Source organism: Triticum urartu, chromosome 3, assembly GCF_003073215.2.
Source record: "Triticum urartu cultivar G1812 chromosome 3, Tu2.1, whole genome shotgun sequence".
NCBI lineage: Eukaryota > Viridiplantae > Streptophyta > Magnoliopsida > Poales > Poaceae > Triticum > Triticum urartu.
In genome coordinates this window covers 673,457,867-673,529,955 of record NC_053024.1, presented here as the reverse complement: position 1 = coordinate 673,529,955, position 72,089 = coordinate 673,457,867, and the positions used below count along the sequence as shown (strand labels likewise).

Sequence of the window (72,089 nt, the reverse complement as noted above, 5' to 3'; positions counted from 1 at the left end):
AGGGTTGAGAGTTGAGACCATGGTTTTCTAAATACATCTCTAACTGGAAGGCCAAGAATCTGTTTTCTTGTTGACCATATCGTTAAAATAAAAATTTGAACACAGTATAGTCACACAGATGCTCACAACACGTATATATACTCATCCCTATGAATACACGCACACTACCAAAATTTGATACGTTGCCGACGGCCCACGACCGTCGGCATAGGGCCAAAAGCCGTCGGCAAAGGGTTACGCCGACGGCTCCCGTCGGCATAGCCCCGTCGGCAACTCGTACGTCGGCGTACCTCAGGTCGGCCGTCGACATATAAAAACCGTCGGCATAGTGAGCTAAGCCGACGGGGGCCGTACAACCGTCAGCATACATGCCCCGTCAGCAACATTTTCCACCTGACGGACGTTGACGGCGCCGCCGTGAAAGGGTTACCAATAACACGCTGACACGTGGCCTGGCGGTACACCGATGGTTAGGCCGTCAGCATAGAATTTGGGGCTATCTGACGGCCTAACCGTCGGCGTACCGCCAGGCCACGGCCACCCAGAAGATGCCACGTGTCAGCTACACCGACGGTTAGGCCATCGGCATAGCCCCAAAATGTATGTCGACGGCCTAACCGTCGGCGTAGCTCCACGCCAGGCTTCCCAGACGCTGCCACGTGTCAACCGCTGGTAACACGCTGGGATCTATGCCGACGGTTAAACCATCGGCGTAGCTATGCACTATTTTATTATTTTTTTCCTATTTTTGTTGCATTTTAATTCAAATAACAGTATATAATCATCACAACAGAAAAGAGAAGATAATTATCAAAAGTTCATCATCATCGCAAGTCCAACATGATAAACATCATCACAAGTCCAACATAAAAGTATCATCATTGCAAGTCCAACATGATAAACATAATAGCAAGTCCAACATAGAAGCATCATCATCGCAAGTCCAACATAGAAGCATCATCATCGCAAGTCCAACATGATCACAATAAAAGGCTTAAGCGGCATCACTTCCACTGCCAAAGCCGAGGTCGTCACCGCTACCGCTACCGCTAGCGCCACCGCCACCGCCGCCGCCAAGCCAGACCGGAGTGACTCGGCTCCGTGACTCAGGAGTGGAACCATCAGTAGCACCACCACCGGTGGATGATCTACCGGTTCCCTGCATGTTTGGAAAGAGATGGTAAGGCAATATATGATTGTATTGAATAAACGAGAAGTTGTGGTTGAATAGGTTGGTGATGTACTAACCGGAGTGACATTGTAGTGGTCTGCCAGAAATTGTTCAAACGTAGGCACCACTGGTTGTGGTCCAGGAGGTGGTGGTGGTGGTTCCATTGTAGGAATCTCCCTGATTGCCATAGACGCAAACATAAGCTGCGTCATGCGACTGTTGTGCTCCATGACTGCTGCAACTCTCTGGTTCCATCCGTAGAGCTGCTGACGTTGGAACTCCATGTAGGCCTACAATATGACATGATGCAACTCATAATACATAACAAAGCAGAAAATAAAAGTAGAAAGAAAGAAGATAAGAGGGAAAATACTTACAGAGTTACGCTGGGCTAGGATGGCCTGTGCAGTGGACATGCTCGGGCATGGGCGCGGGCTCGGCCTCGGGTTGGTAGCTCGGATCCGTCTGTAGGAGATAGAAGGGGTGATCACCGAATCCAGAACCGCCGACCGACGATGACTCCTCGGCCCTATGCTCACCACCGCCCTCTCGTCAGAATCTGCAAACATCGGGTCTCCTTTGTCAGGATTCCACTTCTTAAACTCCTTCTTGTAGGACTCCAGGTTCTCCCCAACATTGCCATAGTACTCACTCTCATCATCCTTGCGATTAGGTCGCACACGGGCGAGCCTCCAGGACTCGATGTCTGAGAGTGGCCGCTTCAATTTCTCCTCCCGCACCGCCAAACAAAGGTTAGTCATACATAAGAACATACGGCAAATAGAAGATCAAGAATGTTTCATGTACATAGATATACCTGAATTTTCTTGGTGTGCCAGTGGTTTCGGTTTCCCTGACCGTGTGGTTCGTCACATCCTCGATTAGCCTTGTTTATGCTGCGCTTGGCAGCAAACTCTGTGTCCGCGCCGACCCACATATCCACCAATCCTGCCATCCCTCAGGGTGGCGATAGCACCAATCAGGAGCCACCTACATAATGAAGCATAATGGCATGTGAACACGAAACAATGAAATTTACCACAAACGTCGGAATGAAAAGTCTGTTATGCTTACCAACATGTACTGCTCCCGTTCCAAGGTAAGGTCCTGTGCCTTAGCTTCTTCCTTGGTCACCTTCACACTAGTTTCTTCGACCACCTGAAGGAGGCCGCATGTTCAGACATGGTCTATCAAAAAATTTCTGTTGATCGGCTCTAGCTTTAACGTTATCCTTTGTCTTATCAGGAATGTTGAGGATCTTGGAAAAAAGGGACTCTGCGACATTCTTTTCGGTGTGCATCACATCGATGTTATAAGGAAGTTTGAGGTCTTTGAAATAGGGAAGCTTCGTGAATGGGGTAATGTGAGTCCAGTTGTGCGTCTCACCATATCCCTCAAAGCGTTTGCCTTTGCCTTTGCATTTGTCTTGGCCTTGGCCTTCACTTTCCCCTTTGCCTATGCCTTTGCCTTTGCCTTTACGCTTGAGAGCTTTTAGCTGAGCAAGAACATATGCCCCAGAAAACGTTGGAATCTCGTTTACTTCATGGACAACCCAGCCTTTCGTGAAGTTCTTCTTGTCTTCCCTGTCTGGATGGTCTGGAGGGAGGAACTGTCGATGCAGGTCAAATGCTACATACTTGCCACCCTTTTGTAGCCAAATTAAACGTAGAGCCTGCATGCACACTGGGCATGGCATCTTCCCACTTGTACACCATCCGCAGAATAAGACCCAGGAGACTTGGACCCTACGTCAAGAAAGAAAAGAGGAGGCCACGAGGTACGGGGCGCGCCTACCCCCCCCCAGGCGCGCCCTCCAAACTCGTGGGCCCCCTGTTGCTCCACCGACGTACTCCTTCCTCCTATATATACCTACGTATCCACGAGATCCCATCTTGGGGCCTGTTCTGGAGCTCCGCTGGAGGGGGCATCGATCACGGAGGGCTTCTACATCAACACCATATCTTCTTTGATGATGTGTGAGTAGTTTACCTCAGACCTTCGGGTCCATAGTTATTAGCTAGATGGCTTCTTCTCTCTTTTTGGATCTCAATACAATGTTCTCCCCCTCTCTCGTGGAGATCTATTCGATGTAATCTTCTTTTGCGGTGTGTTTGTTGAGACCGATGAATTGTGGGTTTATGATCAAGTTTATCTATGAACAATATCTGGATCTTCTGGATTCTTTTATGTATGATTGGTTATCTTTGCAAGTCTCTTCAAATTATCAGTTTGGTTTGGCCTACTAGATTGATCTTCCTTGCAATGGGAGAAGTGCTTAGCTTTGGGTTCAATCTTGCGGTGTCCTTTCCCAGTGACAGTAGGGGCAGCAAGGCACGTATTGTATTGTTGCCATCGAGGATAACAAGATGGGGTTTTTTTTATCATATTGCATGAATTTATCCCTCTACATCATGTCATCTTGCTTAAAGCGTCACTCTGTTCTTATGAACTTAATACTCTAGATGCATGCTGGATAGCGGTCGATGTGTGGAGTAATAGTAGTAGATGCAGGCAGGAGTCGGTCTACTTGTCTCGGACGTGATGCCTATATACATGATCATACCTAGATATTCTCATAACTATGCTCAATTCTGTCAATTGCTCAACAGTAATTTGTTCACCCACCATAAAATACTTATGCTCTTGAGAGAAGCCACTAGTGAAACCTATGGCCCCCGGGTCTATCTTCCATCATATTAATCTTCCAACACTTAGTTATTTTCATTGCCTTTTATTTTACTTTGCATCTTTATCATAAAAATACCAAAAATATTATCTTATCATATCTATCAGATCTCACACTCGTAAGTGACCGTGTAGGGATTGACAACCCCTTATCGCGTTGGTTGCTAGGATTTATTTGTTTTGTGTAGGTGCGAGGGACTCGCGCGTAGCCTCCTACTGGATTGATACCTTGGTTCTCAAAAACTGAGGGAAATACTTACGCTACTTTGCTGCATCACCCTTTACTCTTCAAGGGAAAACCAACGCAATGCTCAAGAGGTAGCAAGAAGGATTTCTGGCGCCGTTGACGGGGACGTCTACGCAAAAGTCAACATACCAAGTACCCATCAAAAACCCTTATCTCTCGTATTCCATTATTTGCCATTTGCCTCTCGTTTTCCTCTCCCCCACTTCACCCTTGCCATTTTATTCGCCCTTCTTATGTTCACCTTTCCATTTGCTTTGATGTCTTACTTGGCCCGTTTGCTTGTTTGGTTGGAATAGTTATTTATTTATTGCTAAACAGAGAACCTAATATCTATGGATCCTCATCCGCTTGCTAATATTTTTAAGAGATCCAATTATGATGAACCAATTGCTAGTGAGTTTTGTGCACTAGATTATCTTTATGAAGTTTTGCTTGAAATTCGTGAATCTGGAAATTTTGATGAAGTACTTTATGGAGTGATTCACGATGGACCTTTGAATAGAAAGAATGATTGCAATGATGATAGTATAAATTCTATTAATGTTAATTTTGCTTATAATATGCAAAACCCTAAGCTTGGGGATGCTAGTTTTGCTATGTCTACTACTTGTTGCAATGATCATGATTGGGGAGATTCTTCTTATGATCTTGAAAATTTATTTAAGCCCCATGATGAATATGAGATTGACTATAATGTTTGTAATAATATTGAAAGTGGGTTTGGAAGAGTGTCAACTTTAGATCCCACATATTTGTAGAATGTCCAATCTTATGAAGGTTTTGATAAAAGTGGGTTTGGAGAAGTCATGAATTTAGTTAATGTTAATCCCACTATTTTGGAAGAGTGTCAACTTTGCATGCATGTGGATCGTGTTGAAAATATTTTATGTGATAGCTATTTTGTTGAATTTTCTTATGATCCTACATGTAATTATTATGAGAGAGGAAAATATGGTGGTAGAAATTTTCATGTTACTAAATTACCTCTTGTTATGTTGAGATTGCTATTGTTTCTTTCCGCTTCCTTGCATATGCTAGTTTTTTCTTACCTTGATAATTTGTTTGCCTATAATATGCCTATGAATAGGAAGTATGTTAGGCTTAGATGTGTTTGTCACGTGTTTTATGACGCTCTCTTTGTGCTTCAATTCTTGTCTTTCATGTGAGCATCGTTGAAATCTTAGGCCTAGCTATAAGGCTTTAAAGAAAAGCGCTTGTTGGGAGTCAACCCAATATTTTTCCTTTCTGTTATTCAATAAATAATTTATCTAGCCTCTTTTTTGGTTGTGTTTTTGTGTTTAATTAGTGTTTTTTCCAAGTAGAACCGTTGGGAAGACTTGGGGAAAGTCTTGTTAATCTTGCTGTAAAAAAACAGAAACTTTAGCGCTCACGAGAACTGCTGCCATTTTTATTTGGACAGTGATATTTAGTTAATTATTTTTGCATATGATTAATAGATAAATTCCTCACTTCCAGAAATTTATTTTAGAATTTTTGGGGTTCCAGATCTTGCACTAGCTACAGATTACTACAGACTGTTTTGTTTTTGACAGATTCTGTTTTTCGTGTGTTGTTTGCTTATTTTGATGAATCTATGGCTAGTAAAATAATTTATAAACCATAGATAAGTTGGAATACAGTAGGTTTATAACCAATATAAATAAATAATGAGTTCATTACAGTACCTTGAAGTGGTCTTTTGTTTTCTTTCGCTAACGGAGCTCACGAGATTTTCTACTTTAAGTTTTGTGTTGTGAAGTTTTCAAGTTTTGTGTAAGGATTTGATGGATTATGGAACAAGGAGTGGCAAGATACTAAGCTTGGGGATCCCCATGGAACCCCCAAGATAATCTAAGGACACCAAAAAGCCGAAGCTTGGGGATGCCCCGGAAGGCATCCCCTCTTTCGTCTACTTCCATCGGTAACTTTACTTGGAGCTATATTTTTATTCACCACATAATATGTGTTTTGCTTGGAGCGTCTTGTATGATTTGAGTCTTTGCTTTTTAGTTTACCACAATCATCTTTGCTGTACACACCTTTTGAGAGAGACACACATGATTCAGAAATTATTAATACTCTATGTGCTTCACTTATATCTTTTGAGTTATATAGTTTTGCTCTAGTACTTCACTTATATCTTTTAGAGCACGGTGGTGGATTTGTTTTATAGAAACTATTGATATCTCATGATTCACTTAGATTATTTTGAGAGTCTTAAATAGCATGGTAATTTGCTTAAATAATCCTAATATGCTAGGTATTCAAGATTAGTAAAAACTTTCTTATGAGTGTTTTGAATACTAAGAGAAGTTTGATGCTTGATGATTGTTTTGAGATATGGAGGTAGTGATATTAAATTTGTGCTAGTTGAGTAGTTGTTAATTTGAGAAATACTTGTGTTGAAGTTTGCAAGTCCCGTAGCATGCACGTATGGTAAAGGTTATGTAACAAATTTGAAACATGAGGTGTTCTTTGATTGTCCTCCTTATGAGTGGAGGTCGGGGACGAGCGATGGTCTTTTCCTACCAATCTATCCCCCTAGGAGCATGCGCGTAGTGCTTGGTTTTTGATGACTTGTAGATTTTTGCAATAAGTATGTGAGTTCTTTATGACTAATGTTGAGTCCATGGATTATACGCACTCTCACCTTTCCATCATTGCTAGCCTCTTCGGTACCGTGCATTGCCCTTTCTTACATTGAGAGTTGGTGCAAACTTCGCCGGTGCATCCAAACCCCGTGATATGATACGCTCTTTCACACATAAACCTCCTTATATCTTCCTCAAAACAGCCACCATACCTACCTATTATGGCATTTCCATAGCCATTCCGAGATATATTGCCATGCAAATTTCCACCATCCCGTTTATCATGACATGTTCATCATTGTCATATTGTTTAGCATGATCATGTAGTTGACATAGTATTTGTGGCAAAGCCACCGTTCATAATTCTTTCATACATGTCACTCTTGGTTCATTTCATATCCCGGTACACCGCCAGAGGCATTCATATAGAGTCATACCTTGTTCTAGTATCGAGTTGTAATCATTGAGTTGTAAATAAATAGAAGTGTGATGATCATCAGTTAATAGAGCATTGTCCCAATAAAAAAGAGAGAAAGGCCAAATAAAAAAAGGCCCAAAAAAAGAAATGAAAAGGGACAATGCTACTATCCTTTTTTCCACACTTGTGCTTCAAAGTAGCACCATGATCTTCATGATAGAGAGTCTCTTAATTTGTCACTTTCATATACTAGTGGGAATTTTTCATTATAGAACTTGGCTTGTATATTCCAACGATGGGCCTCCTCAAGTGCCCTAGGTCTTCGTGAGCAAGCAAGTTGTATGCACACCCACTAGTTTCTTTTGTTGAGCTTTCATACATTTATAGCTCTAGTGCATCCATTGCATGGCAATCCCTACTCCTTGCATTAACATCAATCGATGGGCATCTCCATAGCTCATTGATTAGCCTCGTTGATGTGAGACTTTATCCTTTTTTGTCTTCTCCACATAACCCCCATCATTATACTCTATTCCACCCATAGTGCTATATCCATGGCTCACGCTCATGTATTGCGTGAAGGTTTATAAAGTTTGAGATTACTAAAGTATGAAACAATTACTTGGCTTGTCATCGGGGTTGTGCATGATGAGAGCATTCTTGTGTGACGAAAATGGAGCATGACTAAACTATATGATTTTCTTTGGCCATGTTATTTTGAGAAGACATAATTGCTTAGTTAGTATGCTTGAAGTATTATTATTTTTATGTCAATATTAAACTTTTATCTTGAATCTTTTGGATCTGAATATTCATGCCACAATTAATAAGAATTACATTGAAATTATGCCTAGTAGCATTCCACATCAAAAATTCTGTTTTTATCATTTACCTACTCGAGGACGAGCAGGAATTAAGCTTGGGGATGCTTGATACGTCTCCAATGTATCTATAATTTTTGATTGCTCCATGCTATATTATCTTCTGTTTTGGACATTATTGGGCTTTATTATTCACTTTTATATTATTTTTGGGACTAACCTATTAACCGGAGGCCCAGCCCAGAATTGATGTTTTTTTGCCTATTTCAGAGTTCCGCGGAAAAAGAATATCAAACGGAGTCCAAACGGAATGAAACCTTCAGGAACGTGATTTTCGGAACGAACATGATCCAGGAGACTTGGACCCTATGTCAAGCAACCAACAGGGAAGCCACGAGGTAGGTGGGCGCGCCTACCCCCCCCAGGCGCGCCCTCCACCCTCGTGGGCCTCCTGTTGCTCCACCGACGTACTCCTTCCTCCTATATATACCTACGTACCCCCAAACGATCAAATACGGAGCCAAAACCCTAATTCCACCGCTGTAACTTTCTGTATCCACGAGATCCCATCTTGGGGCCTGTTCCGAAGCTCCGTCGGAGGGGGCATCGATCACGGAGGGCTTCTACATCAACACCATAGCCTCTCCGATGATGTGTGAGTAGTTTACCTCAGACCTTCGGGTCCATAGTTATTAGCTAGATGGCTTCTTCTCTCTTTTTGGATCTCAATACAATGTTCTCCCCCTCTCTCGTGGAGATCTATTCGATGTAATCTTATTTTGCGGTATGTTTGTTGAGACCGATGAATTGTGGGTTTATGATCAGGTTTATCTATGAACAATATTTGGATCTTCTGAATTCTTTTATGTATGATTGGTTATCTTTGCAAGTCTCTTCGAATTATCAGTTTGGTTTGGCCTACTAGATTGATCTTTCTTGCAATGGGAGAAGTGCTTAGCTTTGGGTTCAATCTTGCAGTGTCCTTTCTCATTGACAGTAGGGGCAGCAAGGCACGTATTGTATTGTTGCCATCGAGGATAACAAGATGGTTTTTTTTATCATATTGCATGAATTTATCCCTCTACATCATGTCATCTTGCTTAAAGCGTTACTCTGTTCCTATGAACTTAATACTCTAGATGCATGCTGGATAGCGGTCGATGTGTGGAGTAATAGTAGTAGATGCAGGCAGGAGTCGGTCTACTTGTCTCGGACGTGATGCCTATATACATGATCATACCTAGATATTCTCATAACTATGCTCAATTCTGTCAATTGCTCAACAGTAATTTGTTCACCCACCGTAAAATACTTATGCTCTTGAGAGAAGCCACTAGTGAAACCTATGGCCCCGGGGTCTATCTTCCATCATATTAATCTTCCAACACTTAGTTATTTTCATTGCCTTTATTTTACTTTGCATCTTTATCATAAAAATATCAAAAATCTTATCTTATCATATCTATCAGATCTCACTCTCGTAAGTGACCGTGTAGGGATTGACAACCCCTTATCGCGTTGGTTGCAAGGATTTATTTGTTTTGTGTAGGTGCGAGGGACTCACGCGTAGCCTCCTACTGGATTGATACCTTGGTTCTCAAAAACTGAGGGAAATACTTACGCTACTTTGCTGCATCACCCTTTCCTCTTCAAGGGAAAACCAACGCAGTTCTCAAGAGGTAGCAGTACGGTGTTTCGGTGGCATAGCTACACCCGGAAGGCCACCACGAAGCCCAGTTGACCCAATGATCTAGCCCTTTGACTTTCCCCGGACGGGCTTTGACCAGTGGACTCTTCCACCTTGTTGTGATTGGTCAGCCCATAGGAACATCCCAAATAGGGCTGGACCGAACCCACCAATAGATTCCCTTTGGTTCTACCCGTCGCGCACGATTCCCCTCTTCAAGTGACGGTGGCACTACCATTCGTCGAGGGGGGGGAACACCCCGGAGACCCAAGACGGGCGGCTACGCATGTAACATCACTTTCGCACACGCATCAAGACCCGGTACGGTGTTTCGGTCGCACTGCTACACCCAAAAGGCCACCACGGAGCCCTGTTGACCAGGAGATCTAGCCCTTTGACTTTCCCCGAACGGGCTTTGACCAGTAGACTCTTCCAGGTGGTTGCGATATGTCAGCCCATAGGAACAACCCCGAACACGGTCTGGACCCAACCAACCACCAGATTCCCTCCGGTTCTACCCGACGCGCACGATTCCCCTCTTCAAGTGACGGTGGCACTGCCATCCGTGGAGGGGGGCAACACCTCAGAGCCCAAGGCGGGCATCTACACATGCAACATCACTTTCACACACGCATCAGGACTCAGTACGGTGTTTCAGTGGCATTGCTACACCCGGGAGGCCACCACGAAGCCTAGTTGACCCGATGATCTAGCCCTTTGACTTTCCCCGGACGTGCTTTGACCAGTGTAATCTTCCACTTGGTTGCGATTGGTCAGCCCATAGGAACAACCCCGAACACGGTCTGGACCCAACCCACCAATAGATACCCTCCGGTTCTACCCGACGCGCACGATTCCCCTCTCCAAGTGACGGCGGCACTGCCGTCCGTGGAGGGGAAACACCCCGGAGACCCAAGACGGGCGTCTACGCATGCAACATCACTTTCACACACGCATCAGAACCCAGTACGGTGTTTCGGTGGCATTGCTACACCCGAAAGGCCACCACGAAGCCCTGTTGACCCGATGATCTAGCCCTTTGACTTTTCCCGGACGGACTTTGACCAGTGGACTCTTCCACCTGGTTGCGATTGGTCAGCCCATAGGAACATCCCCAAATAGGGTTGGACCGAACCCACCAATAGATTCCCTTTGGTTCTACCCATCGCGCACGATTCCGCTCTCCAAGTTACGGTGGCATTGCTACAAGGCGGTGCGAGATTATGATAAAAAAAAGTCATTTAAAAGTTGTCCAAATCTATGGAAGTATCAATTATTTGTGATTTTTACTAATTATAAGGACCTGTATGCAAAACTACATGAGGTTACATTTTAACATACTCAAAAGTAAAAACAAACCGGATATTCATAATCTAGGGAAAATTCTGCCCGAAATCCATATATAATTTTTGTATGTTTAAGTCTATATAAACTAAATTTAAATTAATCAAATATAAATTTTTAAAAATATAAAATGAGAAATAAAAAAACATATAACATATATATGCAGACGGCTTGGCCGTCGGCATATATAGCCCGCAGGTATGCCAACGGTCAGGCCGTAGGCGTAGAGAGCGCACGTGTTTTCTTACAACTAAAAAAAGTGTACTAACTATGCCGACGGCCTTCGTCAGGGCCGTCGGCATAGTGGTGACGGCGTCAACTCTCCATCCGGTCTTGGGTCGGCGGGCCCACACGTGCCGACGGCGTCTATATGCCGATGGTCCCTGTCGGTATAGTGGGAGAGATGCCGACGGCTGAACTACGTCGGCGGCCCCGGTCGGCATAGACGAAGATTTGCCGACGGCTTCTGTACGCCTACGGTGTTTTCCAGACCGTTGGCGTATCTCCATCTATGCCGACGGGGGCCATCGGCATAGATAACACCGTTGGCAGCGTCATTTATTCTGGTAGTGGCACGCCCTACGTCTATGAGCACATTCGAGATACTCAACCGTCAAAGTCATCATATGTGTATTGTAGTCGACAAATGTGAGCATCTATGTCAAATCTGGAACTTGAACCCTGGTGAGGCTGGTTTCTCCACCTAACCATCTGAGCTACAGTTCACAATGGTATAGTTAATTAGCCTGTTTTGTAAATGGATCGACACCACGATTAAGTTGGTGATTTCTGATATGGATGTACTTTTATAGCTATCAACATGTTCCCGCACAAAATTAATTGCCTTGTACTTCCTCTGTTTCTAAATAGAAGACTTTTTAGAGATTTCAATACGAACTACATACAGATGTATATATACATTTTTAAAGTGTAGATTCACTTATTTTGCCCCATATGTAGTCCGCACTGAATCTCTATTTAAAAACGGAGGGAGTAGATATTTACTCTCTCTCTCTCTTTTTAATGAAAGAGAGGCCTCACCCTCCAGTTTCTATTAAAGAAACCAAGTGGTTCAAAACATTACTCCTGAGACCTACCAGAAGGAAACTTGTAGATATTTACTGCTTATATATGTAAGTGATAAATGTGCTCATTTTAGGATCTACCAGCAACAACACGTATGGTACAAGTGACCACTTCTCAGTGTCGCTGAGTTGTATGCCGTTCACTGATATTTAGTCTATGTCTCCATCCAAAAAACAATTTATTTCTCCCTAGACCACAAGCTTGGTATTTTTGCTCTTTGTAGCTCGGTTTCTGAGATGAATCTCGGTGCCTTTGCACTTTTGACAAGTTGCCTTTGCACTTTTTTGGAGCATATGGATGGAGGAAAAGTTGCTCTTCTCTACTTCCAATGAAACGTTTTTTTGACACGTACAGATACATACGCAGATACATTTACTTTTATAAACAAATGCACGCACATCCTATATATCCTTATAAACGTCTTCGAGAAACTGAACCGGCATATCATTTTGAGATTGATGGAATCACCATCAACGCAAAGTCAATTAGGAGGGTTCAATGACCAAGTACATAGACTAGTTAACTGAAGAGACGATGATACCAAAGCACTTTAATTTATCAGTTTTTGTACTACTAACATACTCATACAAAAACGACTGGTCGGAAGGGTTGATGGTGGGTGGGCACGCCAAGATGATATTAACAGCCAAAAAGTTCAGAACCATCTCGAAAGCTTTGGTTAATATTGTATCTATCTATCTATCTCACGATTGCTTGCGTACGTGATTCCAGCGTGCCCCAAGAAAAGAAATGGCATCGATCCAAATCAGGACCCCCTCTATTCCGAGCTACCTCCATACCCCGTTTGTCAATACTGCTTGTTTTCTTCCCCTGGAGCAGTATAGTTTTGAGCAAAGATCTGGCAGATCTGCATCTCCTCGCAGCGACAGCTTTGGCGATCTGCATGATGCGGAGATTTCAGTGGGTGCAACTTTGTTCGGGGCAGTGGTCAATTATCAATCGTACGACCTCGACCTGCTCTGGCATAGTCACAACCACGGACTCGCAGGGTTCACTTTCCGATGTCGGCACTTGGTTTCTAGCTACCTTTAATTTCCTGCTTACACTGCTGGCAAACACCTCTCACCATGCTCAGAATAGCATATCCTTCGGGGAAGTTGTGCACTAGAAATGAAGCTCTCCCAGTCCCAGCCATGGCCCATGGGTAGGGACACTCTAGCTACTTTCTCAGCTTTTGTTTCTTCTCCACCCACTTAACTCATTCAACAACTTTTTTCCATGAAACTAGTAGGATGGAGGTGGAGATCTTGGGCTAAAAAGTGGCACGTAATTTGCTCTCCTGATGCAACAGTATTACAGAGCAGACAAGTGCCATGATTACAGAACAGTATTACAGAACACATGAACAGCCATTTCCGTGCCAAACATGTGACGACTGTCGGTCACTACAGGTTTTGTTTGTCAAACAAAAAAAATGCGGGGAGGGTTTTGTCATTTGCTAAATTGGTAGCACTAATTATGGGGTTGCAGCATGATTGGTAACACTGTCCATTCACTCATTTGTCCATACTCAACAACAACTCAGATACCATAAATAGGTGTGAATGTGTTTTCAAAAGCGGCTAAACCGCCCGCGAGAGTGTTGTCAACAGTGTCAAGAGACTAATCGGCTGTATAATCAGAGTAATTAGAAAAACTGGAGTGCATTTTGCATTTTCAGTGCTCTATAAAAGCACATAATTAGGGGCCAATTAATGATTTTGCATTTTCAAGTGGGTCTTGTAATCTTCTACATGGATTTATGAGGGAAAGGAGCATGTTGCATTTTCAGTGCTCTATAAATAGGTTTAACTGAAAAGAGTCCATCATCAGCTTCCATATAAGTTTATCTTTTCTGTTTCTTTCGAAGACACAACATTACACATTTCTTTCATCATGTCCCATTGTTATTTTTTGGCGAGGATCATGTCCCATTGTATCCACTAAGACTATGAAATCTCAAGAAACTCCAACCTTACCTTAGAGCACACACGCAACAGTGATGTTCTCATTGAAAGTTAAGGCATAAAGTCTTGAAAACTCTGTCGGCAGAAGATCTTTTACCAATCCAATCATCTTCTCCAAAACCTATAGTACATCTACCATTAACCTAGAGCAGACATGGCCAAGCCAAATGCCCCACTGGTTACCTTAAGAAAAAAATTCCCGTTGGCGTCATTTTTGCGCAAGCTTGTCCCCAATGTTATTGAACCGACATATTATTCAGAAATTTTTCAGAGTTATTGATCTTTGGATAGTTGAGAGACGGCAACAGTAGATAGATTACAACTTCCAGAGAAGGCTCTCCCGAAAGTTAGATCCAAACTCAGAGGAGGCTCCCTTCTCCGAGCCACCAAGCCATGAAAACCAGAGGGGAAACATATCTCGCAACCAATGCAAAGGGCCAAGGAAGAATAAGACAAAGAATAAGAAGGAGGAGCTCCCCCCCCCTCTCTAGAGGCATCGGAAGTCCATTGTCACATCCTGGTGTAATAACAAATGATAGAATACTCATGTCAACAAGGTGCACCTCCTTTCTGGAAGCTCATCTCAAAATAACCTTCATGTTAAGTGTCTTGGCCTAGGGTAATTTGAGGATGGGTGACCAACCAAACATTTTGCTCCGGTGTGCACATGAGTGAGGACAAAGAGCGTAGGAAAGACTAGTGTTCGTCTGTGGGGCCAGCCTAGATCTCATGTGGCAGCCAAACATAACGACCGGGAACCGATGGTTGTGAACGGGTTGTTGCAATCGTCTCCATCAACTTCACTGTCATCTTCCTCCTTGGAACATAGGCTTCCCACCCATAAAACCTTAGTAATCCATTGACAAACTCGATGCCATGTGTTATAAATTATTTCTCTATGATTTATTGCATGACTGTGTCAAAGTTTGAGTAGTAACTTGTTCTATGGCATTAGTGATCTAGTAAGAAGTTCGGTTGCACATTATAAATGTTAAGTTCTATGCAAGCTTGTGTGGCTTTTGTATGAGTCCACTCGTACATTAGGGGAACACATAAGGTTAACCAATGTGTTATGATGAACATACGATTGGAAGCTGGAGTGACAGAATGGCAAACCCGTATAGGAGGCATAGCATATGGAAGTTAAGGGATCCTAGATCTTAAATCTATGGTCGGGTTTACCTTAATAAGTATTAGTACTTGTGAATTCTTGCTAAGGATTCAATCATAAGTGAATGCTAAGGAATTGCAACATGTAAGCTTAGGCTCCACCCTACAAATAAACACGAGTTTCACTTATGTAGGAAAAGATATGCAAAGTCACCAAATGCCTTGTCTGTCCATGTTGTGAGAAGTCTCTTGAGATGGCGTTGGAGAAAAAAATAACATAGGTAGACATTGAGATGCATTTTGTGGCCTTTAGACTTGTTACCTCTATAGACAGTCGTGTGATCACAAAATTACCAATTGCCTAGCACACTTGCTCCCAATAGAGACCACACACTTTCTTCAAAACCGCCACAAAAAACACAAGCGATGTCTTTTACTTTTTGCAAACTAATTAACAATAACACCTAACTTTTGTTAACTTGCTTTTACAATACAAAAAACTCCTTTCAACCTGATTTTACTAAAGTAGACATTAAAATACATAGATAGTTGTGTAAGTGCCATATATAACTTAAGAGAATAGGAAGTAGGATGTCTACCTTTAGCTCCAACAGGGATCGACACTAAACGACACTAAATACTTTCACATCCTTAATTGTAAAGTGCTAGAATAAGTCCATGCACTTGGGAGTTATCAATGACTCCCGGTCCAATTTCCCACATAATGAAAATCTCCAAAACACTTGTACATGCTCTTTCATTTTCATTTATTAATTAACCCAAAAAATGCCAAAAAATGTATTACATGTTATTTATTAATAACGTGTTTCAGCTATCAAAGATAGTGAGATTAACAACCTCACAAAAATTGTTGGGGCACAAGTGGGTTCCTATTTGTATTATAATGTTGATTGATAGAGGCTAGGGGGTGTTATATATATGGATTGATACTTTGGTTCTCCACCAAGGGAAAGCTATCGCTTGCTACAAACTCTTACTCTCGGGGCCCAACAACTGGCTACCAATTGAGCTTTGGAGTTGGCATGCAAGCACCACTCAATCTTATCATAGGTCTTCTCAAAATCAACCTAAAAATAATACAACCTTAGTAAGCATTAAAATTGACATTAAGTAGACAAATAGGTCTAACTTATGGATCACATCATCTTCTGGTGTGTTGGCACTTTCGTGGGTATCCCATAGTTTTGCCTAGAGGAGTTTAAACAACCATTATAGAAATCATCAGATAATCTCTTCAAAGAGAGCATAACACAACACCACGTATTGGTTGCAACAAGGGCCTAGCTGCATTTTAGATATTGTAATGGATGGTTGTAACTCTATTAACCTGGAATAAAACTGCATATTCACCCGCAAAAAAAACAAGAGTGCATAACTACATGACAAAGCCTATGATAGAATTCCACAAGGAATAGATAAGGGCCAGGTGCCTTATTATGCTCAACAGATAAAACTACTTCCTTAATCACCTCCATGGAAAAGGGGCTAATTAAGAAATAGTTTTCCTCGTTAATTATCTTCCTCTCGAAATGAAGACATCCATTAATATTAACCCTCTCAATACTACTAAATGGAGTTTTATATAATTCTGTAACATGAGACTTGAGTTCTTTTTCACTAGAAATGGCCTCATCGCCATGATTTAAACTATAAACCTATATACTTTGCCTTCTTCTTCCACTAGCTTTGGCCACAAAACACTTGGTATTATTATCTCCCTGCAACATATCTCTCTGCCTAGATCTTTGTCACCACTTAATCTCATCTTCTTTCCTAATTTGAGAAAGCCTAAACTTTAGTCATTTCTTAGGACCCCTATCTTGTTCATATAAGCCAAAAATCTCATTGTATTTATCAATATGCTCGGTCTGTTTAGCCAGCCCATCTATCTCAACTATATATCTAGTCTCTATGTTCTTGTTCGAAACTCTAAGAGTTCTTCTAGTAGTTCCCAATCTAAACTTACATTCATCCAAATTGTCCATCTCACCTACATCCATACATATCACTTGCTCCCCTAATGATGTTCTTGTCTCTCACCAGCCAACAAAGCTCAAATTCAAAAGGTGGATTTGAGACTGGTAATTGGATTGAGTGCACCAACAAAGAAGTATGTAAGATAAATATCTCTTCAGAGTAGTGACTAAAGCATAAAGTAATCCTCAATCACTGCTCATAAGACATCTATCAAGCTTTTGAAAAAGGGTGTCCTCTTGATCATTTGAAAAGTGAACCTCATGTTTGACAGGTCAATCTTCTGCAACTCTAAATTTTCTATGATAGCACTAAAAAGATCAGACCACGTACGGACACCTCATAGTGTGTTTCTCTCCTCATATTAAAATCACCACCGATTAAAGTTGGATAAACACAACCATTACACAGGGGTAGAGCTGGACATACATACTTGCTCCATTCCAAAATATTTGAAGTTCTAAGTTTATCCGGAAAATACATCCTACCACCTAGGGGTAGTTACCCCACATGTCTCATATACTACCACGTGGTACTATATATACTACCTATCATTTTGAATATGTTCATATACTATATATAAGATAATTCAAAGTGAGTTAAATGAAGAAATTACAAGTTGGCCAGTGATTTTTATTACATTTATGAAATACGTACATATGTGTACGTAAAAAGAAGCATACGAAAAATACGATACATACTACCTAAAGAGTAGTATATATAGTATCCAAACATTCTTATATACTATATACTACGCGTATATACTCTTCGATTTGATAGATACTACATACAACGTACAAAACTCAAGTGGTGGTAACTACCACCGGTGGTAGCAAAAATTTTGTCCAAAATATATGTTCTGATGAATCTAATGAGGGTAATTCAATGTTATTGATTTTGATATACTTTTCTACGAACTTGGTCAAACTTAAAGAAGTTAGACTTAGGACAAACCTTGAACTTTAAATATTTTGGAAGGGAGGGAGTAGAACTTCGTTTCAGTTTCTTAATTTCGTAGGTCCTACTATCTTTACTTAATGAATTCACATGGTTGCCCAAAAAGGTGTATATGTACGTACGTTGTAATATCCAAAACAGAAATCAAGAAAATAAATAAACAAGCTAGATATTCACATATATATTTGATATACTAGAGTACTTTTTTATACGTCCGTTAACTAGTTAAGCTTTCAAATAACTTCTTCTAAATTAAACTAAACTTGTTGCAAATCCTCACTGCTATCCCAAGCCCTAACTACACCATCCCCTAGCTCTACCCTCAACTGATCCCAGCTAAACACTCGAACCTCTCCGTCGTCCATCTCCAGCCGCATCTCGACGAGCATCAGCGGCGGCTCCAGCTCCGAAATCTCCACCGATATCGTCAGCCCCCCTAGAGGACAGCGCTGGCACTCCCTTCCTTTCTTCCCCACCACGACCACGTACCCGAGCTTCCTGCCCGCCCGGCCGAGCTGCTCCAGCGTCTGCTCCGGCGACGCCGTCGTCACGAACCGCTTCTCCTTGCTCCTCCTGCTCTCGCCGAACATCCCGGACAGATCGAGCCACTGCGACGTGGATATGATGTCGAACGCGTTCACTGACGGCGCCCGGAACGCCAGCGCGCGCTCCGGCTGGCTGTCGAGGAGGCCGTCAAGGTGCGAGTCGAGGCTGAGGGAGCGCTTGACGAACCATGGGTGCGTCCCCGCTAGAGCCTCTACGGCGACGCGGGTTTCCGGGTTCGGGTCGAGCAGGCGGTGCAGCAGTCGGCTCGTTGGCGGGGACACCCACGGCGGGACCACGTATTGCCGGCGGCACGCCTTCCGGCACATATCGGGGATATTAGCGTCGTCGAAGGGCAGGCGGCCGGCGACGAGGACAAAGAGCGTGACTCCGCAGGACCACGCGTCGGCCTTGGCGCCGTCGTATGCCTTGTTGCGGAGCACCTCCGGCGCGGCGTAGGCCGCCGTGCCGCAGGCGGTGTGGAGGCGGCCGTCCTCCCGGAACGAGTCTGGGAGCGCCGAGAGGCCGAAGTCGGAGACCTTGAGGTTGCCGGCGCCGTCGAGGAGGAGGTTCTGCGGCTTGAGGTCGCGGTGCGTCACGCCGCGCGCGTGACAGTGGGCGAGCGCCACCGTGAGCTGCACGAACACGCGCCGCGCGGCCTTCTCCGAAAACCGGTGGCTTGGCAGAGCGGCGAGCCTGGACTGAAGGTCGCCGCGGGGGGCGAGCTCCATGACGAGGTAGATGCTGGCGCGAGTTGCGAGCACCTCGTGGAGGCGGAGCACTCCCGGGTGGCGAAGCCGGCGCATGGCCTCCACCTCCTGGAGCACGCGAGGCGCCATGCCCTCCGTGCCCATCACCTCCGCCTTGTCGATGACCTTCACCGCCACCGGCTCGCCGCCGGTCACCGTGTGCGCGAGGTAGACCTTGGCGAACGTGCCGCGGCCGAGCAGACGCCCGAGCTCGTACTTGCCGAGCAGCGGCGTGCCGCTGCTCTTCTTCCTCCTGCCGTTCATGGCGTACGCCCACACGCGTACGTGCAGCTTAGCTCGAAATTTAAGAACACCTCAAGGTTTGCTATGGAGTAACAAATGTATGTCTGTGGATGTAGTAGCATTAGGTGACGGTGTTGGGTTTTATATGGCTGAGTGAGTTGGCTGGATGTGTAGTTGTTTAGATAACTACTAGGGTTTATGGCTTTGTTATCCATGGTTAATTCTAGAGTAAAATACACCACAAGTCCCAAAACTATTTGAAGAGTGTCAAGTTAGTCCTAATACTATGAAAATGCATATTCGGGTCCTAAAAGTTTTATAAGTGTGTCATCTCGTAGTCCTATCCGTGTTGCATCAGCATTGACTGCACCGGCTTCTTTTTTGCACAATACCCCCCCCCCCTTTTCTTTTTCTTTTTAAGAATCAAAGGTTTTCTCTTCTAATTTTGTGGCCCTCCCCTTGCACACATCTTCTCGCTTGCCTTCCTCTCCACCTTTGACGGCCACTGTCCACCTCGGTGCCCAAGTGTTGTAACCATCCTGACGTCTACCGTCGCTGCCCAGGTAGGACCGTTTTGCTAGGGAGAAAGTGGGGTCCAAACTTTTGCGTCGAGGTGGAAGAAGGAGGAATGAGGATGGAGCATGTCTGCTGATTGTTGTCATCGCCGTCCTCCCGCGTACGTCGCGTCGCCGCGACTTTCGGGGAAGACAGTCGCCGCCGCGTGGGAAAGGGGTCTGGGGCCGTCATGTGGGAGAGCACAATCGGCTGCGATTGGATCATGCGAGATAATCAGGGGAATGCGATGGCTAGACGACATCCGGGTGGATTTTGAGCAAAAGTGGAGGGTTACAAAGTGAGATGAGAGGTTTTGTGAAAAAAAAACTCGCCACATGGCCGTGGTCAACCCGCACCCCATGCAAGTCAAAGCTGATGCAACACGGATAGAACTACGGGTGACACATTTAGCAAACATTTAAGACTCATACATGCATTTTGTTGTATTAGGACTAACTTGACGCCCCTAAAATAGTTTTAGGATTTTTGTTGTATTTTACTCTTAATTCTACATGTGTTGATACATTGTCCCTCCTTCCATGAGAGTCTTTTTGAAAAAAAACAGAGATAAAAATTGTTGATAATTACGAAGTCGAAACCAAACCTTTTTCAATATTCTGCGTATTATATAAAAATGAGTCTTTTATCAAATTCAATGCTGCCAATTTTGTGCCTCATGACACTCATAATATTGTACTAATTTAAGACCAAAACTTAAACTTAGACAGGAAAATAGGCCTAATATTTATTTGTAAAATGAGTTTTATATTAATAAAAGAAAGCCTCCTCGTTCATTTCCACTAAAGAAATTGTCGACGGTATGGAATTCCCTTTTAGTTATAGTTTCCTTTTGTTCCCCTCGCAAGAATGACTAGGGCAAACACTTCCCCACCTGGCTCCATCGACTAGCTAGTGGATTCGCCTCACATCTACCTATTGCTCTGGCGGCCAGTGGCAGGGAGGGGAACACCAATGCCTCTACTACGGCTAGTAGTTTATGTTAGGGTTTCTTACTCCTCATAGGAGCGGTGCTGGGAGGGATGGTCGTGCTTCATCCTTGAGTTGATCTTCCAGGCTCTGATCCTCCACTAGTAGAAAAAGGGGCTTTTGTCCCGGTTGGTAAGGCCCCTTTAGTCCCGGTTTTCGAATCGGGACTAAAGGATCGGTACTAATGCCTCTCCCTTTTAGTCCCGGTTCTTACACGAACCGGGACTAAAGGGCGCGGCCACGTGGAGCTCCACCTTTAGTCCCGGTTGGTAACACCAACCGGGACTAAAGGAAATTTTATGATTTTTTTTGAAATTTTTTAAAAAAAAAAATTGTGCCTCATGACACTCATAATATTGTACTAATTTAAGACCAAAACTTAAACTTAGACAGGAAAATAGGCCTAATATTTATTTGTAAAATGAGTTTTATATTAATAAAAGAAAGCCTCCTCGTTCATTTCCACTAAAGAAATTGTCAACGGTATGGAATTCCCTTTCAGTTATAGTTTCCTTTTGTTCCCCTCGCAAGAATGACTAGGGAAAACACTTCCCCACCTGGCTCCATCGACTAGCTAGTGGATTCGCCTCACATCTACCTATTGCTCTGGCGGCCAGTGGCAGGGAGGGGAACACCAATGCCTCTACTATGGCTAGTAGTTTATGTTAGGGTTTCTTACTCCTCATAGGAGCGGTGCTGGGAGGGATGGTCGTGCTTCATCCTTGAGTTGATCTTCCAGGCTCTGATCCTCCACTAGTAGGAAAAGGGGCTTTTGTCCCGGTTGGTAAGGCCCCTTTAGTCCCGGTTTTCGAACCGGGACTAAAGGGTCGGTACTAATGCCTCTCCCCTTTAGTCCCGGTTCTTACACGAACCGGGACTAAAGGGCGCGGCCACGTGGAGCTCCACTTTTAGTCCCGGTTGGTAACACCAACCGGGACTAAAGGAAATTTTATGATTTTTTTTTTGAAATTTTTTTTAAAAAAAAAATTGATTTTCAAATTTTTGAATTATTTTACTTCATCCTTGAGTTGATCTTCCAGGCTCTGATCCTCCACTAGTAGAAAAAGGGGCTTTTGTCCCGGTTGGGAAGGCCCCTTTAGTCCCGGTTTTCGAACCGGGACTAAAGGGTCGGTACTAATGCCTCTCCCCTTTAGTCCCGGTTCTTACACGAACCGGGACTAAAGGGCGCGGCCACGTGGAGCTCCACTTTTAGTCCCGGTTGGTAACACCAACCGGGACTAAAGGAAATTTTATGTTTTTTTTTGAAATTTTTTTTAAAAAAATTGATTTTCAAATTTTTGAATTATTTTAACCTCTAGTGTGTAATCACCACCCCTCATCACTGCTCAATTTATCCTCTAATCACCCCTCATCATTCCAAATCATCTAACTTCCCGAACGGTCACCCGTCCTCCCACTCCCCCAGCCTGAGCACGCTTAACTTCCGGGTTCTATTCTCTCTCGTTTTCAAGTCTGCACTTGTTGTTTTCCTGACAATAGTAAAATGTCAATCCTATTAACCTTCATGAATTTTGCTTGAGCATGAAGTGATACATTTCACTGTTTGAGTTTGAAACTATTGTTTTAAAAAACAATAATTATTTAGTAACACTAATATTTCTTGAATAATTAGTTTGACCATTGTTTGACCACAGTTTGACCAGATTTGACCAAAATTCAAAATAACTAAAATAATTATTTAGTAACATTAATATTCTAGAATAATTAGTTTGACCATTGTTTGACGACAGTTTGACCACTGTTTGACCAGATTTGACTAGTAATTTTTTCGATTTTTTCCACTCTAGATCTTAAAAGCCCCATAACTTTTTTCTGTTAGGTTTTTGAGGATTTTGAAAAGGTTTAACGGGGTTCCCCGTGTTAAATTCGGATGTAACTTTTCGATTAGATGATTTTTCATATAAAAAACTTTTTAATCCGAGTTCGTATGCAAAAGTTATGCCCATTTTACAAATTCCAGAGAGATTTTGCAAATAAAGTCGAAATTCATATTTGTAAATTTTCCCAACAAGTAGACCACATATCACATGGGAAACTTATTTTATTTTTTTATTTTTTTGACATTTCCATCATTTTCTTTTGTTTTTTCTAAAACTGAAAAGGCGGTCCAGGGGGGGAGAGTTTGGAAATGGGACCTTTAGTACTGGTTCGTGCCATGAACCGGTACTAATGCCTCAAAACCCATTAGTACCGGTTGGTGGCACCAACCGGTACTAAAGGTCACCAACCGGTACTAAAGGTCTAACCTTTAGTCCCGGTTGGTGCCACCAACCGGGACTAATGGGCATCGCACCCTTTAGTCCTGGTTCGTGGCACGAACCGGGACTAAAGGGCCCAGGTGAACCGGGACTAATGCCTTAGCCGCACGAATCAGGATAAATGCTCACGTTAGTCCCGGTTCTTGACTGAACCGAGACTAATGTGAAAACTGCCCCGTGACCAAAGCCCTGTTTTCTACTGGTGCTCCTCGAGTTAATCCTCCGGGCTCCAATCCTCGTTGAGTTCATCCCTCGGGGCGGAGTCGACGGAGACTTCACATAGATTCATGTTGTCTCCTTGGGGCGGCGAGGTTAGGGATTCTCACCACGTGTGTGCTATGGCGAGATCTACTGTCAAACTCATCAAATCGATTCAAGGGTTGAATTGTGACGTTTGCAACTCCAGGGAACTGGCACTTTGGGGTACATGCACAAAGGCTCCCCGTTGTCATCAACAAGGTCAGGCCAGCTCCGGTAAGGGAGTGGCAACAACAGCATGTCGGTGACTTGTTCTAGCGAAGGTAGTAATCGTTCAATGGTCCAGAGACCTTGATGATTTTTTTATTATGTTTTGATTGTTTTGTACGTCTGATGAACTTTTATAATTGACGTGGATCATTTTCACCAATAAATCGTCAACAATGTACAAAGTTCAAACAACTTACACAAAATCAAACCATAGAAAAAGGGCTACAACTACCCTCTTAACTAGAGTACCAATGTCACACCGGAACAAAATCTATTATCACTACTAGTTATACGCACTGAGCAAGCAAGATCATCAAGACATAAATAGCCCAGTGGTCCTTCGCCCAAGATCCAGAGACCCCAATCTAGGCAGTGAGGTTATAGAATAAGTTATAGATTACAAAAGCTTCCCAAAATGGTCACGGCAAAAAATCCCTAGCCGCCCTTCCTAGTCGACAAGACAACCTGGACCGCCGGATCGACCCATCTAGCTTAATCATAGTGGTTCGCATGGCAAGGCACGGGCGAAGCGGTACATGCCAAGTTTTGGCACATACGTCATTTCATTAGGCTAAATATGACATATACATTCTTCTTATATTATTTTTTAGGTGATGACGTTGCTAAAAGGCGCCTGAGGTTCGGTCGATTCCCAGGCAGGTACCTAGCAGACCAATATTTTCGTGAGGAAGCTCTCGAGGTCGGAGAATCTTGCGGGAAAGCCCCCGCACATCCGGAGAATAATTAAGGAACCTTGGGCGCACATGCTTTTTTGTAGAAAAAACCCTGAAGATCACCTATGTAGAAGAAAAGGTCCTTGGGAGCCCTAAAATCTTATTAGCACTCCAAAATTCTGATAATTGAAGAAAGGCCAATATATTCTTTAAAAAATCCCTACAAAATGGTAGAATTTTTCTTAAAATTCAAGGAAGCTCCACAAAAACTTCGTGTTAAAAATACATCCTACCACCCGGGGGTAGTTACACTCATGTCTCATATACTATCATGTGGTAGTATATATACTACTTTTTCAGTTTAAGTATGTTTATATACTATATTTAAGATATTTTAAAGTAAGCTATACAAAAAAATTGCATGTGAGTCCATAATTTTTTGTATATTTTGAAAACACCTTCATATTTGTACGTATAAAATAATATACTGAAAAATAGTACATACTACCCAAAAGATAGGATATATATACTACTCAAATATTCTTATATGCTACATACTACATGTACATACTACATACTCTCGGTTTTGACATATACTATATACAACATATAAAACTCACATTAGGGTAACTACCAAATGACCCAAAAATGAGAGAAAAATATCTACTACCTCATAAAAATGCGGGGACATCCCAAATCCCATTCAAATAAAAATCATGAAACCAAAAGAGACGACAAGTAAGAGTAGAACCTAACTGCGTTGGCCCATGATACCAAAGCATGTGCGCCATCCCGACAATCTTGGCTCTGCCAGGAGTGGGGACGCTATTAGAGATGAGATCCCCAATTCGACGCAGAGAGCATCAAATAGCGGGTTTGATGCACATAAGTGTTTGGGCGAGCTGGCCCACTACACGTTGATAAGATCTCTAGTGATTTTCTTTCGCTTCAGTTTCCTCTTTGGTTTTTCTAGATCGTTTTCTTACCAAACAATCTTCTTGATTTGTTCCACGGATTAAATTTTCGTTATTTCCAAGATAAAACTGTGCGTGATTTTTTCTAAAATATTAGTGCATTTTTAAAAAGTTCAGACAATATAAAAATGCATTTTCATAAGAAAAAAACAAGAATTTTAAAAATCATGTTTTAAATGTGTTCATCTATTCCAATAAAAAATCATGAAATTAGAAGTATTCACAAATTGTGAAATAACAATAGGAAATGCTCTCGAGCTTTAAAAATGTTCATCCATTCAAAAAATATTTTCATTAATTTAATATATGTTCTAAAAACTTAAAAAATCATGAATTAAAATTATTCATTCATTTAACAAAATTTTCTCAACATTTTAGAAATGTTCACATTACCCAAAAATGTTTATGTTTAAAAAAAATCAAAGATCTGTTTCAAAAAGTTTTAACTGCTTAAAAAAATGCTCACAAATTTAAAAAAAGCAGATGAAAACTAAATATTTAGAAAATAAAAATAAATGGAAATCAAAGAAATAAAATAAACTGGTGAGAAAACCAATAAAAATCGATGAGCAGTAACGTTATCATATGATCTGGAAATTTTGCCCCTTGGTCGCTCTTACTGGGCCTGGGTCATGACGCAACGCTCTGTGCGTACCCTTTGATGCAGGGGTCAGGCTATACCTCGCGTGTAGCGAGGTGAACGTCGCGCTCGCTTATACACAGCTAAGTAGCTTATTGGCCGGGCCTATTCCAGCGACAGCAGCATCCCGTTTAGTTATTTTCGCAAAACAAATGACTTGAATTTTCAAAACCGTTCATCCCGTATTTAAAATATTCATTCAATGTAAAAAAAGTTCATGCCACTTCTAAAAAATGTTACAACCATCCAAAAAAGTTTTGCATTTAAAAATGTTCATGCGTTTCAAAAAAATGATCATGCCATTTCTATAAAAATATTTATACAATGTAAATAAATTTTTTGTGTAATTTTAAAAAATGTATCATTCAAACAAATGTCCTCTGTGTTTTTTAAAACATTTATTATGTTAATACAATGTAAAAAATCAAGTAATTTATAAAAATGTTTCATACCTTCAAGAAAGGTTCAACGTGCATTTGAAAAATGTTTCACATGTATTCAAAAAATGTTTAAAAACATGCATACAAAAAATTGCCATCGTAAATTGAAAATAAGTACATGTATACAAAAATTGTACCACGTGTATTGAAAAAACAAAAGGCATGTATTAGAAAATAAAAATGAGAAGGAAAAATGCTTTTATTTGGCAAAAATGCGGGCTTTTTTGCGAGAAAACTTCCAATCTATTCATTAGCTCTTAAGGTAGTACAAAGAACACCAGAAGTAAAAAATTACATCCATGTCCGTAGACCACCTAGCAACGACTATAAACACTAGAGCGAATCAAAGGCGCGTTGCCGTCATCCCTCCTTCTTCATCGGATCCGGGCAAACCTTATTGTAGTAGACAATAAGGAAGTCGTCGCACTAAGGCCACATAGGACCAGCGCACCAGAAGAACAACCATCGCCGATGTAGAGAAGCGTATATCGAAAGGATCTAACCTGCAGACACACAGGCGTAGACGGTCAAAGACCGAATCCAAGCGGGTCCATTGGAAACAAATGCCGACCGAATCCCTAAGATCCGTCGGAGACACACCTCCACACACCCACTGACGATGCTAGAAGCGCCCCCAGGATGGGAGCTAGGCAGGGAGAACCTTATTCTAACTTCAGAAAGTTGTCGCAGCCTCGTCTTCATGAACATGGCACAAATTCTAACAAAATCGAGGAAAACACCTAAAAACGGAGCTCTCCTACCGGTAAGGAGCGGGATCCACCGCGCCTCCATGGTCCAGGACCATAGAAGATGAGGCGGACTCGGCAGCGACGCTAGCGAGTCGCACAAACGAAGGGTTACACACGTCCTCATACCTCTGTGCTCTAGCTGACCAGCAAACATGCAAGCTTTATTATGTCGTCACAATATTTTCAGGGAAGAAGAGAAAATCATGAGGCTGCCCTAGCTAAACATGTCTTAGAGCCTAGTGTAAGGTATCCATTTTTCTTGATCCGGAAGCGACGTTAACTGAAACTAAGACAAGTTCCAAAGCAGCTTCTATGGTCCAAGTATGAATAAAATTACAGGTGTTTCTAAGAAAAAGCGCCACAGGATGCTCTGTACAAAAAAAAAACGCCACAGGAGCACCGAGGCGATCGGCTGTCGTCGATCTCATCCGTCGTCGTTGATTAGTTTCCCTGTTTTTTTTTGTCCGTTCGAACTTCCAACAAAAAAAAGCATCCTGGCAATTAATTGTCCAGTAGCAGGAACGGCGTAGCGGACTGGTGGCAAGTTGAAGCAACGATCGATCACCAGAGGCGTGTGGATTGGCCCAGGTGGAAGCAGAACGCACAGGTACGCATAAGATCTCGTGGTATGATGTGGATTCGCTTCTCGCGCGGATGCCTCTCAGCTGTTCGATGGAATGCCTCTGCTGCGACTTCTTCTCAACTTCGTGGGCTTCTCTGAGGTGAATCCCACACCTGGGCCCTTCCATTTCCTACAATAACACGGTTGGTAGGAGTCTGGTACAATATCTCAAAATGCTAATTACTTCTTCCCCTTTTTGTTATGTTTGACAAATCTTCGCCTTGCCTCAGAAATAGAAGCGTTTGAACTGCTAAGTTCTGGGCCACAAAAATTCCATAACATGTTGTATACACAATTTGAGATGAATGTGCAAATGTCATAATTTATTCTCTCTTTGCCTTTGTAGCGGTAGGTTACAACCTTTGTATACAACTGCGCATACTAAGTTTTTGAGTTTTCCAGAATAAGGCAGAGAGTTGGCCAAACTAGGAGTTTGGCAGCAATTGCATACTTACTGCTAACAAACACTTACGCGGTATAATTTCCCTAAAAAAATATCCATCGCATGTACTGTTGTTTCACCACTTGTACGCGTAAAACTCTCCATCCTCTCCTGTTCAGTCAGGGAGGCTGTTTATGAGGTCACCACACCACCTTCCTCTGCATATCCTTTCTGCACTTGATACTGAGAAAACTGAAGCTATTTTCAGTTTGATGAATCCACTGAGCACCTCTCTAGATCTCATATGTCATTCCCACTCGTAGCAGTCTGTTATGAGGGACGCATGTGATCTTCTCTGGTTGCCTGAAGTTCTTCCTCATGAAATTGTAGGCGTAGTCAACTATTATTTTCTTCACTAATCCGGCATTTTGCTCTGCAACCACGTTAGTTTCTCCCAGCAGATGGACAACACCATCATCCATCCCTCTCTGAATAAACTCTGTCTCATCCATGCACACGTTTAGTGGACTAGCAATGATTCCATCTGAAAACCTTTTCGGTAACCTTGCATCTTGAACTTCAACATAAGGCTCCATTGCATCTCCTGATTCTTCGATTGCAGCATCTTCTCCTGCAAGGGAATGAGTGCTTTTGTTGTAGAAAGATTCTTGATGGATGAATTGCTTCAAGTGCCCAATGAGCAAGTTCTCAAACTCTCTTGGATCTTCTACTTTATCGTTGTAGCCATAGCGCACCACACATCGGAATACTCTGTATTCTCTTGGCTCCACATATCGGAAGAGGAACCGTTCGTGTGTCTCTATATTGCTGATTGGTAAGTACTTTATTGAGATGATCACAAGAACTGAATGGATGGACGGTACTTTTTCTACCAAATGAGGGAGTATGGGTGGGATTCCTTGGACAAGCTCTGAGTACAGAACGCCTATTCCTGGAAGCCTAGGAAGATTTCGCTTTGTTGCCAACTCTACCACGTAGTTGTTTGACACTTTGTTCTTGAGCTCATATTTGTACCGGTGAACATGAACATAATGCCATGTGCCCATTATAAGCATCAAAATTGCTGCGAAACCTAGTGGCAAGTAGCCACCTTCTTTAAATTTGTAGAACGCTGAGGATAAGTACATGAGCTCCGCACCACCAAATATTATCGGAAAGAGTGCAATCCATAGCAGACTTGTCTTCCATATCATGGCCATGACCAGTGTGACTAGAAGTGTTGTTATGAACATCACGAAGACGACAGCAATACCTGCATATATGACGAATATATGAATATCATACAACTGATACTTTATTACTGAAAATAACAAACTAAATTTTTTATTGTTGCTTCTTTGATTTTATAAGGATAAGTTAAAAGGTCACGATGCCATTGAAATTTAGAAGGACGGAGTAATCTGGTATATTTTTTTCAAACTGTTATGCTATGCAGACATTGTCATATCTTACCTAGAAACTAGATTGCTGCTGAATTCATAATGTCCATAAGATGATTTCACTCTTTCTGGTTTTGCAGCTTAAGAAGTAACACTAATAGCATATTAGTGAGTAACATACTGCTTGCAAAAATTTAGTCAGACAGTGAAGGGCAACCATCATGTTAAGAGCAACTTCAGTAAATCTGTGTTTTTTATTTGAAGTTGCGCAACATAGAACTACTTACAAAAATTGATAAATTAAGGGGTCAGGTAAAACCAAGAGAAATTTCATGAAGCACGTGCTTAAGGGAATAACAGAAGCATTATGTATCTCGATCATATAGCTGAAATGATCCTTAGGTAATGAATTATTTATTCCTTTCTTTGTATAGAGTCAAGGCATTCCTTACCATATGCATTGCCAATCTTGTCTGTAGTTTGGAAAATAGCTGTCACAGCTACACATAAGATCATTAATGCATAGTTGATCTCAGGGATGTAGACCTGCCCATGAAACTTATTTGAAGTGTGGGTGACACGAACGCGTGGAAAGCATCCAAGAATTTGGGACTGGGCAATGATTGCGAAGGCACCAGATATCATAGCTTGGCTTGCAATTATAGCAGCAGCCACGGCCACCACAAATGTTGGCCAATATAATGGTCCTGATAACAAAATTATGACTTCACTGTTAAATGCTAATCTTTCAGTGCCTAACTCGTGCCATTTCTTAGCTGGTCCTTTTATATACTCACCTGGGATCGATTTGTAGAATGTATCTGCAACGTGTTCAGGGTAGATGCGAAGATACGCAGCTTGCCCCATGTAAGCCAGCAGCACTGATGGGAGTAGAACTACGGAGAAGCCAATCTGTAGTGTGATATCTTTTTATATTAAAAAGTGAGTAAATTGAGAAGCATGAAAAGGTGATAATAATTTTATTAATCAAGGAAAGTAGTTTTTCACAGTACTGTTTGATATAGCTCAAAAAAGATTTATTTTCCCTTCTCTATGTTCACGCATTCAAAATTAAAAATAATGAAAAAGTAAGTATGCCGTTGAGTTGCCTGATTACCTGAATTGCTCTCACATTGAAGTGACCAAGATCAGCAAACATTGCTTCGGTTCCTACACAATATCCATTTCAAAACTACAGACAAGATCGGCAATAGACTTCTATTCTTGTTTTCATGATCAATATGTGGCTATATTCCCACGATATTGGGGTGCATTGCAAAGTTACTCATGGGATAAAAATACCTGTGATGCATAAAACAACACCTCCAAGTGAAATCCAGCCCTCCTTCCCGTTTCTTTGGAAATAGTCTATGATGTATTTTGGGTTGAATGCTTTTAGAATTCCAGTGTCATGTTTGATCACATTATAAATTCCAATACCAGCAATTAAGATGAACCATGTCAAGATTACTGGTCCAAATGTGTAACCAACTTTGTCTGTGCCTAACCGTTGAACAAGAAAGAGCGCAATCAGAGTGCCAATCGCAATGCCAGCAATCTGTCCTGTTGATGAGATCAAACGAGTCAAATAAAATGCCAACATAACATGGTGATATTGATGTGACTTTCTCTGCTAAACAGCGAGATGTGCCTTAATGGCTGGTATACCTTGAGTTAAGGAGTTTGCTGATTGCTTGATTCCACCGACTGCACTAAGCACTGCAACAAAGTAAAATACAAAAAAATAGCTAGGCAGAAAGCAATCATGCTTTTAAACATATTATAGTGCAAATGGGACATTTTTATTATTCAGTGGCACAATAAGATGCTTTCATGCTATATATTCTGAATAGTAAATTCTCTCTTTAACCAAATGATAATTATTTAGCATGCGCATAGTTCATAAAATAGTTGTGGATATTATTTCTTGAAAAGTCCATGATATGAGCCTCCACGGACATGATCATGCCTAACTCACCACCAAGTTCTCAGAAGGACAAAGATGCTACAAATGGACCAATGACACGTGTGAAGGCTATCCAACACAAGGTGCTCCCTTTCCTTGATGAATGCACTCCTAGAGTTGATAATTGGTTCCTGCATAATGTGTGTACTCTATGTGTGCCTAGGGCCGTTCGAATGACTTGGACTGTGAAGGCGTGGGGTCAAACAAGGAGCAAGGAGAAATAAGTTGGCCCAGAGAAACCAAACATTCCGGACCCCCAACCGAGCAGAGCCCCAAAGTCCGGATAGTTCGCATACCTAGATGTGACCCCAAAAACTGACTATCCAATCATGCCTAGATGCACCAAAATGGGCTAAGGCCCATGTATACCGTTTTGACCCAAAACTAGTAGTTATGACCTAGTGGCTATAAATACCCCATTCCCCTCTCCATCTCGGACAAACAACTGTGATTAGACATTGGAGCCTTGTGCCTCTATTCCAAGATCTCCCCATGTGGAGATGATCAAGACAAGACCTCCCAGTGTAGAGATGAGATCCAACTTGTTAACCCCTTATCCTGGATTTGATTGGATTGATGGACTGGCCAAGTGGATTCGGTTCCAATTTATCAGTTTTTTGTTTGAGTTTTATTTCCCAAAGACTTTTACATTTGGTGGTTGTTGTCGGGTGGGTTTTCTTAAGTTTGTTTGGCTAGTTGCCCCCAATTCGTGAAGATCGAGAACCCTCTCATATCGGTTCATGTGTTAACTATCCTTCGCATGCATGTTATTTTATACGTACTCAAGCGAGATGACCTCGAGGGAGAAAGTAAGCTCACCTGAAATACATGGAGTTAGCACACCATCACCAATAACCATTGAAGTTGCTAGAATAGTCACTAGAAAAAGTATGATCTTCAGTTTTGGGCTGTTTTCCATCTTTTCCTTTATCCAATGAGCCCGCTTGACACTATTCAAAGGGGACTCTAACTTGTAGTGGGTGACCGTTGCATCTTCAACCTGTTGATTAGGTATCAAGCTAATCCTAGCATACCGAGATATCAAGGAATAAAGTGCAAATGTTCCACCTGCAAGGTTGTGAATTCATGAGACATGTTTTACTCTCACATGAAAAATATTTTGCGTGTATATAGTATCTAAGTACTTGTCACATATTTTGGATTTTCTTTCATGGAATTAAGTGCTTAACGCTCATGACCCTATCACTTTTAATGATTCTTAGGTACTCTGGAACATGTTGTCTAAAAACAATATGCAGTGGGATTGTGGGAATATTTATGTTTATTTTGATTATTTTATGTTTTCTCCTATGGTTCTTCATGGTAATTGACTTCTGAATATTCTTTTAATAGGAACATTTGTTATAACAAAGTCACAATCTTTCGTAGTTCTTAAAAAAAATTGTATGTAATCATACAAGTTGTGTTGAGAAGATAAATGGGAGATATTTACTCACCATCACCATTGTCATTAGCTCTCAAGACAATGAAACAATATTTCATCAACGGAAGGAGAGCCAGAGTGTAAATAATCAGGGACGTGACACCAAGGAGGTCGTTTGTATCTTTGATCCCACCAGTAAAGGTGCTAGAAAACACATAGAGCGGTGAAGTTCCCATGTCCCCATAGACAACACCTAGGCTCTGGAAGGCCAAGTGCAGTGTCGTCGCCCAGCCAACCTGCTTTGCAATAAAAAAAGTTGAAGAAAATCAGAACTTGCAAAATATTAGACGCGTTCATCTTAAGGAAAGCAACTATCATTGTCGAGGTGCTTTTGTTTTATCAGATCATCGCCATGGTGGTTGATTCACAGATAGTAGTTGCATTGCTATTGTCGTCGTGTTAAAAAAAGTGTATGCATTTCAAAATAAGTTAATAGACTTGAAAAAACTTGTTAATGCACATATGGATATATATATATATGTACATATTTTCAAAAGGAAGTAGGCAAATAAAAACATAAAGAAAATAGTAAAACATAGAAATGGAAAAAAGAAAACATAAAAAGGCATGAGAAAGTGAAAAAGAAAAATAACAAGAAAACTAGAAAGACAAAAATGAACACATATAAGATATTCCCTCCACTCCATAATTCTTTTTTTAGACGACCCACTCCATAATTCTTGCCATGGTTAACGGATGGAATAGAAAAGAACAGAAAAATGTGTACATGGGCCAGCCCATCCCCACACACTTCAGCTAAATGACCGCTATTCTCGCTTGGGGAGTGATAAGTATCGGTTCTGGCATTCACGAATTTGAAAAGGACTATTCATGAATTTGAAAAAAAAATCAAATTTGAATTTGTTCATACATAAAAAGTTTTTCATAAATTTGTAAAATGTTCATACAGTTTTAAAATAAAAAAACTGGGAAAACCTCAGAACAAAACCGAGAAGCAAGTAGAAAATAGAGAAAATGAAAAAAACGATGAAACCTTCCTAGAAACTGCCAGAAAGGTTCCCAAAACTGACCCCTGTAAGTGCATCTAGTGCCACCCCTAGTTGGTTTTGGAGTATTGACGACAAACCTACTTGAGGGACTAATGTGTTTGTGAGAATTGCAGGAAAACACAGCTAGAAGTCCCTCATTGATTCGGTCTTACTACCAGAGATGACCCCTAAAAATGTATGAAGACATTGAAGACAAAGGTGGTATATGAAGATATTCACATTGAAGACTATGACAAAAGAAGACACGTTATGAAGCCTATGGAGCTCGAAGATTTAGATCTTTCGTAGTTCTCTTTCTTTTGTGTTGAGTCATAGGAACCACCGTACTGTTAAGTGGGGTCCAGGAGAACCAGTCAGAATGACTGAAGTGATGCCTAAATCAAAAACCTATGTCTTCGAGCGAAGACAATGAGAGCGAATCTTTTCCAGAGCCGGACAAGTCAGCTTTGCTTGTAGCTCAAGCAAATTTGCCATGAGAGTTTGAAATCTGACCGTTGAGACACGTGTCAGTTCCTTAGTGACCCAGGGTCATTTCGGACAAATCAGGTCGGGTTGCCAAGTGGCTATAAATAGTCCACCCCCACAACCATAAACGGTTGGCTGCTCAGATTTCAGTGCACGGCTTTTGTCGTTTGAGAGAAACCCACCTCGAAGCCTTTGAGAGAAAATTCCTAGTGAGGAGAAAACCCCTAACCACCCAGAGCCAGAGCAAATTGGGCATCACTTGAGTCTTCTTGTCTGTGTGATCTGAAGACTTATTACACTTGAGGACTGTGAATCCTCCAGACGGTTAGGCGTCGCGTTCAGAGTATCCAAGAGACATTGTGGATTGCCAGTGAACGAAGTTTGTGAAGGTTTGAGAGTCTACCTTGAAGACTTACCAGAGTGATTGGGCGAGGACTAAGTGACCTTAGCTCAAGAAGAATACGGTGAGGACTTGGTGTCCTGGACTGTGTGTTCAGGACTGGGTGTCCGGGACTGTGTGTCCTAAGGTTTAAATACCTAGCCGCTCCAACCAGACGTACAGTTGTCACAGCAACTGGAACTGGTCCAACATATCATTATCTTCAGTGAGTCACAGGTTTCATCTTCACTTCCTTTTCTTACCGTTACACATTGTGAAGCCATTGCATGCTTGCTTTATCTTTTGTCTTCACAACGTGAATGTATGATCTGTTTGGCTTCATAACTTCTTCCTACCTGATCCTTATTACACTGCAGTTGTTTGTCATTGTGCTTTTACTTATTGAATACATGACCATGACTGGCCTAGTGTAATCTAACTTCCGTTGCATAGTAATAGGCATAATCTTCGTTGTTTGTCTTCATAACTCTCACGTTTTGAAGACTTTCATAAAAATCACCTATTCACCCCCCCTCTAGTCGATATAACGCACTTTCAATTGGTATCAGAGCAAGGTGCTCCCTTGTTTTGTGTGATTCGGTTTAACCACCTGGAGTTTTAGCTATGTCGACTGCAGGGATAATCAAAGTCTCCGCTGCGTGCCCCGTCTTCGATGGAACTGAATATCCCTACTGGAAGAATAAGATGCGCATGCATCTTGAAGCCATTGACGTCGACCTATGGTATGTCGTCGAGAACGGCGTTCCCGAGGCTGGAGAAGGTGTCACTGCTGCTGATGTCAAAAAGTTCACTCAACTGGACTCTACCGCCAAAAATATCATCTGTGGCCATCTGACAAAAGGACAGTATGACCGTGTGAGTGCCTTGAAGACATCCAAACTGGTCTGGGACTGGCTCTCCAAGGTCAATGAAGGCGTCTCAACCCAGAGAGATCAAAGAATCAGTGTACTTCGCAACCTCTTCAACCGCTTCAAACGAAATGACAATGAGAATGTCCAGCACACATTTGATCGGCTCACTGACATCACAAATGAGCTTCAAGCCCTCGGCGCCACTGAGATCACCAAACATGAAATCGTCAAGACGCTGCTGAGATCACTTGATAGTTCGTTTGACATTCTAGCCCTGATGATTCAAGAACGTCCTGATTTCAAGACACTCGATCCATCTGACATACTTGAGAGGCTCAACACACATGAGTTTCAGCTTTCTGAGAAAAGAGATATCTACAGCCCAAACTATGGGCGAACTCGTGCCTTGAAGGCAAAAGTTGTTTCCTCATCTGAAGAAGAATCTGACAGCAGTTCTGATGATCCTGAAGACATTGGAAGGGAACTTGCAATGCTAGTGAAGAAGTTCCAAAAATTCACCAAGAAGAAAGGCTTCAAAAATTCTTCACGATCAAGCTCAAGGAATGATGAAGCTTCTGCTCATGACTACAAGAAGAAAACATGTCACAAGTGCAAGAAAACTGGACACTTCATCTCTGAGTGTCCACAGTGGGAAAATGAGAACAGAAGGAAGAAGAAGAGCAAGGAATATGATTCTGACGACAAGAAGAAGAAGAAATACTCAAAGTCTTCTTCCAAGTCTTCCTCAAAGTCTTCATCACACAAGAAGAGCTCATCTGGCAAGGCACGTGCGTTTGTTGGCAAGGAGATGGATTCAGAGGAGGAGTCCGCATCTGAGGAGGCAGAGGTGGAGTCTGAGGAGGAGTCTGATTCTGGCATTGCGAGTCTGGCTACAGCATACGTCGCCAAGTCCATCTTCAACACTGAAGACAATGACTGCATCACCGACACCGACGCAAATGACAAGAACGACTCCACTCCTACTTACTGCTTCATGGCACGCGGTGCCAAGGTAAACACACGCACTACTCGCTATCAAACATCTAGTGACGATGACTCTGACTGTGATTCAAAACCCAGCTACAAAACACTTGCTAAAATTGCAACTGAACAACAGAAAGCTATGGAACATATTCAAAAACTGTTAGACAGAAGCGATGATCTGTTGGGTGCTGAAATGACTCGATCTGAATCCTTAATTGAAGACATAAAAAATCTTCACGTTAAGTATCAGGAACTTGAGGATCGTCTTGATACTCTCTCAACAACTTATGAAAAGCTTTCCTATGATTATCTTCAAAGGAAGCAAAAACTTGAGAAATTGAGAGCAGCTCATGAAGATCTTCAAAAGGAAAACGAGTCACTTCGCGCCGAACAGATCAGTCCTGCTCAGGAAGGATTTGAACCACCATGTCTTAAATGCATTGAGCGTGATAATGCTACTTCTGTTGCTGAATGTTCCACTGCTACTGCTGTTGCAATATCTTCAACTGTTGATGTGGTAACTAACCCCTCTGCTGAGGATACCACTGCTATTGTTGATGAGAATGCTAGGTTGAAGACATTGCTTGAAACAGGGATGTACAAAAGTCTTAAAGGACATCAGACATTATGTGATGTCCTCAAGAAGCAGATTCTGAACCGAAACCCTAGGAAAGAGGGTGTTGGGTTCGTAAGGAAAATAAATGTAGATGGCTCTTACTGAAAACCTGAGCAGTACCCCAAAACCACATGGGTTACTGCAAAGGAACTTTCAGCAGATCCATCCAATTTATCTGGATTCACTTGTGCTAACCCCATTATCATTGATGAATCCTTTAATGCAAACTATAAACTGTTTAAGAATCAGAATGGTGAAGTGTTTGCCAGGTACATTGGTACTAACTGCAGGAATGGACCGCCTATGAAGAAGATCTGGGTTCCGAAAAAATGTCTGGAAAATCTTCCTGTGAATGTCTTCATGACACCTCACCTGAAGAAGACAAACCTCAGACCAAAGGCTTCATATGGTCCAAAGGCTCCATACAAACAGAGGACTCACCTGACTCACACTAATGCAAATGTTTTGCAGGGAAACCATACTCAGTCATATGAATATGAGAGCGGTTCTTCGAATCGTCATGTTCATATGACCAAAAATTATTCTGCCTATTCCTATGAGTACTATTGTCCACCTACTAGACTGTTTGCTAAGGCTACAAAGCCAAAATTCTCAGATGCTGCACTTAGACTTATTGCTTCTAAGCCACCCTTGAAGATGTGGGTGGTTAAGAAAGCTTAACTCTCTTTTGCAGGGAAAGGTCTCCAGCAGAAAAACAAAATCTTCTGATGCTATTGCTGGGGACCTTAAAAATCTTGTAGGGCGCAAGATAAAATGCCCAAATGGCATCATTATGTACTTCGTTCCTGAATCGCATGCTACTCTCCCTATTAGTCCTAATCTGAATCTAAGTTTTCATAACCCACTGGTTCGTCAAATGTTTATGCTTCACAATTCTCTTCGTGAAGCCTATCCCCCTAACTGCACTGTAGGGTACGACACCAGCGACTTCAAAGTCTTCAGAATGGATTATTGACAGTGGGTGTACAAATCACATGACTGGCAAAAGAAGCCTTCTTATGGACTCAACATTACGTCCATCCGACAAGAGCCACATCACATTTGCTGACACTGGTAAAAGTAAGGTATTGGGTCTAGATAGAGTTGCAATCTCAAAGGATCAACACATGGATAAAGTCATGCTTGTTGAATCCCTTGGCTTCAACTTAATGTCTGTCTCAATGCTTTGCGATTTGAATATGATCGTAATGTTTGGAAAATATCGTTGCCTGGTACTAATGGAATCTGACAAGTCTCTAGTGTTTGAAGGGTATCGGAAAGGTGATTTGTACGTGGTAGATTTCTCAGCAGGACCACAACTTGCGGTATGTCTTCTTGCAAAAGCTTCAGAATGCTGGCTTTGGCATCGGAGGCTTGGGCATGCTGGCATGAGGAACCTCCACACCCTTGCGAAGAAGAAGCATGTCATAGGCATCGAGGGTGTCAAGTTCAAGAAAGATCACTTATGCGGTGCCTGTGAAGCAGGGAAGATGACAAGGGCAAAACATCCTTCAAAGACAATCATGACTACTACACAACCCTTCGAACTGCTCCACATGGATCTTTTTGGTCCCACTCACTACTCAACTTTTACTACTTCTGCTTGCCTCTATGGCTTTGTCATTGTTGATGATTACTCTAGATATACTTGGGTGCACATAATCCTTTACAAGACTGAAGTGCAGGATGTCTTCAGATGCTTCGCCAATCGAGCTATGAACAATTTTGGGGCCAAGATAAAGCACATAAGAAGTGACAATGGCACTGAATTCAAGAACACTGGCCTTGATACATATCTTGATACCTTGGGCATCACACATGAATTCTCAGCTCCGTACACGCCACAGCAGAATGGCGTCGTCGAACGAAAGAACAGAACACTCATTGAGATGGCCAGAACGATGCTAGATGAATACAAGACTCCAAGAAAATTCTGGACTGAAGCCATTGATACTGCATGCCATACAATCAATCGTGTTTATCTTCACAAGCTTCTGAACAAGATATCTTATGAACTCCTAACTGGCAAGAAGCCAAATGTCAGTTACTTCAGAGTATTTGGCGCAAGGTGCTGGATCAAGGACCCACACCACACCTCAAAGTTTGCACCAAAAGCACATGAGGACTTTATGCTAGGATATGGAAAGGATTCAGACTCCTACAGAGTCTTCAATCTCTTCCATTACAAAGTGGTTGAAACAGTGGATGTGCGGTTTGATGAGACAAATGGTTCACAAAGAGAGCAACTGCCAAATGTGCTAGATGAAGTTCCAGCTAGTGAATCAATCAAGCTTATGGGAACTGGAGAGATTATACCTTCTGAAGCTCATCCTGAAGAAGAACTTATCATCTCAGCACCTGATCAACATGAAGACAATGCTCAGCCTGAAGACATTCCTCCCAACAACAACGCAGATCAGCAAGAGCAAAGTCTTCGCCCTGTGCATCCTCGTGTTGCCAATGAAGTGCAGATTGACAGAATAATTGACAACATCAATGCACCTGGTCCACTCACTCGTTCAAGGGCAACTCAGCTAGCAAATTTCTGTGGGCACTTCGCATTCGTATCAATATCAGAACCCAAGAAAGTTGAAGAAGCCTTCATGGAACCTGAATGGATTCAAGCTATGCAAGAAGAGTTTCAACAGTTTGAGCTGAATAATGTATGGGAACTGGTTAAGCGTCCTGATCCACGGAAGCACAACATAATAGGCACCAAATGGATATACCGCAACAAGCAAGATGAGCATGGTCAAGTTGTCAGAAACAAAACTCGTCTCGTTGCTCAAGGATACACTCAAGTGGAGGGCATTGACTTCGATGAAACATTTGCTCCTGTGGCAAGGCTTGAAGCTATACGCATACTGCTGGCTTATGCAAATCATCATAACATACTTCTATATCAAATGGATGTGAAAAGTGTCTTTCTCAATGGCAAGATTGAAGAAGAAGTGTATGTTGCACAGCCACCTGGCTTTGAAAATCCAAAACATCCTGACATGGTATACAAGCTCAACAAGGCACTGTATGGCCTCAAACAAGCCCCAAGGGCCTGGTATGACACACTCAAATACTTCCTGAAGAGCAAAGGCTTCATACCTGGTTCCCTGGATCCCACTCTTTTCACGAAGACATATGATGGTGAACTGTTTGTGTGCCAAATATATGTGGATGACATTATCTTCGGCTGCACCAATCAGAAGTACAGTGAAGAGTTTGGATATATGATGCAAGAGCAATATCAGATGTCCATGATGGGGGAGCTGAAGTTCTTCCTTGGCCTTCAAATACGACAACAACGCAATGGCATCTTCATATCTCAAGAGAAGTATCTCAAAGATTGCCTAAAGAAGTTCGGTATGCAAGACTGCAAAGGCTTCACAACACCAATGCCAGCCAAACATCATCTAGGTCCTGACGACAATGGTAAAGAGTTCGATCAAAAGGTATACCGCTCCATGATTGGGTCTTTGCTTTATTTATGTGCATCTAGGCCAGATATTATGCTTAGTGTTTGCATGTGTGCTCGATTTCAAGCGGCACCAAAGGAATCGCATCACTTAGCTGTGAAGCGAATTCTTCGATATTTGGCTCACACCCCAACTCTAGGATTATGGTATCCAAAGGGCTCAGAGTTTGATCTGGTTGGATTTTCGGATACTGATTATGCTGGTGACAAAGTTGATCGCAAGTCTACATCAGGCACATGTCATTTTCTGGGACGATCACTTGTATGTTGGTCTTCAAAGAAGCAGAACTGTGTATCTCTCTCCACTGCTGAATCTGAATACATTGCTGCTGGATCTTGCTGCGCTCAGCTTCTGTGGATGAAGCAAACACTCAAGGACTATGGCATTCATCTGAAGCAAGTGCCACTTTACTGCGACAATGAAAGCGCCATCAAGATTGCCAACAACCCAGTTCAGCACTCGAAGACAAAGCACATTGAAATTCGTCATCACTTTCTCAGAGATCATGTTGTGAAGGAAGACATTGATATCATACACGTCAACACTGAAGAGCAATTGGCGGATATCTTCACTAAGCCCTTGGATGAGAAGAGATTTTGCAAGTTACGATGTGAGCTAAATATCTTGGAATCCTCAAATGTCCTGTGATCAGGCACACATCCTAACACTTATGCATACTGATGACTTAGATGTGCAACACACAAAGTAAAGTATATCTTCATTCAATGAAGACATACATTCTAAGTGTGAATACATTAATGTGGAATTTGACTTCGGAGCGCCACGATAATTGTGCGCCGTGTCTGGGTCTAATACTTCCTATACGGTGGGTAACGCCACCACCAAACGTTCCTTTTTGAAGTGTTTCACTCATGGCGTTACCTTGCAATATCTTCACAGTTGGTTTGGTTTCGAACTCAACATGTCTTCATGATTATCTTCACTACGTTGATTATATAGATATATACATACTAGTGTTCTGTCCTCTACAGCATTCACTTATAGCTATGTCTTCTTAGTTGAATCTTTTGAACTAAGTGAATGTGATCGGACCCTAATCTCTCTATGCTTTCTATCTCAAGTTCTGTCTCTCCAAGTCATATGCATTCTATTGAAACTGTCGAATGTCTTCACTGCGTCCTTGTCAGCTAAAGATATAGAGACAACCATAAAGTCCGTTTTTAATGCTCATTCCTCCACATAAAATCCGGAGAAGCAGGAACGACCGCCCGACAATTTAGGCATGCTTGGGACGTGGAACAAACCCCAAACATCCGCTAACTGGCCACGCGTTCCTCAAATGCGAACCGCCAGGGGCACCTGTGTAATAGCACAGTGCCACCCCTGAGTCTATAAATTCACACTTACCGCAGTCATTATCTCCTTCTTCCACCCTCGCAAGAACCCTAGCGCCACCGCTAGCACTCGACGACGCCTTAACGTCCAAAGCTAAGAATTCCAAAAGTTAATAGGTGGGTAGGTGTTCTTAGGTTCGTAACATGCCTTTCTCGGAAGCCTTGTTGAATTAATGGCAAGGGAGATATTAGCTTAATGGCTTGGCTATGCTTGAGTCAGCGGAAATCATTTATGACGAATAAAATCAATCAGAGGTAGTTACCTCTCCTGTAGCCGGGTATGAGAGGTCTAGTTCGGTGAGAACGGAGACGAAGCGTTTCGCTGCCGCAACCTCTCCAACGCCGTCCTCACGCCGACCGCGGACATCGTCCTCTCCGCCGTTGCCGTAGGTGTTTTCCGTCGCCAAGTTAGGGCACGGAGGACTGAACTGCTCGGCATCAACTCCCTTCCGTCTAGCAGTTCCAGTGTGGTAAATAAAACTTCTTTTTACAGCCTCTTTTGATCTCATGGTTCTGTCACTTTCTACCATAAGAAGTTTCTCTTCACACTAGTTAGATCTCTCGCTGCATCTCATAACATGCCTAGTATATTCACTTGTGCTTCATAAAGTAGTTAGATTCCTCACTTGTACTGATCTGTGGGTTCGTACAAATCTGGAACCAACTTCTTATCTATGAGTTAGTGTCTTCGCATGATGAGGTCAATGTCTTCTAAACTGATTAATCTTCAAAACCTTCTGAGAATGCATATGACCTCTTCCCCTTCCCTCGCACCTTAATGCTGTCACAGGTACATGTCCGTGGGAGAATCCTTCGGTTCTCATAGTCTGCATTCATTTGCAGAATTCCTACAGCATCATATAAACTCTACTGAAGCCAGTTCCTGTTGGTCCAGAAAAAGAAAGCTTTTGAAGCCTTTGAAAGTTTTGAAGCCTTTCAAGTTAAAGTTTATGGCTTCAGAAGCAGCAGCAAGGAAGGGGGGCAGACAGAGACGTGAGGGAACTTCCAAAGATCTGCCTGAAGACTTGGCAGAAATGTACAAAACAGATCCAGAAGAGAGCTATGGGCAGCACAAGACCCGAATCCAATGGATTCGACGCTATTGGGCAGAACAGTGGTTCAAATACCGCTTCGTCACTCAGGAGTATGCTGAAAAGAGTGCCATCAAGAAGCCATGGGGGGACATCTTATACAAGAACCTCGTACCCAAGACCAGAGATGAAGCCATTGCTCAGGGCTTCTACACATGCATGGTCTGAGGACCACAGCCTGATGATGCGCATCCGTCATCACTCCTCTGGTGCCGTGACGACAATCTCTTCAAGCACAAATTTCAGTTTGCCCAACAGTCAGCGAAGCTGAATAAGAAGAAATTTGGGTTAGACTTCAACCCTGGTCCCTCCGCACCAAGGGCAGATGGCACACGCGACGCGGAACCCAATATCATCGGTCCGTTTGCCAATCTTGAGGGCCTGATCACCCACATCTTAGTCCAAGGGACTGCTGTGAATGACCCTCCAGCTGACTCCGAGTCTGATGAAGCTCCTGCTGTGCCGAAGCCAAAGCAGACAAAGAAACCAAAAGCTTCAAAGCCGGCCTCTGCCTCAAAAATCTCAAGGGCAAAGCCATTGAAAACTGCACCTCCTGAAGTCAGTGTGCAGTCTGAAGACGTATCCCGCGTCTCCAAGCCCCTGAAGGAAAAGGAGCCCCAGCAACAAACAGGCAAAGAGCTCACTGCTGCTGCCATTCTGCGCAGCGAAGCCATTGATCTATCAAGCGATGAAGATCTGGGAGATGACGCTCTAGAGCAGCTTATCAAAAGCAAAGAAGAAGCTGAAATCTTCAACAATCTGCCTCTCTTTGATGTCGCCATCATCCACAACTTCATCGATGAATGGTTTGACTCACCATACATAAGCTTCAATGATCTGCAGCTGCCTGTTGGACTCAGCGTCGCCTTCCAAGGCGCAATTGCTTCAGAACTGGCCATTGCTCAGCGCATTGTTGAGCTGAAGCAGAAAATTGATCACGAAAAGGCTCAGTTCAAGAAGCACATGGCCAGCCTCAGCGTGCAGGAAGTGAGGAGCTTCAAAATCATGCTGCATGAGCTCAAAGAAAACTTTCTGAAGAAGCGTGCTGAAGCTCAGGGCTCGCGTGAAAGGATGAAGTCTTTGGCAGAAAAATGTGTTCAAGCCTACAACGAGGCTGAAAAGCGCAAGCACTTGGGCGTCCTGGCATCGACCCCAAGATGGCCGCAAAGAAGAAGAAGGGGCCTGCTGTGAATGAACCAGAGGCACCTCGGCAAGAAGCGGTTCAAATTGTCTTCCCCACTGCAACGACTGGCTCGAAGCCAAAGAGCCGGTCAACAGCTTCAGAGCTAAAGAAGACAAGAACTGCAGAGGCTGAAGCCAGAAAAGGAAGAGCTCTGAAGCCTCTCCTACTGCCCCCAGCAAAAAGAAGTGTAAGACCAAGAAATCTAGGGCTGCTCCCACAGAGCCCTTGATGATTGAACCCCTTTCTGTCCTTCACTCCAATGCATAAAGAAGACTGACAGTTCATGAGCCTTCTCCCACAGAGGCTCCCGAAGCTGAAGATATTCCAGCAGCCGACCCTATAGCTGCTGAAGACATTGGTCGTCAAGACAATGTACAAGATGATGCAGCCCTTCCTCAGCTTGAAACAAGCGAACTCATCAGTATTGGTCGTCCTCTGACGCCAATGGCACAAGATGAGTCATGGGCGGATCGCCCTCAAGAGGAAGATGACTTTGAGGTCCAGCCCACTCCGACCCCACAAGCGTCGTCTGCGTTTCGTAGGCTTCGCAAAGGTCCACGGCCTCAAGTCCATACTGCACAAATTCCGGCTGCATCAGCTGAAGACAATGAAGAAGCACCACCAGAACCCACTCCCCCGCTCCATCAAGATGCAGTTCTCCAGGAGAACGTGCCTGAGGTTGTTCCTCCAACTACACAAGCAGAAGAAGAAAATGTTGAGGCTGCCACCATAAACACTGAAGCCAATGTGGAGCCCGCCCCACCAAATGCTTCAGCAGACAGCGAAGCTACTGAGCCAGACACTTCAGTCCCTGAGTCTGCTGCAGGTCCACAGTTTGATTATCATATTGAGCATAGGCCTCATGTCCAGAAGCCAGTCCCAAGGCTTCCAAGGTTTCCAGGTCCTGCATCAGCACCTGGCTCCTTTGATATTAACAGCTTCAAGGCAGACAATACATTTTTCAATAGCTCCAAGAACCCCTATTCAAGGGAAAGGATTGTATCAGACAGGTTCTGGAGCTATTCTCAGCGCAGCTATTATTCATGCATCTTATACAACCAAGGCCGCATCTTTCCGCACAAGCGCCTTGAGGTTGAAGCCATTGCTGGTCTGCCCTGCTTAGAGGACGCCTTGGATTGCTTCAAGCAAGTGGGTCTGCTGCCGTTTGTGACGGATGAAGAGCACTGGAATGAAGAGTTTCTGCTTCAGTTTTATGCCACCCTCCATATAAAAGGATACAACAGAGATCCGAAGACTTGGGTCCTGGAGTGGATGACCGGCAATGTCCATCATGAAGCCAATGCATTTGATATCATTGAGCTCACTGGGCTACCCACTCCTGGTGAATTCTTCGAGGAAGGCTGTCAACCACATTCTGAAGCCATTGAAAGCATATTCCAGAGGCCTGAACCCAATATGAGTCAGATGCTCTCAATGATGAAGCCATTGCCTCAGGATGCACCCTATCCAACTGAGTTCTTCGTTGAAGACCTAGAGTACCTGCCCAGGACCATATATCACATCATCCGGCGGACTCTCTGGCCCATTAAGGGACACTCACCACATGCCAAGATCAAGGGTGCAATGAAGACTCTCATATTCTATATCCTGCATGGCAAATGCTTCAACGCACAGGATCTCTTCATACGCCAACTTGCAGGGTCAGGCTCAGAATTATTTGGTTTGAAGTTCTATGCTCCTTGGGTGATGAGGCTAATCAAACTGCACTCTGCGATCTCGTATCAGCCCTCTGCCCGAAACCATCGGATCTTCTTGCCAGATGTGGATACCTCTGCTGAAGCAATATACCCTGAGCCTGCCAAGCAACCGATAAGTCTTCAGAATGCAGAACACCAGAGCTTCACGCAGAATGTTGAAGGTGTTGAAGCCATATCCAGGGTATATCCGTTGGCTGGCACTACACGTGCACCAGCATCTACTGAAGCCACAGACAGTACAAATGCTCCAAGACCCAAGAAGCGTGCTCGGGTCCTCACTGACCGAGAGCTTCTTGTGGCCCTTCACCAAAAGCAAGATAGGCATCACGACTGGCTAAAACGTCAGATGAAGAGCCTCTTGGTGGATGTCAATCGTCTTCGAAACCTTGCCACCAAGAATGCCTTCGTTACACACGAAACCTGCCGTCGTACATGGAAAGGGCTCTCAATGATATGTACTGAAACTGAACTTGAAGAGGATGACTTCACAGAGCGTTTCAAGTTTGACACCACACCTCCTAGAAGGGCTGTGATGCGCAACACACCATCACTAGAAGACTCTGAGTTCTCTTCATCTGCTGCCACAGTTACTGCAAGGATCATTGATGAAGACGACGATGCTACATCACCACCACCTGCTTCAGCACATCCCAGCTCTGCACCGCCAAACAACTCCACCGACCCTGCTGCGCCTGGGAACGCATAGCAAACTCTATGTCTTCAAACCTTTTTGGTCATTACTGACAAAAGGGGGAGAAGCGTATGATGTTTATAGTCTTCAAGCGGGTCAATATGGGCGGGTGCCTTATGTTTTGTCATATTTTGCTTCGTGTTTACAACTCTTGTTTTTGCTTCATTTGGTTCTTTGAGTTGTAAACACTAAAACTCGATGGTCGTCTGCTACTTGTTTGCCACTCTGTTTGCGAAGATAAATTCCGCATGTGCGACGATAAATTTCGCACTTATCTCATTCTGCAGACGTCCATTTTCCATTATGCATGTCATTATCTTCATATACTTTCACATGCATAGTGGATTGTCATCATAAGCTGAAGAGGATCTCCACAAGTACAACCTGCCATGTGCATTTGCATTCCAAAACCAAATTAACTTATATGCACATCTTCACGGGGAGCCCTTGCAACTTATGAAGACAATTCCCTATCCTTTACAAACTTCACACTTTATATTCCCCGTTGAAAACTTCAACTAGTTTGTCATCAACCACCAAAAAGGGGAGATTGTAAGTGCATCTAGTGCCACCCCTAGTTGGTTTTGGAGTATTGACGACAAACCTAGTTGAGGGACTAATGTGTTTGTGAGAATTGCAGGAAAACACAGCTAGAAGTCCCTCATTGATTCGGTCTTACTACCAGAGATGACCCCTAAAAATGTATGAAGACATTGAAGACAAAGGTGGTATATGAAGATATTCACATTGAAGACTATGACAAAAGAAGACACGTTATGAAGCCTATGGAGCTCGAAGACTTAGATCTTTCGTAGTTCTCTTTCTTTTGTGTTGAGTCATAGGAACCACCGTACTGTTAAGTGGGGTCCAGAAGAACCAGTCAGAATGACTGAAGTGATGCCTAAATCAAAAACCTATGTCTTCGAGCGAAGACAATGAGAGCGAATCTTGTCCAGAGCCGGACAAGTCAGCTTTGCTTGTAGCCCAAGCAAATTTGCCATGAGAGTTTGAAATCTGACCGTTGAGACACGTGTCAGTTCCTTAGTGACCCAGGGTCATTTCGGACAAATCAGGTCGGGTTGCCAAGTGGCTATAAATAGCCCACCCCCACAACCATAAACGGTTGGCTGCTCAGATTTCAGTGCACGGCTTTTGTCGTTTGAGAGCAACCCACTTTGAAGCCTTTGAGAGAAAATTCCTAGTGAGGAGAAAACCCCTAACCACCCAGAGCCAGAGCAAATTGGGCATCACTTGAGTCTTCTTGTCTGTGTGATCTGAAGACTTATTACACTTGAGGACTGTGAATCCTCCAGACGGTTAGGCGTCGCGTTCAGAGTATCCAAGAGACATTGTGGATTGCCAGTGAACGAAGTTTGTAAAGGTTTGGGAGTCTACCTTGAAGACTTACCAGAGTGATTGGGCGAGGACTAAGTGACCTTAGCTCAAGGAGAATACGGTGAGGACTTGGTGTCCTGGACTGTGTGTTCAGGACTGGGTGTCCGGGACTGTGCGTCCTAAGGTTTAAATACCTAGCCGCTCCAACCAGACGTACAGTTGTCACAGCAACTGGAACTGGTCCAACATATCATTGTCTTCAGCGAGTCACTGGTTTCATCTTCACTTCCTTTTCTTACTGTTACACATTGTGAAGCCATTGCATGCTTACTTTATCTTTTGTCTTCACAACGTGAATGTATGATCTGTTTGGCTTCATAACTTCTTCCTACCTGATCCTTATTACACTGCAGTTGTTTGTCATTGTGCTTTTACTCTATTGAATACATGACCATGACTGGCCTAGTGTAATCTAACTTCCGCTGCATAGTAATAGGCATAATCTTCGCTGTTTGTCTTCATAACTCTCATGTTTTGAAGACTTTCATAAAAATAGCCTATTCACCCCCCCTCTAGTCGATATAACGCACTTTCAACCCCCAACCCTCAATCGCTTTCGAAGAAGGTTTCGTAAAACCACTAATGGCCTGGCCCGCTATAAGCGAACCGTGGACGAGCGCTACGCTTAACGGTTGATATAAGACTAATATAGCATTGGCGATTCTCACTTAAGGTTGAGAATGGGATTTTCCCCTTCCAGCAGGTCGCAAGGAGCAGGAAAAGAAACGGAAAGAGCAGCCGAAGGAAACGGCGACACCAATCTACATATCGCCTCGTTTTTGTTGGGGGTTTTAGAGGAACCGGATGGAGCGGTGGGGCAAGGGGGGCTGGTATTTTTCCTTTTGGGAGATACCAAGTCCACGGGCTATGTGGTGTTGGATTTGCTGGGATCAAGGATGGGAGTACAACTCGAGAGTAGGCAAGCCGCGTCCAGCCCTCCCATGTCCCATCCCCTCGCCTGAGAAAAACTCCACCAAAACTCTCTGCAGGCGACAACTGGCGCACATATATTGCATCACTTGTCATCACCGAAGCAACTTGTGAGTAACTTTGCAAGAGGTGCCCCTTTACTAGTGATTTTGTTTTCTTTTTTCCATCGATTTAGTAGCCAAAGGGATTTCGGCTCATGTGGAAGCCCCTTCCAGCCCAATAAATTACGAAGAGGCATCGAAGGCGACTTGGGATTTTCCATAAGATACATTGGACTTTTTGAAAAAATCGAGAAGACCCAAGAGTTTTTGCAAATAATTGAGGTTCATGAATTGAGAAATGTTCATAAATTTTAAAAATATTCATGAAGCAAAAGAATGTTCACAAAGTTTATTTGTAAAATGTTCATAGTATGTTCATGGATTTTTAAAATGCTTGCAATTTTTAGAAGTGTTCATAAGTGAAAAAAAATATTTATATGTATTAAAAAGAGAAAATATCAAAAAAATGAAAGAACAAAATGGAAAAATAATTAAGGCGAACGGATAACCGAAAATGAAACAAAACATAATAGAGAAAAATCAATCAAATATCCGTCCAAAACCCCCCAAAAGAAAACCGATGCATGGGCCGGCCCATGTAGGGTTTGCCGTTGCGTGTTATAGTGTCTATTGTTTGTCGCGGGCAAAGGTATGATTTCCTCATGCATCAGTACCGATCACCAGGGAGATCAGAGGCATATGTTCAAAAAAAAAAAGGGAGATCAGAGGCATCGCCAGCGCCTGCTAGTATGGGGTCGCCAGGAAGTACGTGAAGAGAATAAGGCAACATGTCATTTGTATTCGAAATTGTATCAGAAAGAGACACTCCGGACGATAAACCTGATGAAGATGAAGCAAGGAAGACACTATGTTTGCTAAGAGCATCTCTAGCAGATCCCGTAAAAAGTTGCGACCCATAAAATAACCGTCAAAATATGGGTCGGCACGGAAAATCCTGCCCAAATAGACACCGCAAACGTGTCGGACACGTAAAGGTTTTTGCAGGGCGCCGGCATAATTCCCGTCCCAACGTACGAACCCCCCCCCCCCCCCCCCCCCCCCCCCCCCCCCGCGGCCGTCAGCGGCCTGTTTATAGCGGGAGCGGTTGGTGGGGAGGACATTTCAGCCCGCGCTTTTCTCCACCCACCACCGCCTCTCTCCCCCTCGCTGGGCTGCCGGCCACGATTCCGGTGAAAGTAGCCTGGGGGATCACGCCAGAAGGCCGCCAGAAGGCCGCCACACGCCCGAGGTTACCCTCGACCACTCCCTCATGTGTCGGCGGGCAGGAAAGTTGCAAATCGGTGGTCGTTTGACGCGAGTGGCCGGATTTGGCTTTTTCGGCCACCGGTAGCTGCGCCAAACGATGGATTGGTTGGGGAGCACCCCACGCAGCCCCGGCAAAGCCCATCGCCGCATGCAGGTACGAGTTAGTCCTCTAGCTGCCGCAGACGGTTCACCGGCAGGGATTCGGCCGACCGTCCGCCGGGCTTGGCGCTCGCACAGCGGCTCTGCGGCTCGCTGATGCCGCTCATATAGTGAGACGACTGCACGCGGATAGTGCTGCGGCTAACTTCAGGCACGTCGAAGCACTCCAGATGGGTGTTCTTCAAATGCGAAAACTATGGGGTATGTGTTGTTTTCATTCGGCTTTGTCACCGTATTCTTCGGTTCAATGCGATAGCTCATTTTGAACATCGTCATGTGTGTAGAAAGATGGATGCTCATTTTGGTTTTGGGAAGGAGAATACATTGATTTATTGATAGAAGGAACTTAATAGATGTCCGTGCACTCCTTAGTAGAATTGAAGCTGATGCGGCTGCATGTGCAATTAGAGAAGAAAGTAGAGGAGAAGCTACTTCTTTAGAACCAAAAAAGAAGAATGAAGAATGCAAAATCAAGGATCCGTAGATCAACCACAAATGCATGAAGAAGATATTGGTCCAACTAGTGAGAGCAGTTATGAAAGTTGGATATCTTCTATAATGCATAATTGTGGTTCTTGTTTTCTTTGGTCTTGCTATTCTAGCAAAGATTTGGTGAAGTATTATATATCCAATGCCATTGAAAAAGCAAAGAAATGTATTTTCTTGTGTGAAATTGAATTACAAATTTCGGATTTACGGGCCGGCGGGAGCGGCGCCCGAGCAGACCGCGCAAAGCCGACCGTAAAAGAGCATATTCCACGAATATCCTTTTTACATGTCCGTTTTGCGGGGTCTGACTCTACGGCAACCCGCATCGGCTCGCAAAGCCGTTTTTCTGTGAACTGCAAACGTGTTTTGCGGATCGGTCTTATACGGGGTCTGCTAGAGATGTTCTAAGCATCTAGGAACCAGAGAAACCGAAAAACACATATATGAAGGAATTGGCATAGTTGATCGGAAACAACTGTACGCGAAGCCTTTTGATGTGCCAAACAATTATAAAGCCAAAATGGGTGTAGAAAATCAAGTAAGATGCCAAAGGACATTCGATGAAGCATATAGCATGACTAGTAGCTAAACGACATATGAAATAAGAGAAAAACCTTGTACAATGCAAGATGCTTAGCGAGGTGTTTATAAAAATAGGTCGGTTCTTTCTACTTGTTTGTTTCTGCAATAGACACATCTCCAAACACTTAATTGTACAAAGCCTAATAAAGCACTTTTAGCGGTCTTCCTTGATAAACTCTGCTATAGTCCATACTGTTATCCCTGTGTGTGAGGAGTTCTTGGTTGCGGTTTATCGCGGAAAGAGACAGGATCTGCAAATACTGATGCCGTTCCCTAAGCTTGCTTGTCGGAAAGCGAAGGCTTGTTGCCGGCCCATTCAAAGAAGCGGGAGGGAAGAACAGACCTTGGCGGCGTGGCTTGGGCCACCGGGAATCCTTTCAGCCTCCATATGCAGGGAGTCGAATCCCTGTAGCCTCCCCGGCGACGGCGACGGTGACGGCGCCTTCGCCGTCCCAGAGGCAGGGTTTTCAGCACCCCTTTCGGCAGCTCCATTGCTGCTCGTTTTCAGAGGCTCGGCCATCCTCGAGGCACGAATGGCGATCTCTTGCACACTGGCCGGCCTTTTGTGTTGCTTTAGCGACGATGATGAGTTGCTTTTAGAGGCACGCATGAGGAGAGTCCCAACGCAGCGCTGCAAGCAGCAGAGCCAGGTAGACTCCAAAGCCACGGGAAGAAGAGGACAAGGTGGCATGCTGCTGCTACAAGGAGACTCACCTGTCAGAGCTAAGGTTTCTAGGAACATTCGCGGCCGTCCCTACCTCGGATCACCCAAGAAATCGTGGCGAATGTGCGAGCGCGATGCGGTTCTACGGCGACGGCGACGGCGACCGGTCGTATGCGCGCACGTAGCAGCCGTGCGCGTGTGCTTTGCAACCGTGGTCGCGTATATCGATAATAGTAGCCGGTGGGCAATGATGCGCGTGTGCTTCGTCGTGCGCGTGGTGCGCGTGTGCTTCGTCCGTATATCGTCCGTATACGTGTGCTTGTGCTTTGCAAGCGCGCACGGCGCACCACGCGCACGCCCACTGGTCAATGACCATATCTTTATGCCCACACGTGTGGGCATTTGCATCTCGCTCACACACGTGGATCCGCGTCCGTTTGTAGATACACGAATCTAACATATTTGTGGTGCCACGTAGGACTGGACTGGTGTGTGAGCATTCATTCGGTAGCCCACATGTTTGTTTCACCACACAGAGGGGCTGATGTGTGGGTGTTTAGCAGTTCACCCACACACCAGTTTTCACTCACGCACAAGGGCTGGTGTGCGGGCATTTGCCATCTCGCCCACACGCCCGTCTTCTCTCCCACACCCAAGCTGCCAGTTGCCATGTGTTTTGCAGTGTACATGGCAACTGCCCTAGTGTGCTTGTAAGCAGATGGCAACTCTCTCTTTTTTTTACCTGAACATGTCAATTGCCATGTGTTTTGCAGGGTACACGGCAACTGCCCCAGTGTGCTTGTAAGCAGATGGCAACTCTCTCTTTTATCCGAACATGTTGTTTTACCATGTCTCTTTGTAGCGCTACACGGCAACTGCCTAGTGTTAGTAGGTGGCAACTCCTAAGGTTTTCAAATCATGGCAACTGTAGTAAACCAGACCATACATGGCAACTGCTTAGTGTTAGTAGGTGGCAACCTCTAAAGTTTTCAAATCATGGCAACTATAGTAAACCAGACCATACATGGCAACAGCTGCAGTTGTCCAAAAAGGCATCTGTCACTTGACCTGAGATGGCAACTGCAGTTGAGCAATCATGGCAACTGTAGTTGTCCGACATGGCAACTGTAGTTCAGCGACATGGCAACTGTAGTTCAGCGACATGGCAACTGCAGTTAAACGGACATTGAAGAGGGTCCAGACCATGGCAACTGCGGGGATGCGTGGTGACTATCACGCGGGGCGTGCGGGACCTTGAGGTAGGTGGCTGAGAGAGGTCGTGTGGGTGTTATGCATTTTGCCCACATGTAGGCATGTGAGAGGGACCGCAAAAAAACGAGGCGTGTGGGCGCTAGTTGTTTTGCCCATACGTAGGTGTGTGGGCTGGTCCTTTTAGACACCACACAAAATGTATGGACAGACCCCTTAATGCCCACACGTGTGGCAGTTATCGTCGTCCTATCTTTATCTTTACCTACTAATAAAGCGGCAGAGTGGTTGGCTGATCGCTCCTGTAGCGCCGAGACCAGGGTTTGAATCCCATCTTTCACAATATTTATCTTTCCTTTCTCACGCATGTCCCTATCCATGTATGTGTTCATGGACCGGCCCATGTGCAGCGCTTTACTCCCCTTTTTTATTTTTTATTTTTATCTTTTCTTTTCTCATTTTGTTTTTTTCCTTATTTGTTATTTAAATTATTTCGGGATTTTAATAATCTAAAAGTTGCAAGTTTTCAAAAAAAATGTTTGAGAAATCATAAAAATATATGTGAATTCAAAACAAAATTTTGCAGATTCAAATGTTTAGAAAACCATAAAAAATTTGCAGATTCAAAAAATGATGGTGTTTTTGCAAAACTGTTCACAAAATTATAAAAAATCACAATTTTTTGAAAAAATGGTCGGGAAATAAAATCATGTTCATGATTTTGAAAAAATGATCATGTATCTAAAACATATTCGGGAATCTGAAAAAAATGTCCATTCACAAAAGTAAAAATAAAAATTTGTTCCCCAATTTTTTTAAAAAAGTTCATCGATTGAACAAATGTTTGTTGAGTCAAAAAATGTTAATGAATTCGAAACTGGTTCATACATTTAAAAAAATGTAAACAAAACTAATGTTCATGATTTCTTATTTCTTATTTAAATTAATTCGGGATTTTAATATTCTAAAAGTTGCAACTTTTCAAAAAATGTTTGAGAAATCATAAAAATATATGTGAATTCAAAAATGTTAGAAAATCATAAAAGTTTTGCAGATTCAAAAAATGTTGGTGTTTTTGCAAAACTGTTCATAAAATTATAAAAAATCACAATTTTTGGAAAAAAATGGTCGGGAAATAAAATCATGTTCATGATTTTGAAAAAAATGATCGTGTAATCAAAACATATTCGGGAATCTGAAAAAAATATCCATTCACAAAATTAAAAATAAAAATGTGTTCCCCAAATTTTTTTAAAAAGTTCGTCAATTGGAAAAATGTTTGTTGAGTCAAAAAATGTTAATGAATTCGAAACCGGTTCATACATTTAAAAAAATTGTAAACAAAACTAATGTTCATGATATTTTTTGAGAAAATCAAAAATTTCAAAACAAAATTGTCGATTCGAAAAGTGTTCACTGATTCAAAAGTATTTTATGTCTAGGATTTGATTAGTTTTTCGAAAGTCTTTATATATCTTGGCGTTGGGAGTAGTTCGTGGTCAATGAGATTTGTTTTTAAAGTTTTAGACGTTCCCTTGCGCAACATAATGATAAGTGTGGCATGCACTGGAAATTTCATAGCCTTGTGATTTACCGCGGAATGCATTGTGATCACGTGGACATCGCGACCATCATCGGCTAGGGTGAGAAAAATAAAATAAATGGCAACATGGTGAGCCACTATGTTAAAATAGAGTATGCTCATACATCAGGATATTGAGTTATATTTATTTGGTGAGCCATAATTTTTTGTCTCCCATTGCAACGCACGGGCATATTTGCTAGTATCGATAATAGTAGCAAAATATCATTGTCGCAATATCTCTAACAATTAAGAAAAATTACAAATAGCAAAGGAAATTACAATATAACTTTACGATCCCCTTTCTGGAAGAGATTGATGACATCCTCATCTTTTACTTGCCTGAAGAATTATCTCTCAACGAATGTAACCAAGCAATTGTTCAAATATTCATCACCCATTTTGTTTCTTAGTGAATTCTTCACGTATTTCATCAAGGAAAATACCCTCTCAACACTAGCAGTGGCAACCGGAAGAATGAGAACCAACTTAAGAAGTTTGTAAACAATATAATATTGTTCATTCTTTCTTGTCTCAACCATCGAAACTGAAAGGTCACATAGATTCTTCAACTTGCTAAACCTTTTATCCTTACGCACATGAGAAATGAACATGCTTAATTGCCATGGAAATCTTGACAATATGCAGCAAATGAATCAAGTAGCAATCATGTATGATCATATGCAGCAAATGGATCAGAATTCAATTTAAATTTACAAGCACTCACTGAACTATCTACAGATTTGTTAGAAACAGAGGGAAAGAAACAGAGGAAGTGAGGAACCGACGCCGGACCTGCTGCCTGCTGCTGCTGGACGGTGTTGAACTGAGCACCGAGGCCGGTAGCCGCCGCGCTGGGGAACAGGGGAAGCCGGAGGCGGACTGGCGGCCTGGCGCCTGGCGGAGCCGCGGAGGAGAGGACCGGACGGAGGGGAGGGGAGCTGGGGAGGGAGATGGCCGGAGTGGAGGGGAGGAACTGAGGGAGAGGCGAGAGGAGAAGGCCGGCCGCTGGACCAGAATCGCTCGCCGCCGCCGCCGGAGCCTCAGCTAGCGCTAGGTTAGGGAAAGGGGATTCAAGAAAGAACGTGCTCGCTGCTCGATCGGTCTGCTACTCGCGCGCGAGACCATACGTCCGTTCGCTCCTGTCTGGCGCCCCGCGTCGCTGGCTCGCTGCGTCGTTGTGTTTGGGCTGGGCCAAGTAAGTCTACGTATATTGATATATGTAGTAATTTTTTTTGCACAAAATTCTTTGGTATTCCAGGGAATACCCAGGAATACCTCCAGCTCCGCCATTGACTCTAAGCGGAGCTCATCTGGCTCCGCCGCGGCCAGGTCCAGCGACCGGCTGCGTCCCTCCAAGTGTTGTTCCGGTCACCGGCGAGGTAGAGTAGGACATGGGACACACACCGGCTCACGGGACTCAAGGCGCCGCCGTCTCCCATGCCCTACTCTTCCTCGTCGGAGTCTGGAGCCTTGATGGTGCCGGTCGATGATGGATCCGTCGTGGGAGGAGCCGCCGACGTCCACCAATTTGTTTCTTTCACGGTTACCATTCTTTTGCATTGGTTTCTTTGGTTTTCTATTTTCTTTATTTCCATTTCTTGCTTTTATTGGGTTGCTTTGTTTTTTCCATTTTCAGTGGTTTCTTTTCTTGCTCAACACATGTAAGCTTTTCTCAATACACATTCGAGATTTTTCGTGTACATCAGAAATAAATTTTATATACATGTTTAGCATTTTGAAATACATGATTAATATTTTTCTAAAAACTTGTATTTTTTATGTTTATTTTTTCTATACACATTGTACATTTTTAATACACATTTAATATATTTTAAATACAATATTAACATTTTTAATACATGATCAACATATTAACATTTTTCAAATATAAAATTAACTTTTTTAATATATCATTAATATTTTTTCTATACAAATTTTATATTGTTAAAATGCTTTATTAACATTTTTGAAATATTTGTGTGATATTTTTATAAATCCTTGATTAAAAAATTTAAATACATGATCATCTTTGTTCACACGTATTTTATATTTTTCATATACATGAGAAACACTTTCTATATGCACATTTAAAATTCTCAAATGCTTGGTTAACATTCTTTAAAATATTGTATGTACAGTAATTTTTGTAATAGATTTATTTAGAATATTTGGAAGTATAGTCAAAAGTAGAAGAAACGAGAAGGAAACAACAAAATGATGAGGCTGTGGCCTCTCGCGTCTTGGGCTGGCTCATCTCGCGAGGCTTCCCTACGTCTCGCTATAAGCGAGATATAGGATGGCGCACAGGATGGAGCAGCCTCAAAAAATTAAAGGCGCCACAGGAGCACCGAGGCGATCGGCTGGTGGCTCGTCGCCGCCGTCTCTCTCTCGGTGGCCGGATCCTCCCTCGCGGCGGCGCTGGCGCGTGCTTGGCTCCTGACCAGCGGTCTCTTCTCCTCACCCGCCATCCTCGACTCGTTTCCATTTTTCTTCTGTTCCAACTTCCAACGCTGACCCAAGCATCCTTTCCTTGCGAATTATCGCACAGTACTGGTGGCAAAGGGAAGCAGCGATCGGTCTCTATATGCGTGTGGATTCGCCCGGGTGGAATGGAGTGCATAGGTAAGGATACGATACGACCTCGCAGTATTTGCTTCTCGTGACAAATGCCTGTGACATGTTTGATGGAATGCCTGCCGGGACCTCTTATTCTCAACTTCGTGGACTGTTTGGGATCGACTCATGTCGAACTAGTTCTGTGCACAAATCCGATGCTTTCTTGTACTCGTATCTCACGGTTTCCCCTGCTGATTTCGGACCTCAAATCGAGCAGGGCGATAAATTTTTGATTTGTTTGCTGAGAACACAATGTCTGAAGATAACTGATGCACATTTGTTTAATCCGCACTTTGGCCCTTCCATTTCTTACAGTCACACGGTTGGTGGCACAATTAGTTCTTCCTCTTTTTGTCATGTTTGGCAAATCTTTTGACTTGCCTCGGAAACAAAAACGTCTGAAGTGCCAAGTGCTGGCCGCATACAATCCGTAACATGCTGTATACACAATTTGAGATGAATGTACAAAAGCAATACTTTATTCTTCGTTTAACTTTTGCCGGTAGGTTACAATCTTTGTGTACAACTGCACATACTAAGATTTTGAGTTTTCCAAAAAGAAGGCAAAGAGTTGGCCAAACTAGGGGTTTGACAGCTATGCATACTTACTGCTAACAAACACTTATACAGTATAATTTCCCTAACAAAAATATTATATGGTAAATACATATTGCATGTACTGTAGTTTCACCACTTGTACGTGGAAACTCTGTCCATCCTCTGCTGTTCTGTCAGGGAGACTGTTTACGCGGTCACCATCTTCCTCTGCATATCCTTTCTGCACTCGGTACTGAGAAAACTGAAGCTATTGTCAATTTGATCAATCCACTGAGCATCTCTCTAGATCTCATATGTCATTCCCACCCGCAGCAGCCTGTTATGTGGAACACATGTGATCTTCTCTGGTTGCCTGAAGTTCTTCCTCATGAAATTGTAGGCGTAGTCAACTATTATTTTCTTCACCAATCTGGCATCTTGCTCCGCCACCACGTTAGTTTCTCCCAGCAGATGGACAACACCATCATCCATCCCTCTCTGAATAAACTCTATCTCATCCATTAACCCGTTCACTGGGCTGGCAGTGATTCCATCTAAAAACCTTTTCGGCAACCTTGTGTCTTGAACTTCAACAGAAGGCTCCATTGCATCTCCTGATTCTTCGAATGCATTATCTTCTCCTTCAAGGGAATGACTACTTTCGCTGTAGAGTGATTCTTGATGGATGAATTGCTTCAAGTTCCCAATAAGCAAGTTCTCGAACTCTCTTGGATCTTCTACTTTATTGTTGTAACCATAGCGCACCACACATCGGAATACCCTGTATTCTCTTGGCTCCACGTATCGGAAGAGGAACCTCTCATTTGTTTCTATATTGCTGATTGGTAAGAACTTTATTGAGATAATCACAAGAACTGAATGGATGGAAGGTACTTTTTCTACCAAATGGGGCAGTATGGGTGGGATTCCTTGCACAAGCTCAGAGTACAGAACGCCTATTCCTGGCAGCCTAGCAAGATTTCGCCTTGTTGCCAACTCGGCCACATAGTTGTTTGACACTTTGTTCTTGAGCTCGTATTTGTACCGATGAACATGAACATAGTGCCATGTGCCCATTATAAGCATCAAAATTGCTGCAAAACCTAGTGGCAAGTAGCCACCTTCTACAAATTTGTAGAATGCTGAGGATAAGTACAGGAGCTCTGCGCTGCCAAATATTATTGGAAAGAGTGCAATCCACAGCAGACTTGTCTTCCATATCATGGCCATTACCAGTGTGACTAGAAGTGTTGTTATGAACATCACAAAGACGACAGCAATACCTGCACATATGATGATTATATTATTATCATAAAACTGATACTCCATTACTGAAAGTAACAAAGTGAATTTCGAATGTGGATAATACTTGTTAGTTGTTACTTCTTTGATTTTATAAGAATAAGTTGATGGGTCATGATGCCATTGGAATTTGGAAGAATGGACCAATCTGGTATATTTTCATCAATTGATCAGGCTATGCAGACATTATCACATCTTACATACAAACTTTTATATTCTTGCTAAATTCCACAATTAGCATATGATGATTTCACTCTTTCTGGATTTGGCAGGTTAAGCAGCAATGGCAATATAGCATATTTGCGAGTAACGTACTACTTGCCGACAATCTGGGCAAATAGACGAGCGAAAACATCATGTTATGAGCAACTTCGGTGCATCTATGTTTATATTGAAATTTCAGGTGAAGACTACTTAAGAGAAATAACATGCAACAGTTGTGTAAGGGAATAATAGAAGCATGAGATGTCTCAATCTTATAGCAGAAATGATCTTCAGGTAATGAATTATTTACTCCTTTCTTTATATAGAGTTGAAGATTTTCTTACCATATGCATTGCCGATCTTGTCTGTAGTTTGGAAAATAGCTGTCACAGCTACACACAAGATCATTAATGCATAGTTGATCTCAGGGATGTAGACCTGCCCATGATACTTTTTTGAGGTGTGAGTGACACGAACCCGTGGAAAGCAACCAAGAACTTGGGACTGAGCAATGATTGCAAAGGCACCAGAAATCATAGCTTGGCTTGCAATTATAGCAGCAGCCACGGCCACCACAAATGTTGGCCAATATAATGGACCTGTGACAAAATAAATGAGTTTGTTGTTAAATATTAATCTTTCAGTGCCTAACTCATTCCATTTCTTAGCTGATCCTCTTATGATCTCACCTGGGATTGATTTGTAGAATGTATCTGCAACATCTTCAGGGTGGATGCGAAGATATGCAGCCTGACCCATGTAAGCAAGCAATACTGATGGGAGCAGAACTGCAGAAAAGCCAATCTGCAGTGCAATAAAAATTTATATTAATTGTATAAGTGGAATAAATGGAAAATCATGAATAAGATTAATTGCAAATTTATTGATCGTGGAAAGTAATTTTTTTCATAATACAGTTCTATATAACTCGAAAGGATTTATTTTCCATAAGCATGACTGCACAGAGTTTATTCCCTCTCCAACCACCCTTTCTGTGCACGCACTCAAATCAAAATAATGAAAAGGCTAATTGTTCAGATGAGTTGCTTGATTACCTGAACTGCTCTCACATTGAAGTGACCAAGGTCAGCAAACATTGCTTCGGTTCCTATTTCACAAAAGACACAATATCCATTTTCAGGACTTCTGAATAAACAAGGAGCATTTATTCCTTTTTCAAGATCAATGCAGCACCTTGTGGGCCTATTCTATTAGTTCACATCTTAGGGTGAACAATTGCAGAGTTCTGTATTGAACTCATGACATGAAAATACCTGTAATGCATAAGATAACACCTCCAAGCGAAATCCAGCCGTCCTTCCCATTTCTTTGGAAATATTCCACTATGTATTGTGGGTTGAATGCTTTCAGAATTCCAGTATCATGTTTGATCAAATTATAAATCCCAATGCCGGCAATTAAGATGAACCATATAAAGATTACTGGGCCAAATGTGTAACCAACTTTGTCTGTGCCAAAGCGCTGGACAAGAAAGAGGACGATCAGAATGCCGATTGCGATGCCAGCAATTTGTCCTGTTGATGAGATCAAAAGAATCAAATAAAACTGGCAACCTAAGATAGTGACATGGATGTAACTTTCACTGCTAAACAGGGAGATGCATCCTATGATGGGTATACCTTGAGTTAACGACTTTGCTGATTGCTTGATTCCGGTAACTGCACTAAGCACTGCAACATAGTAAAATACCAAAAACTTTGTTAGCTAAGCTGAAAGCAATCATGCTTATGAATATATTACACTGCAAATTGGGTGTTTTATCATCTAGCAGAACAATAAGCTGCTTCAATACTATAATCTGGATGGTAATTTCTCTGTTTCATATTTTATCTGAATAATAATTATTTAGCATGGGCATGTATTTAATTAGTTCATAAAGTAGATATGGCACATTATTTGTTCAAGTGTCCACATGTTTTAACTATCCGTTGCATTGCGGGTTATTTTATACTGACCCCCTTTTCCTCCCTCATGAAATCCTAATTTCCCGCAATGAAATTCGGGAGATGAGCTTAAGAAAGAAAGGATGCTCACCTGAAATACATGGAGTGAGCACACCGTCACCAATAACCATTGATGTTGCTAGAATTGTCACTAGGAAAAGTATGACCTTAAATTTCGGGCTGTTTTCCATCTTTTCCTTAATCCAATGAGCCCGCTTGACACGATTCGTGGGGGACTCTAACTTGTAGTGAGAGACTGTTGCATCTTCAGCCTGCTGGTTTGGTATCAAGCTAATCCTAGCATACCGAGATATCAAGGAATAAAGTGCAAATGTTCCACCTGCAAAGGTTGTGAATTCATAAGATATGACAAACTCTCACTTGATCAAAATATTGTTTGCATTTACATGGTCTCACATATTTTGGATTTTCTTTTTTATGGAACTAAGTGCTTAATGCTCAGACCCTAGTACTTCTAATGGTTGTCAGTACTCTGTAAACATACAAGTCTTCTCTATAAACATACAAGTTTTGTCCAGAAGATAAGTGGAGGGTATTTACTTACCATCGCCGTTGTCATTAGCTCTCAAGACAATGAAGCAGTATTTCATCAATGGAAGGAGAAGCACAGTATAGATAATCAGGGACATGACACCAAGGAGGTCATCTGTGTCCTTGATCCCACCAGTAAAGGTGCTGGAGAACACATAGAGGGGTGAAGTTCCCATGTCCCCATAAACCACACCTAGGCTCTGGAAGGCCAAGTGCAGTGTCGTCGCCCAGCCAACCTGCTTTGCGGTAAGAAAGAGAGCAAAATCACAGTCAGATTGCAAATATTACATTCACCTCAAGGAAAGCAGCTAATTAATATGCTTAGTTGTTTGATTATGCAAGCTTATAAGATGCTAAAGCAGCTAATTAATATGTTGGGTTGTTTGGTTATGCAAGCTCATGATGCTGAAGCAGCTGGTATGTTTAGTTACTTCACATAAGTGACAAGTCTACCATGATGGATTGACATCATAATGCATTAGTTACTTGTAGCAGCCGTCCTTGACAAAACTGTGCTGTCTGTAATGTTACAAGTGCAGACTGTTATCTTTCTTTGAAAATTCCTGGTTTTGCAGTCATGAGAAAGTACCCCATCATAACAGGAATCGGAAATTTTTGATGCAGTTCCCTTGCTTGTATTGTAAAAAAATGAAGATTTCTGTCGAACCGAGGAAGAGAGCAAGGGAAGAACAGACCTTGGCCGCATAGCTGTGGCCGCCAGGAATCTTCCCGGCCTCCATATGCAGGGAGTCGAACCTCTGCAGCCTCCTCGGCGGCGACGGTGGCGGCACCTTCACCGACGCAAACGCAGAGCCCGCAGCACCCCCTTCAGCAGCTCCATTGCCGTTGGTTATCAGAGGCTCGGCCATCCTGGAGGTACGATGATGATCTCTCACTCTTGCCGGCCTTCTGCGTTGGTCTTATTTAACAATGACTTGCTTTTATAGGCACGCACTGGGTAGGCCCAGGATGACAAGAGGTTCGTTACTTTTCTCTGTAAACCGCGTGTGATCTGAACCTGTGGTGATGGGGTATGTATGAATGTGGTATCCTCGTGCAACCAACAGGCTTCTCACTGAATGCTGGTGAAGTCAAATATTGTTATCGTTCGCTTTAGTCAGTCTCACCGGAGCCGTCTTTCTACGCCGCAGCTGGGAATCTTGTGATCTTGAACGGCTAAGCTAACCAGGGAAGGTGGCTACGGGGGATGGCACGGTGACTTTTCTGCACGAGCAGCTCTTGTCACCTGGGACTTGTGAGCGTAAGTGCCAACTTGTGTTTCAGTTCCAGTTTATCTCTGCTTGCTTCTTGACAACTGAAAGAAGATCGTTTTCTAGCATCATCTCAATGTTGAATATGGTTAGAAAGTTAGAATACGGGCACTGTTGAATATGCACATCATGAAGTAATCACCATGTCTCAGATGAAAATAAAACGGTATAAACACAGATTTAAGTATTTAACTGTTCATTGAACTCTGTACTGAATTATCTGATGTAACCTTTTTTATTTTCAGCAACAAAAAAAGAAAGAAGCATCTGTTCCAACAACATGCTTGCACTGCATTAGCAAATGTCTACTCTTCTTCTAAGCCTCATTTGGCGACCCATTTAGGAGAGAGGGGCTGCGACGTCTCAGCAGAAGCCAGCCACGCCTGCAAGTCGTCTCGCCATCGGACCCGTCAAGGGCTTTGAACAGTGTGTAACAGACGGCCCAAATCGGCAGCCAAAAGGATTGACCCGCGGTGCCGTGCGCCCGACTCGAGCAGCCATTCTAGGCGAGCGGAAGATGACAGCAGGCCCGGTAGTTTCAACTCCCTTTCGCGCGATGCGGATGCGATCCTCCATGGCGGAAGGCGGGCTTGACCGGACACACTGACTGACCATGTATGCACGCATGCTTTCTCGCGCACGCAGGATCTTCCCGGAGAACGGTCGTCCTGATGGTGGCATCCCAAGCGATAGGCCACTTGCCTCGCCAAAGCGGCCTTGCTCTTTTGACCGCTTGCACATGCACATGCGCGTCATCTCATCACATCACAAAGGTACGATGTCTTGGACTCTCTTTGCAATTGCACGTCCGTTGTTGCTTGGCTTTGGCTGCTTCTTCTCCTGCCAAAACTTTCCAGGCTTAGTCAATCAGTCTCCGGTGCGTGTGGCATGGGCAGTGGATTTAGGAGCGAGCAAGTAAACGCCGCAACATCGCTGCTGTGCTGCTAGTGTTCCACTGCCAGCGTAGCTTATGGTGGTTCTACTAGTAGGAGCGTCTCCACCCGCGCCCTTAACAAGACCCCCTTAGGCGATATTTCGGCCGTCGGCGCTGAAAAATCGGCCCAGTCACGTCTTCAAAGGCCCTTTTTTCGCCGGCTTGGACCGAAATTGGCGCCGACGGACCCAGACCGAACCCGACGCGCTAGGGGCGCTTGGGGCATCGACCGAATCGTTTTTGGCGCGAAAGTCGGCGGGCCCTCCTTGGCAGAGACTCGGCTCTTCTCGACGCTTCGTCGTCCTCATCGCCTCGGTTCCCACGGCGAATCAATGCCAAAGCTGTCGCACGCTGCTGCGCCGGTCAGCTTCCTCCATTGATGCCTCACGGGCGGCGCAGTGAAGACCGGATGACGCGCGTCCCTCGCCCGCCACGCGTAACACGGCGGCCAGCGTACGCGCGGCGCCTCCGCCTATATAAGCCGCCCCCCAGCGCGCCGGTGACACACAGACTCTCCACCGTCGACGCCCCGTTCCTCCCCGTCCCTCCCTTTTCTCTCACCGTTCCAGTTCAATCATGGCCGAGCGCTTCCCAGGCGACGGCGCGGCAGCGAACGGCTTCGGCCGCCGCCACCTCCACGAGGACGAAGCTCGGCTCCTCTATGAAGCCGAGTACCCGGTCCCGCCGGACATGCGGGTGCCCGGGGCGTGGAGGATCAGCGTCGGCGGGGTCCCGGTGCCACCACCGCCCACCGGAGCGGCGCAGCGTGCGGAGATCGTGCGTATCCGCGCCTCTCTGCCGCAGGCGGCGAGGGAAAGCGCACGGTACGTCCCAGACAGCCTACTGTGGGAGCCCTACTTCCGCCGCCGCCACGCCAAGCAGCTCGAGGCCACCAATGGCGTCGTGCCCTTCGGGAGGCTCAACTTCGAAGGTCGCCGCCGATGGTGGGGCGTGCCCGGCCGCACGCTGGAGGCCGTCCTCGAGTACATCGAGGGTCGCAACACGCCCAGGCTGGAGTACCCCCCCCCCTCCCCCGCCCTTCTCCCGCCGGCGTGAGAGCTCATGGACGCCGAGGCGCATGGACCCGGGGGCGTCCTCCTCCTCGTCTGACCGCTCGACCGGCTCTCCCAGCCTCCGCCCCGTCCAGCCGGAGCCCCAGGGCACGCCGGTCAGCCACCGCACCCGCAGCTCCGGCGTCCGCATCGCCGACTCCTCCCGCACCTCTGGTCGCCTCGTCCTCGTCAGGCCAAAGGCGGAGCCCGGCCTCCCCGCGGAGTTCGAGGCCATTGTTCGGCGCGGCTTCTCTGACGAGGAGGCCCTAAAATGGGCGCGGGACGACTACCTCCGCGACGAGATGGTCCGGCAGCGCCGAGCCCTGGAGGAGATAGCGCCCGCAAGCGTGGGCGCGAGGACGAGCACGGCGTGGTGATCCTCGACAGCAACGAGGACGAGGACGCCCCCGGACCGTCCAACCCGCCGCGCCAACCTGGGGAGGGGTGTAGCAGGGACGGCGGCTGCGGAGGAGGCGACGACGACGACGGCGGCGGCGACTACAGGAAGTTCTACAGGCTCCTCCGCATGTAGAGCTTCAAGGGCAAGGAGCGGCGAGGGCGACGGCGGGCCGCGGCGAGTAGCGTTTTTTTTTGTAATTTTTTTTAAATATGTATGAACTCGCCGAAGTTTGGATGAATTTGCGCCTAGTTTGTGGTTTTCAAATAAATCATGGGCGTCGCGACTGGGGGACATCACGCCCCCAGCACGCGTTTTCGCCAGTGCGCCCCCAGGGGGCGATTTTTAGCGCCTCCTGAGGGGCCAACGGCTGAAGATGCTCTAAGTATAGCTCATTTTGGGATGCTGATTAATCAAGTGCGTGCGGGAATCTTTCGCCTCGGTATTTCGAACTGGCAAAAATCTCCATTTTTGAATTTTGCTTTTGTAAGAAATAATTTTGGGGTTTCTTGAATGGAAATTGAGGAGGAGGCCTGCTTTTTTTTAGAAAAAGAATCACTTGCTCCTTTAAAACAAAATCAATAAATATCACAAGAGGGGAAACAGTAGGCCTGTTGACTTCACTTGCTGCTGGTAAAGAAAAACAATTTTGCTTGAAAAATCATGGGCATCTAATTTTGCTTGAAAAACATGACGTGATAGTCCATGAATGAATGCTCGCTTGCTTTGCTTGACGGTTGTCCTTGCTGGTGTTTTGTCATCTGTGTATTGAATGATGCTCGTGCGTATGAATTGCGATCGTCCTATATAGCTTCAGCCATCTTCCTTGAATCTTGACCCATCGCCCAAACCCTACTTGCCACTCCCATGGTTTTCGTATATATAGGAAAATTGGGCTACTTTTCTGATGACGTCACTTTTAAGCCCATACGGTCACATTTTTTTAGAATTCTCGTCCAACTTTATTAATGCATAATGTTCATAGGTACAAGGGTATCATCATGCGGATTACCCAACCAAACATGGCATCCTATGTTTAGATTACATGCAAACTTGGCGAGATTGTGTGCTTCAAAATTAAAATTCCTATGCTCGGCAATAAATTTACAAGATTGAAACCTAGCCTTGCGCTCCAATATTTCATGTAGAATTGCACCGTGACTTCCTTTGGAATGTTGCTCAATGTTCTTCACCACTACCTGACAATCTGAGGCAACACAAAGCTTCTCCGCTCCTAGATCCTCCGCAAGTGAGACATAGCCTCTTGACAGCCCAAAGCTTTTGTGCTCCTCTTTCAATGGACACATTAAGGCAACACTTTCCGTAGATTTAACTACAGTAAGAGACCTCCTCTACAGAGTGAGCCACCATGGACCAGAATAATAAGGACGCAACGGTTTTCCTGGTTTACGGGTCATGGTTGACCGGTCCATAGTTGACCGGATGACCATTGACTTTTCAAGAAACATCATTTTTTAAAATTAGGAAATTAAGGAAAGTTCCCAAAAATTCAAAAAAAAATCACTGAATTCGAAAAAAGTGCGTTTTTGTAAATTAAATCACGAATGTAAAAACTTTTGTGGCTTTTGAAAAAATGTCATTGATTTGGAAAAATATCCTTACTTTTAAAAAATCATTTAAATTAAAAAAAACTGATTTCGAAAAAGTTCACCAATTTTGAAAAAATGGAAAATTTGTAAAAGTTGGTAAAAATAGGAAAAACTTCGTGGATTTGACAAAAAATGTGGATTAAAAATTCATCAAATTTAAAAAAAACACGAATTTGAAAAAGTTCACAGATTTTCAATAAAAAAATCTTGGATGTGATAAACTTCGCAGATTTTGATAAAAAAAAGTTCATAAATTTGGATAAAGTTCATGGATCCAATAAAATTTCATGAATTAAAAGAAAAATTCACATGTTTTGAGAAAGGGCACAAATTTGAAAAAAAAATGAATTCAGGAAAAGTTTGTACATTTTATCACATCACAGAGGCCTGATGGTGGCGTCCCAAGGGATCGGACGCTTGCCTGACCAAAGTGGCCTAGCTCTTTTGTCCACATGCACATGCGCGTGATCTCATCACATCACAGAGGTACGATGTCTTGGACTCTCTTTGCAATGCACGTCGACTTGTCACTCGGCTTTGGCTGCTTCTCCTCCTGCCAAAACTTTCCAGGCTTGGTCTCTAGTGCGTGTCACACGGGCGGTAGATTAGGGGGAGCAAGTAAACGCCGCAACATCACTGCTGCTGCTATGTTCCACTGCCGCTCTGCCAGCGTAGCTATGAAGGCTTTAGTGGTTCATTGGGATGGTAATTAAGTGTACGCATGAATCTTTCGCCTCGATATTTCAGTGACAAATTTATCTATTTTCAATTTGCTTTTGTAAGGATTGTTTGGCGGTTTCTTGAATGGAAATCGACGAGGGGGGCGCTGGCTGTTTCGATACAAAATTCAACAAGAAGTACAAAAATCTTTCTCTTGTTGAATTTTACTTGCCGATGGGCATTTATTTTGCTGGAAAAAAAATCTCAATGACGCGACGATCAATGAATGAATGCTCAAAATGCTTTGCTTCACGGGTTCTTCTTCTTGGTGTTTCGTCACGTATGCATTCAATGACGGCGTGTGTATGGTGCCATAGCGGCTATACAGGTTGCGATCATCCTATCCCGCTACAGCCATCTTCCTTGAATCTTGACCCATCGCCCCACCCCCACTTGCCACTCCCTTGTGAATTGCGATCAATAAAGGGATTTTTATTTTCTAGGATTAATCAAGGAAAGGCTGAAATCACTACTTATGACTTGGGAGTACCCCTTGCAAACATCATTCCCATCTTCGCTAGTGGTGACAAGTGGCGTATTGTATGTCGTTTTACCCTTTTTCATATATTTGCTTTTTCAAAAATGTTTTATCTCTTGAACCATGTGTCCAAATCACAAACTGTTTACATCATTGGATTTCTGGGTGGAATTGCTTGGATCTATTCGCCGTTCGTCTTTTTCGTGCGTCTTCAGGTTGGATCCTTCTTATATACATTCTTCATCGGCGGCGGTTGCTGATCTGGTGCATTGAGTCTATGGAGACTTAGCACAACGAGTTCCCGACTGTCTACTACAACAAGGTTTGTCCGGCTGCGGCGAGGGAGGGGCGATGACAGCGACGCGCCTTCGGCTCGCTTCAGTGCTTCTAGTCGTCATTAGGTGGTCTACGGATCTGAATGTAATTTTTATTATTTTTAGTGTTCGTTGTACTACCACGATTGAAAATAAATAGATCGAAAGTTTACAAAAAAAGATCTCATGTTAATAGATTTCTATGAACTTTTTTCACAAATAAAGAAAAGGAACCGAAGGCATAGTTGTGCTTTTTCAGTTTGTTTTGGAAAGCACAACAAGCATAAGCTCCAATTTCCCATTGTCAAGAAGCGTTCCGCGGGAGCACAGCTTGTGCTTCTCACTTTTCAAAAAGCACAACTGTGTTTTACCTTAGTTTCAGGGAGCACAATTGTGGTTCTCGCGGGAGCACAGCATCTGCTATTCTCTTTTCCAAAATCATAGTTGTGTTTTTCGTCAAAATTGTACGGAAAAGTACGGTTGTACTTCTTATGAGAGCACATGCTATAATTTTCACGAAAGCACAACTATATTTTTCCCTTTCGAAAAGTATAATTGTGCTCCTTGCAGAAGCACATGCTATGCTTCTCACGGAGATGCACTTCTTCCCAAAAAAAATGCCACCTAGAAAAAATCTAGCCAAAGCCCGAAAAAAATCCCAAAATGCATGCATGAAAAATACATAATCCCAAGGTTGCGTTCAGAGCGCAACATGCGGCGATGACTGAGCACACCACTTTACACGCTCTTCCAAGAAAGGAATTTTCATTTGAACAATGCTATGCACACGACACTATACACACGATTTTTGCAGGACATTCAAATCAGGTCGTCCATGCATGGTAACATGGTAACAGACGACAGTACACAGCTAGATGTGCCTTCCTGCACAAGTCGTACACAGCTTTTTTTTTTTTGAGGTGTAGTCGTACACAGCTATTCGTCATGCTGCAACTGGGGTCCTCTTAAACGACGCTTCAGGCGCCCCTTCGTGGAAGTGGCGCTCCCGCAGGCCGGCCCAACGCCCTCGGTCACTCGACTTGTCACTTAGCTGGCCACTTCCTTTGCTCGTTCGGTTTGCTGTTGACCGTCAGTCTTTGACTTTTGGAAAAGCAAAAAAAATCATGAATTCAAAAAATTTAATGGTTTTGACAAAATGTTCATCAATTCAGAAAAAGTTTCCGAATTTCAGAAAAAGATTCAAAAATTCAAAAAAGTTCACAGGTTTAAAAACAGTTCACTAATTCAAAACAACTTCATGGCGGTTTTGAAAGAAAAAACGTTCACAGATTTGATATGATTACATCAATTTTGCAAAAAAGAAAAGTCATGAATTTGAAAAATGTTCATCGATTTTGAAAAAAATACAAATTTGGAAAAAGTTAATTGATTTTGAAAAACAAATCACTGAATTCAAAAAATATAACAAGAAAATGTTCAAGGATCCGAAATAACTTCATCGATTTTGGAATAAAATAGGAATTTGGAAAAAATCATTTACTTTGAGAAATAAGTTCACAAATTTGAAAAAAAAATGGCCAATGTTCAAAAATTAACTATATTTTTGCAAAAAGAAAAATAAAAAGTACAGGGATGTGAAAAAAAAATAGTTCACAAACTTACAAAATATTCACAATTTCTTAAAAAATCAAATTTTATAAAGCTCATGCATTTGATAAAATCGGAGAAAAATAAAAAAAATGAAAATAAGAGAGAAGAAAACCAAAATAAAAATAGAACAAACACTTGTTCAAGAAAAACCAGAAACAAAAAAATGAAAGCTTCCCAAAACCCGACTATGCGTTTCTGGAAGCTTCTGAAAACTGAGAGGAATCTTCTTCTCATGTAAGTGAACGCTCGATGGGTCGTATCAATTATTCTTGAAGGAATGGAGCGGGGGGGATGCTATATAGGATTGCCTGTAAACGACGGTTAAGGCGCCAAATAGGCGACAACAGAAAAATGAGCTTCCTTTATGATCAAGTAAGCCCGAATAGGCATATTAGGCAACGCTTTCGGTGAACAGCAAGTCTAAAAAAACTTTTGGTGAAAAGCATGTAGCACACTGCCAAGCCTAGTGAATGAGTGCTGATGTGGGCCACTATCTTTGGCAAATCCTAATTGGCGCGTATGGAGCGCTACCGCTAATTTTCGTAGCTGGGTCGGCCATCTAAGTGTTTTACATTCCTGTGTTGGGAAGCTTCCACAAGCTCCTGGCCTGGTTTTGGAAATCTGTAGTTCTACCTTTTCTTCTTTTTTTGTCTATTTTTCACTATATTTTATTTGTTTTCCTTCTGGGTTGCCCATTCCTTGTTTTAGTTTTCATGAATAGTTTTCCAAATCAGTGAACTTTTAAAAATATCATGACTTTTGTTAGATCCATTAAATCTTTCAAATCTAGGAACATTTTTTCAAATTTGCAAACTTTTTTCAAATCCATGATATTTCTTTTCAAAATCTATGAACTGTTTTAGAATCTGTGATTTTTTCAAATCCGCTATTTGTATACAAATTGTTTAAAATATGTTCAAATCTATGATTTTTTAAATCCACAAACTTTCCTGCATCAGTGAAATGTTTTAATGTAAATGATTGTTTTCAAATTTGTGAACTTTTTCCAAATACACGAACATGTTTTCAAATACATGGAATTTTTTTAATCCGTAAAAGTGGTTCAAATCCATCATTGTTTTTTCAAATCTATGAACTTATCTAGAATTGTCAATTTTTGTTCGTGAATTTTCTATTTTTTTAGTGGATGAATTTTTTATAACTATATAAACACCTGTG

At 43.2% G+C, this 72,089-nt stretch overlaps 3 protein-coding genes and 1 long non-coding RNA gene across 5 annotated transcripts; 1 reads left to right on the top strand and 3 right to left on the bottom strand.

The window, feature by feature from the left end:
- Window positions 1-18,238: 18,238 nt before the first annotated feature.
- Window positions 18,239-19,711, bottom strand: LOC125549058 (CBL-interacting protein kinase 4-like). Its single transcript, XM_048712553.1, has one exon. The coding sequence runs from the start codon at window positions 19,633-19,635 to the stop codon at window positions 18,337-18,339; it is 1,299 nt and encodes a 432-aa protein (XP_048568510.1). The 5' UTR covers window positions 19,636-19,711; the 3' UTR covers window positions 18,239-18,336.
- Window positions 19,712-28,677: 8,966 nt separating this feature from the next.
- Window positions 28,678-52,410, bottom strand: LOC125549057 (potassium transporter 5-like). The gene is made up of 10 exons (XM_048712552.1): window positions 52,234-52,410; window positions 33,208-33,430; window positions 32,594-32,818; window positions 31,453-31,503; window positions 31,087-31,347; window positions 30,902-30,954; window positions 30,582-30,696; window positions 30,237-30,491; window positions 29,269-29,657; window positions 28,678-29,067 (listed from the first exon to the last, which is right to left on the bottom strand). Exons 1-10 carry the CDS (start codon window positions 52,408-52,410, stop codon window positions 28,678-28,680), a joined length of 2,139 nt encoding a protein of 712 aa, XP_048568509.1.
- A 5,251-nt stretch (window positions 52,411-57,661) lies between these two features.
- Window positions 57,662-60,344, top strand: LOC125545851. The gene is made up of 3 exons (XR_007300309.1): window positions 57,662-57,794; window positions 57,897-57,970; window positions 60,076-60,344. It is a non-coding gene; the product is annotated as an uncharacterized LOC125545851 (long non-coding RNA).
- Window positions 58,421-63,493, bottom strand: LOC125545850 (potassium transporter 5-like). 2 transcript variants are annotated; one of them, XM_048709894.1, is made up of 9 exons: window positions 63,219-63,476; window positions 62,537-62,759; window positions 62,063-62,311; window positions 61,648-61,698; window positions 61,282-61,542; window positions 61,063-61,115; window positions 60,697-60,811; window positions 60,352-60,606; window positions 58,421-59,784 (listed from the first exon to the last, which is right to left on the bottom strand). In XM_048709894.1, exons 1-9 carry the CDS (start codon window positions 63,390-63,392, stop codon window positions 58,805-58,807), a joined length of 2,361 nt encoding a protein of 786 aa, XP_048565851.1. In that variant the 5' UTR covers window positions 63,393-63,476; the 3' UTR covers window positions 58,421-58,804. The 2 variants fall into 2 exon arrangements, with proteins under 2 accessions (XP_048565851.1, XP_048565850.1); XM_048709893.1 differs by having other exon boundaries at window positions 60,352-60,811; window positions 63,219-63,493.
- Between the last annotated feature and the right edge of the window lie 8,596 nt (window positions 63,494-72,089).

Coding starts and splice junctions, on each gene's coding strand:
- LOC125545850 (XM_048709893.1), bottom strand. CDS start 63,392: ATGGCCGAGCCTCTGATAACCAACGGCAATGGAGCTGCTGAAGGGGGT. Junction 62,312..62,536: donor AGCTAATGACAACGGCGATG/GTAAGTAAATAC, acceptor CAACCTTTGCAG/GTGGAACATTTGCACTTTAT. Junction 61,116..61,281: donor TGTTATCTTATGCATTACAG/GTATTTTCATGT, acceptor TTTGTGAAATAG/GAACCGAAGCAATGTTTGCT.
- LOC125549058 (XM_048712553.1), bottom strand. CDS start 19,635: ATGAACGGCAGGAGGAAGAAGAGCAGCGGCACGCCGCTGCTCGGCAAG.
- LOC125549057 (XM_048712552.1), bottom strand. CDS start 52,410: ATGGCCGAGCCTCTGAAAACGAGCAGCAATGGAGCTGCCGAAAGGGGT. Junction 31,504..32,593: donor TTCAATGGTTATTGGTGATG/GTGTGCTAACTC, acceptor ACTTTGTTGCAG/TGCTTAGTGCAGTCGGTGGA. Junction 30,955..31,086: donor TGTTGTTTTATGCATCACAG/GTATTTTTATCC, acceptor GATATTGTGTAG/GAACCGAAGCAATGTTTGCT.